The sequence below is a fragment of the Narcine bancroftii genome, chromosome 1 (genome assembly GCF_036971445.1).
Source record: "Narcine bancroftii isolate sNarBan1 chromosome 1, sNarBan1.hap1, whole genome shotgun sequence".
NCBI classification, from domain to species: Eukaryota; Metazoa; Chordata; class Chondrichthyes; order Torpediniformes; family Narcinidae; genus Narcine; species Narcine bancroftii.
The window spans coordinates 218,811,304-218,883,392 of NC_091469.1; the positions used below are offsets into that span (position 1 = coordinate 218,811,304).

The window sequence follows — 72,089 nt, forward strand, 5'->3', positions numbered from 1 at the left end:
TGCACGGTTTGAGGCGTTATCAGCCCACTGGCGGTGGTCAATGTGGCAGGCACCAAGAGATTTCTTTAGGCAGTCCTTGTACCTTTTCTTTGGTGCACCTCTGTCACGGTGGCCAGTGGAGAGCTCGCCATATAACACGATCTTGGGAAGGCGATGGTCCTCCATTCTGGAGACGTGACCCATCCAGCGCAGCTGGATCTTCAGCAGCGTGGACTCGATGCTGTCGACCTCTGCCATCTCGAGTACTTCGACGTTAGGGGTGTAAGCGCTCCAATGGATGTTGAGGATGGAGCGGAGACAACGCTGGTGGAAGCGTTCTAGGAGCCGTAGGTGGTGCCGGTAGAGGACCCATGATTCGGAGCCGAACAGGAGTGTGGGTATGACGACGGCTCTGTATACGCTTATCTTTGTGAGGTTTTTCAGTTGGTTGTTTTTCCAGACTCTTTTGTGTAGTCTTCCAAAGGCGCTATTTGCCTTGGCGAGACTGTTGTCTATCTCATTGTCGATCCTTGCATCTGATGAAATGGTGCAGCCGAGATAGGTAAACTGGTTGACAGTTTTGAGTTTTGTGTGCCCGATGGAGATGTGGGGGGGCTGGTAGTCATGGTGGGGAGCTGGCTGATGGAGGACCTCAGTTTTCTTCAGGCTGACTTCCAGGCCAAACATTTTGGCAGTTTCCGCAAAGCAGGACGTCAAGCGCTGAAGAGCTGGCTCTGACTGGGCAACTAAAGCGGCATCATCTGCAAAGAGTAGTTCACGGACAAGTTTCTCTTGTGTCTTGGTGTGAGCTTGCAGGCGCCTCAGATTGAAGAGACTGCCATCCGTGCGGTACCGGATGTAAACAGCGTCTTCATTGTTGGGGTCTTTCATGGCTTGGTTCAGCATCATGCTGAAGAAGATTGAAAAGAGGGTTGGTGTGAGAACACAGCCTTGCTTCACGCCATTGTTAATGGAGAAGGGTTCAGCGAGCTCATTGCTGTATCTGACCCGACCTTGTTGGTTTTCGTGCAGTTGGATAATCATGTTGAGGAACTTTTGACATTGACATCAAGGCATCCAGGTAAACCTGATTAGTGGCCAACAAATGCAAGACCCTGCAGAGGCTAGAATCACACCTTGGACAAAGAGAAAGATGGATGCGATTGTCCAAAGCCATTCATCCTCTGTCCCAAGACAGCATAGTAGGACTGTTCTTTAACCATTTTAACCCTTTCCTACAATCATAAGGAGTTGGGGATGTTTCCCAATATTTCATTCTATTTGTGACTTCATGCCTGGATGCAGCAAAACATAGACAAGTGGCAAGTAATATTTATCCCCCAAAAGGGCCAGGAAATGACCATCACCAACAGAATGTCTAACTACCTACCCTTGATATTCACAGAGTTCCCCTCCGTTGCTCTCATGGGGGTCACTATTAATTAGAAGCTCATTTGGTCATTCATAATGCATGGCTGAGGCTGGTTGACTTGTCTCCTGGCATCTCACATCTTTCCACCATCTGAAACCCATCAAGAATTTGATGGAATGCTCACTGTGCTCTTTGATGGGTGCAGCTCCAGGACAAATCAGCCAGCATTACTGGCACTCCGTTAGTCACATAAACATTCATTCCCTCCACCATTGACACCCAGGAAATATATACCTAAATACTTAATCTATAAAATCCACTACAGTCACTCATGCGGGCTACTCTGTCAGAACCTCCAAAATCCTTTGCCTCCCCAAGGAAAAGGACGCACAGGTGTGTACGAACACCTCCAGCTTCCCATCCAAATCACGACCTTCCTGACTCGGAGATTGATCACCGATATTCTAGGAGGACAGTCCTACCCTGAACTTCTCATCCCACAGCAACTGAAGCAGTGTTTTCACAGGAATGATAAGTCATCCACGCTCCTGTCGGGCAAGAGGTGCAAGAGTATCAGGGCTGGCACCACCAGTCTGAGGAACACCTTCTTCCCACAGGCAGTGAGAATGCTGAATGGCTCAAACTAACCATCTGAGACTCTCAGATGCACAAAACAATATTTATTTATTTGTACATATGAAATACTTGTCATGTATATGTATTATGTGTCTATGTGTGTCCTCAAGTTTTGGACCGAGGATCGGTTGTACCTGTGCAATCAGATGACAATAAACTTGACTATGTACAGATGCATGGAAATTCTTCCTGCCGTACATCCAAGCAGCTGCACATAAAGAAAGATTATAATTGAATTACATTAAAAAATAGACAATTAATTCACAAGGGGTTCAAATGGGTGGCACGGGCTTGTGGGCCGAAAAGTCCTGTTACTGTGTCTAAAGTTTTTATTAAATTAAAAAAATTAAAAATGTAATTTAAATAGATAATACATATTCACAGTGATCCCAGTGCAAAGAAAAAATTAACTTGCCATAATGCAGACAGTCCTTTTGTGTGTTTGGAACAGTGTATATATTTAAATGTTAGGTTTCTATTGTCCTTTGTAATGGAGAATTCCACAAGTTCACCCTTCTTTTGCTGAAGAAATGTCATTCAAAAACGGCAAACCCTATATCCTGACTCTGGTCCTGGACTCCCTTGCTATCAGGAAGATGTCGGGGTTCTTCTCTCCTCCACTGAATGCAAGCTTAACTAATCCAATCTCTAGACATACCTGTTCTCCAATCACAGAAAGCAATTCAGTAAACAAATCCTTAATGGCACAAATGCACCTTTTCAGATAAGGAGACCAAAACTGTCTGTTGCAGCAGGGCTGCTTTCTGATCTGCCTGATGCATCTGAGCAATTGCTTTCTTAACCTGACTTCAAAATAATTTTAACCCTCAGGCATTTTCTTTTTCCTGATAATGTTGTATTCCTCCTCATAGGATCCAAAACTATTCCTAATTTCCTTTGTAAGCCATGACTGATCCCTCTCTTCCAATTTGCCCATTCCTGCCTGGCATGAAAATAGTTGATGCATTCTTTAAATATAGCCGGTTGAAATCCACTGCCAGCCCACGTAGGACAGTTTGTGATCGAGCCTGCCAATTCATGTCTAGTAACCCTTGTATGAGCACAGTTAAAATAAGAGGGGCATGCTCACACAATATGCAACTTGTCACCAGAAGAGATTACAGAATGAGGAAGAGGTTGTCTGTGAGGAAAAGGATTGGGCCTGAGCCACTGGGACCACTTTCAGTGGCCTCCAGCCACAAATTCTGTGCTGAGTGAGTCCGAAAATGCAGAGCAGCCAGTACCCTCTATCGCCAAATGTATAACTGGCAGACTTTGTCATCCTCCTGCTGTTGTTTATCTGCCCACCTTCTCCAATAAGAGGGAGGAAAGCTTTCGAGTTCGTTGCCATATGTTTGGTCATTGTGCCTGTTTGGGCTGAACAGCTGAGAATGCATGCCAGCGATGAGATGGGAGCTTGAGTTTTGGAGTAGTGCATAGTGGTTGAACGTGTGGCACGACATACAAGTGTTAGGATGGAATAGTGATTGATTGTGTCTATTGTTAGTTGAGTGGTGGAAGTTTGCCTCATGGGATAGTGTGTTTGGCTAATTTCGCCAAACTGACCTCCCTCTTGCAATGAAACTTCCCGACACCACCACTAAACCCTTTCATGTCCATGACTTTGCCAGTGAACATCTCCCCGTTCAGCTTCTTCATGAATCTGGAGTCCTTCCTCAGATAATTGGTCATGCATTGAAATCTACATCTATGGGAATTACAATCTAGAAGTATAGAATTAATACATTTATCAGGTGAAAGAAACTAAAAGCCGAACATTCTGGTGATGCTCGGCGGTCAGGTCTGATCAGGAGAGAGAAAAGCAAGATATTTCCGGTCAATGATCTTTCCTGAAACGTGGCAAAATTTGGAGTTCAATGAGTTGCAAGATGCAGAGAAAGGAAGAAGAGAAGAGTTTAAAAAGGAAAGGAAATAAAGCAAGAGGATGGATGGCAGGAAAGAGAAAATAAGTAATGTGAGTGATGGTGCAAGGGAGAAGGGGGTAGAGGGGGGAGTTAATAAAGACCAACAGGTTGATGTGAGACAGAAAAATAACCTGAATTTACCTGAAGAAACAAGAAATGTGAGAACAGGAAATGTAAACCCTGGACTTGCTGATTGTTCAGTCAGGTGAATTATACAATCACCATCTGATTGTACAAGTACAATGAAACAGCATTCTCTGGTCCTTGGTGCAAAACAGGGATTCACACAACCAGACGTAACACACACACATACAGACAAACAATACATATGCAGGACACATATTTCAACAGATTAAATAAATAAATATTGTTTCAGGAACATGAGAGTCTTGGATGGTCAGTGTGAGCAGTTCCTTTGGTCGTTCGGCATTCTCACTGCCCGTGGGAAGAAACTATTCCCCAGCCTGGTGGTACTGGCTCTGATACTCTTGTATCTCGTCCCTGATGGGAGCAGCTGAAAGATGCTGTGTGCAGGGTGGAAGGGGTCCTCAATGATTTTTGCGTGCCCTCTTCAGACAATGATCCTGATAGATCATGTCATTAGGATGGGGGAGAAGAAGAGGGAGACTCAGTGATTCTCTCTGCCACTCTTTTGGTCTGTGGATTGACCTCTGATCCATTTCACTGCAGCAATCATACCACACTGTCATGCAGCCGGCCAGGACGCTCTCAATAGAGCTCCTGTAGAAGGTTGACAAAATGGTGGTTGGTAACCTTGCCCGTTTCAGTCTTCTCAGGAAGTGCAGTCGCTGTTGCACTTTCCTGATAAATGAGCAGATGCTGAGTGTCCACAATGGGTCACCAGTTAAGAGAACTCCAAGGTAATTAAACATCATTGTGTCCGGAGAGCTGCAACTGGTTTAGTCAGAAAATTAAGCAATTTTCTTTTCTCTACATTGATCTACTCCACCTTTTATGACTCAGTCCTCATGTTTCACCTCCACCTAATTCACCAATCTCACATGGGGCCCCTCCCAGCCCTGTCCTCTCGAGTGGCTTCTCTATTACATTTCTCCAGTATCGATAAAGACCTTGAGTTTGAAATGTTAACTATTCTTTTTTTCCTCCCATTTTAACTGTTTGACCCACCGAGTTCCCCTAGGGGAGGCTGCCAAGGAACACCAGGTGCTGTAGGTTTCTGTGAGGGGAGCTGGACAAAGTGGTGACTCTTAATCTGCCTACGGTAGACAAAAGTTAAAGAATTTCATGTACATTACATTCTAAATGTAGTATTACGTGACAATAATGGAACAGAGCCGTTGTCATACCCACACTCCTGTTCGGCTCCGAATCATGGGTCCTCTACCGGCACCACCTACGGCTCCTAGAACGCATCCACCAGCGTTGTCTCCGCTCCATCCTCAACATCCATTGGAGCGCTTTCATCCCTAACGTCGAAGTACTCGAGATGGCAGAGGTCGACAGCATCGAGTCCACGCTGCTGAAGATCCAGCTGCGCTGGATGGGTCACGTCTCCAGAATGGAGGACCATCGCCTTCCCAAGATCGTGTTATATGGCGAGCTCTCCACTGGCCACCATGACAGAGGTGCACCAAAGAAAAGGTACAAGGACTGCCTAAAGAAATCTCTTGGTGCCTGCCACATTGACCACCGCCAGTGGGCTGATAACGCCTCAAACCGTGCATCTTGGCGCCTCACAGTTTGGCGGGCAGCAACCTCCTTTGAAGAAGACCGCAGAGCCCACCTCACTGACAAAAGGCAAAGGAGGAAAAACCCAACACCCAACCCCAACCAACCAATTTTCCCCTGCAACCGTGTCTGCCTGTCCCGCATCGGACTTGTCAGCCACAAACGAGCCTGCAGCTGACGTGGACTTTTTACCCCCTCCATAAATCTTCGTCCGCAAAGCCAAGCCAAAGATGAGATGAAGAAGAAAGAATGGAACCTTCACCCCGAGCAGAGTGTGCTTGGCTTCAGATTCCAGTATCGGTGGTCTCCTGTACATCTCCATTGTTCCCTTGTGTTGTGCAGCAGTTGCTGGTATTTTCATAGCACATGTATTGTAAATCCTGACAATTGATGTAGCATAGAACCCTGCATCACAGTACAGGCCCTTCACCCCTCAATGTTGTGCTGACCCATATATTCCTTTAAAAATTACTAAACCCTCCCTTCCTTATATTTTTCTTCCATCCATGTGCCTGTCTAAGAGCTTTTTAAATATCCTTAATATTTTAGCCTCCACCACCATCCCTGGCAAGGCATTCCAGGTACACACAACTCTCTAAGGTCTCCCCTAAACTTCCCTCCCTTCACTTTTTACACATGTCCTCTGGTGTTTGCCATTCCTGTCCTGGGAAACAGGTGCTGGCTGTTCACCTTGTATGTCTCTCATAAAACATGTAGACCCCTGTTAAATCTCCTCTCATCCTTTTATGGTCCAAAGTAAAAGGTCCCAGCTCTGTTAACCTTGCCCCATAGAACTAAGCACAAGAATCTAAGCCAAAAGAACCCAAATCTTCTCCACCCCTACGATCTTAATTTCTCATGTCAAGTTATAGAATTCACGGACTTTTTACTTTCTAAATTGGAGGCTGCTCTTTTGCATGACACTACAGCCTCTCACTGTTCTCTGACCTCATAACACATTTTGACTTTTCCTGTTGCCCTCAGACTCACCTCTTCCAGGCCATTTTACTAAGTCTGTCCAAATGTGATAGATTTCTATCCACTTTCATAAACAGACACAATTTTTTTTTAAATGGAATCTTGATTTTAAATATCTCCTCTAAAGTTTTGTTAATTTCTGATGGTGCCCTTTTCTGAAATCTCTGAGAGTTTCATCACAAAATATACAGTTGTTTTTATAACCTAGTTTTAGTCAGTTACATTTCTCGCAATAGAGGAAAAACAAAATTTAAATACAGTAAATACAGCAACTTGATACACCAGCTCTTTTGTACTGATTTACTTTATCCCAAAATATTCTGAGGGCTGCTTTGATACCAATAGATTCTGTTTCACTGGAGATCTAAAACTGGGGTCTGAATCTACTGTCAATCAATTCCAAGAACAGCTAACACATGGAAGAACATTAAGTGGACAAGTCTGTGCTGAAACATTCTATACTTCTGAAACATCCTTGTTTTATGATGTGGTGCAAGTGAGTCACAGTGTTGATTAGGTTCCTAAACCAGATCAAACCGGTTATGTTTACTCAAGTTATGGGCTTGGGTGTCTGTGTAACAGTGTCTTATCTACTCTCAACAGCAGTGTACTTGAAAACTAGAAGTTTGCAGTACACCCTATTTTACGCTCACGGTTCATTTTGACCCAATAAATGTATGTTTACTACTTTGAATACTTTGAAATAACAATTCCTTGAAAGGCAACGTCTCAAAAGTTATTACCGAAACTTGTTAGGCAAGAAAAGCACCCGTTTTTTAGAACAATGTTGTTTCATTGTATCAAAGGGGCAACGTCTGTGGTGAAATGCCTTTAGGCTGCTGTTTTAGCTTTGGACCAATTACTTTCCATGACAAACGGCAGATTAATGACAAGCGCGAGTCCATCATTTATCATTGCCATATTAAAGAGGTAAAAAGGCTGATGTTTAGTCTGCACTACCTACAGGAGATTTCACCAGCCAAGAAAGGAATGTGGAAATTCAGATAGCATTCAGGGCAAGCAAGTTCCCAGCCAGAAGTGAACACTGAATAATTTGTTCCTCTAGATCAGGGGTGTCAAACTCAAATTCACAGAGGGCCAAAATTAAAAACTTGGACTAAGTCGTGGGACAAACTAAATATTGAATGAAAATTTTCAACAACATCTGCATGTTTTCTCTTCTTTTAACATATATAATGCTAAACTTTTTCTTATTAAAATAAATGTTTTAATAATAGTTTTGGTTAAACTCTTTCCAGAAGAAGCATTAACAAATTAGAAATAAAATATTCAATAAATAATATTTCTCTATAGCCTTTCTTTCTTTGGCTTGGCTTTGCGGACGAAGATTTATGGAGGGGGTAAAAAGTCCACGCCAGCTGCAGGCTCGTTTGTGGCTGACAAGTACGATGCGGGACAGGCAGACACGATTGCAGCGGTTGCAGGGGAAAATTGGTTGGTTGGGGTTGGGTGTTGGGTTTTTCCTCCTTTGCCTTTTGTCAGTGAGGTGGGCTCTGCGGTCTTCTTCAAAGGAGGTTGCTGCCCGCCAAACTGTGAGGCGCAAAGATGCACGGTTTGAGGCGTTATCAGCCCACTGGCGGTGGTCAATGTGGCAGGCACCAAGAGATTTCTTTAGGCAGTCCTTGTACCTTTTCTTTGGTGCACCTCTGTCACGGTGGCCAGTGGAGAGCTCGCCATATAACACGATCTTGGGAAGGCGATGGTCCTCCATTCTGGAGACGTGACCCATCCAGCGCAGCTGGATCTTCAGCAGCGTGGACTCGATGCTGTCGACCTCTGCCATCTCGAGTACTTCGACGTTAGGGATGTAAGCGCTCCAATGGATGTTGAGGATGGAGCGGAGACAACGCTGGTGGAAGCGTTCTAGGAGCCGTAGGTGGTGCCGGTAGAGGACCCATGATTCGGAGCCGAACAGGAGTGTGGGTATGACAACGGCTCTGTATACGCTTATCTTTGTGAGGTTTTTCAGTTGGTTGTTTTTCCAGACTCTTTTGTGTAGTCTTCCAAAGGCGCTATTTGCCTTGGCGAGTCTGTTGTCTATCTCATTGTCGATCCTTGCATCTGATGAAATGGTGCAGCCGAGATAGGTAAACTGGTTGACCGTTTTGAGTTTTGTGTGCCCGATGGAGATGTGGGGGGGCTGGTAATCATGGTGGGGAGCTGGCTGATGGAGGACCTCAGTTTTCTTCAGGCTGACTTCCAGGCCAAACATTTTGGCAGTTTCCGCAAAGCAGGACGTCAAGCGCTGAAGAGCTGGCTCTGAATGGGCAACTAAAGCGGCATCGTCTGCAAAGAGTAGTTCACGGACAAGTTTCTCTTGTGTCTTGGTGTGAGCTTGCAGGCGCCTCAGATTGAAGAGACTGCCATCCGTGCGGTACCGGATGTAAACAGCGTCTTCATTGTTGGGGTCTTTCATGGCTTGGTTCAGCATCATGCTGAAGAAGATTGAAAAGAGGGTTGGTGCGAGAACACAGCCTTGCTTCACGCCATTGTTAATGGAGAAGGGTTCAGAGAGCTCATTGCTGTATCTGACCCGACCTTGTTGGTTTTCGTGCAGTTGGATGATCATGTTGAGGAACTTTGGGGGACATCTGATGCGCTCTAGTATTTGCCAAAGCCCTTTCCTGCTCATGGTGTCGAAGGCTTTGGTGAGGTCAACAAAGGTGATGTAGAGTCCTTTGTTTTGTTCTCTGCACTTTTCTTGGAGCTGTCTGAGGGCAAAGACCATGTCAGTAGTTCCTCTGTTTGCGCGAAAGCCGCACTGTGATTCTGGGAGAATATTCTCGGCGACACTAGGTATTATTCTATTTAGTAGAATCCTAGCGAAGATTTTGCCTGCAATGGAGAGCAACGTGATTCCCCTGTAGTTTGAGCAGTCTGATTTCTCGCCTTTGTTTTTGTACAGGGTGATGATGGTGGCATCACGAAGATCCTGAGGCAGTTTACCTTGGTCCCAACAAAGCTTGAAAAACTCATGCAGTTTGGCATGCAGAGTTTTGCCGCCAGCCTTCCAGACTTCTGGGGGGATTCCATCCATACCTGCTGCTTTGCCACTTTTCAGTTGTTCGATTGCCTTATATGTCTCATCCAGGGTGGGAACCTCATCCAGCTCTAGCCTTAGGGGCTGTTGAGGGAGCTGGAGCAGGGCGGAATCTTGGACTGAGCGGTTGGCACTGAAAAGAGATTGGAAGTGTTCTGACCATCGGTTGAGGATGGAGATCTTGTCGCTGAGGAGGACTTTGCCGTCTGAGCTGCGCAGCGGGCTTTGGACTTGGGGTGAGGGGCCGTACACAGCCTTTAGAGCCTCGTAGAAACCCCTTTAAGCTCCTTTTAAATGTATTTTTTTTTCACAAGCCAACAAGTCAAAAAAATAACAACTTGCTTCAATGACAAACAGGTTTGTCTTTTAAAATGATGAACATATACTCTGCCTCCCACCTGAGTTGAAAGGTCCTGTTTTCTGTCTTTCGTTTGGCCATTTTTCATCAGGGGTTTATTACATGTGAGTTAGGCGACAGGTCGCAGATGCTAATAAAGTAAAGAGAGGAGGTGGGGGCGATTAGTGGGCTGACGGGCCGGCACCAACGCATTTGCAAAGCATTCTGGGATTTGTAGTATTAGCTGTGCATGCGCTATACTGGCATGGCGGCCAGCGGGCCAGCTCTGATACGTATTTTATATGATCTTGCGGGCCAAATATAATTCTATCACAGGCCAAATTTGGCCCGCGGGCCTGAGTTTGACATGTGTGCTCTAGATTGTCAAATGATGGTAAAAACACCGAACTGCTGGAGGGTCTCAGCTGGTCTATTCAGCATCTGTAGGAGACAAAAATATATTGCCAACATTCCGGGCCTGAGCCCTTCAAGGAGTGGTGGGGGGGGGGGGGGGGGAGATATCAGAAAAGGCAGAAGGATACATCAGAAAGTCTCAGAATTCAAAGAATGGGGGAGGAGGATTCCAGACCAATAATTGGATGTGGTAAGGGACTAGGTGGAACTTGTCTGTGCGGAAAGAGACAAAAGCGGTGGGAAGATGCTTAACAAAAGCCAGAGCCGTCGATATTAATGCCATCCAGTGAAGGCATGGCTTTTCATATTATGATCCTGATCGTATTATGCAAAAGCTGCCAATATCATTATTTAGTGTACTTTCATCGAGATAAATAATGCTTACATTTTCTGAAATCAGGCCGTCCCCAGGTTAAAAGCGAGTTCCATTACCTAGGTCTGTCTTAAACCAGAATTTGTATTTAAGTTGCAACAAGTACATGTGGTCCTTATTTAGCATCAGTTAGTCAAATTTTTATCTTAGTATAAAGTCTATATTTTACCTTTATAAGCATATAAAACACTTCCCAATGCACTAAAACATCTTAAACATAATAATAAAGGTATAATTCTGTACTGTACATAATAAAAGTAACTACATACAGTCATAAGGTCCTGAAGTATCAACTATTTCTCCCTTCTTTGTTTGGTCTGACCGGTTTCATGCATTGTTGGTAAAATATCAACAGGAATGGCTTTTGTTGACTGTGGTTTTGTGTTCCCCCTCCCTCCCACTTGCTCCCTCCGACCCTCACACACTGAGGTTGGTCTGGAAACTGGTAATGGAGTTGGCGTGCGCGCCAGAATGGTGTTGATCAGGACCAGGACCTGCTTGACAGAGGTGTCGTGGGCTACAGTATGTTTGCAATAGGGGTAATTGGTGGAGGCAATGGTGGCTCCAGCACCTAGTCAGCGGGGATGGGGCTTAGCAGGCCTGTGGGCAGCAGGGGCCAGGATGCAAACCCACTTTGGAGCCACCAGGAGCTTCACCTGCAGGTAACCAGGGCTGAGTTGGATACTGGCATTGGAAGATCCAGCCTGTGGGAGGCTATGAATGGGTTGGAAACCGGTTTCTGGAAGGACGGTGATGGTGGGAATTTGGGGTCTGGGAGGTCAGTGATAATTTGTATTTGCTATTTGATTAATATTCAGTTGAAACAAAATAATCAAATTCTGAAAAAAATGGGATTTTGCAAGCACTGCCTCAGATTACTTACTGTTTAAGAAAAATTATATAATTTAAATTAGACTCAACCACACTTGAACTGGAAGTTGACGCCATTCTACTTCCAGTTGGCTCTCTGGTTCGTAAATTTGGATGCCTTCAACCCAGGGACTGCCTGTATTCAGTTTTATAATGTGGTGCCCTGAAAAATATCCAGGCATCCTTGTTTTACTCATTTCTCAGTCACACCTTTTCATTTCCTGTGCTGTCTCTTCCTAACATCATCCACGTCAGCCTTATAGATTCTACACATCACAAGCTCGGTGTCAGCCAGATCTCTGCCATCTCAAGTTATTGCACACAAAGGCTTATTCAGCTCTTAGCACGTTATTAGTTGATGCTATTGCTTCTTGGCACCCTGCATGTTGATTGCATGTCCCATCCAGTCTCAGTTTTGGCTCCCACGCTGTTCCAATGGTGCTTAATGCAGGTTCAAGGAAGAGCACTTCATCTCACAATGCAGGCCTCAGGACCCAATACTGAATTTAATTATTTCAGTTAACTCACCTTTTGTGAGTGAAACACGAAAGTCTGCAGATGCTGTGATTGTAGTAAAATTGGAGGAACAATACCTCATCTTCTGACTGGGCACCCTCCATTAATATTGACTTATCTGGCTTTTGTTAAAAACCTCTCCCCTCCCCTGCCCTCTAACTCCAGCTCTCTCTCTCTCTCCTTTTGCACAAACAAGTTCTAACCTACTCCCTTATCATATCCAATTAAAACTTTTTTGTTGGTCTGGATTTCCCCCATTCTGAATTCTGAGACTTCCTCCTTCATCCTTGAAGGGCTCAGGCTCAAAAATGTTGGCAATATATCGATGCTTTTGTGTTTGAATACTGAAATTACTGGTTGAGTTCCTCCAGCCTTTCTGCATTTTAATTCACCTTTTATGCCCGATAGCTCAGCTATAATTTTGTTTCTTTTGTCTTCTGCTCCAAACTCATGAAGTTAGAAGAATTATCTGCCTTGACTACTATGATCTCTGCCTTTTCAGACATTAGTGTTTTTTTTTAAATAAAGATAGCAATGTTGAAAAAAATCTGAAAAATTTAACACAAATTAACATAGTTGCTCACCTTGTGGTCGTTTACACTGCACACCTTAAGTTCCTATGTGCCTTAGTCCCGGTGCTTTTATAATGTGGCCTGAGTCATCAGATGAACATCGAATACATGAGGTGAGTTCTGAAATGTGATTTAGACTCTCGGCTCCCCCTGAAAAGTAGTAGGGGTCTTGTAGGATAAATCAGAGTTTAGGAATTGACTAAAAATTCCTGAACTTACCTTTTTAGACTGCCCACATAACAGCAAATTTTGTTGATTGTGCCTTTACATGCCTGCAGTCTAAAATCCCCAATTCTTTGTTCTCTCCACCCTTCTTGCAGTATAATACACTTAAAACAAGTGTCTCACTTCCCCAGTGTTGTTGAATATTTAGTGATCTCAAACATCCACTCAATTTCTTTCTCTGCAGGTGGTGCCAGACTTGCTAAGTGATCCCAGTATTTGTGGTTTGATTTTGGATCTCCAGTACCTGCTCTCATTTCTCTCTAGGCCAGGGGTGGTCAACCTTTTAATTTTTAATTTAGACACACAGCACAGGAGCAGGCCATTTCTGCACAGGAGTACGCACTGGGGGTATGGGTCAATTGGGCAGTACGGACCTATGGGCTGAAATGCCCTGTTACCGTGCTGTATGTCTAAATTAAATTTTGAATTAAAAGGTTGGCCACCCCTGCTCGAGGCCTTTTTATGGTGCAACCCTGCTGTGGTGATATGACCACCAGCCTACTGCAGGGGGCAATCAATGTACCTGCAGGAAGACCACCTAAGGGCTGACTCCACCTGGCTTGCTGTCAATCAGCCGACCTGAATAGACCCCAAGGGGGCTGACTCCACCTGGCCGGCTGTCAATCAGCTGACCCAAACATAGACCTGAACCGGCCCCTCCTAGGCCAGTCACATGGGAGTCACTGAAGCATGAACTGATGTTCAAACATTTATCTGAATAAAGCCTGTTGTAGTCTTTTGAGTTTTGTGCTTGCTTGCTGTTACCTCAGTGCACCACAATTTATTAAGATAAAATTTAAAAGAATGACCATGGAAAAGTTCCTGTCGATCGGGAGCTTGGAGTTTGGAGTTCGATCCTCAACGCCCAGAGGCCCAGGCATGCTTTGAGATCTGGAGGTATGGAATTGAGGTGATCATCCTGATGCAGTTGGAGGTGATTGACACAAATCAGAAGCAACTCATGGTGCTCCGCACAAAGTTGGGCCCCCAGGCCTTCCAGGCCACCAAGGACTGCACCAACTACAAAACAGCGATGGCCATCCTGGAAGCCATGTACAAACCCCCGACGAACGTGGTCTCAGCAGCCAGGTGAGACGGCAGATACATACCTGGGGACCTACAGGAGCTATCCTGCCCGTGCCTGACCGAGACTGGGGTGGTCCAAAGGGGGAAGTGGAGTGATTGATCTGAGATGCTTGCATGCGAGGTCTGCGGTCGAGGAGTGCCCGGCAGAAACTGCTGGAAGATAACATCACCTCACTTACTAGGACTATAGAGGTGGTCCACTCCCTGGAGGCTGCAGCCCTTCATGTCAAAGTCTTCGACTCCTGACTCCCCCAACACCCAGTCTGGCTGACACAGATGACTGCCATAGCCGAAGTACCGCACATAGAGGAGACCATTGCTGCTGCTGGCACCCCGCGCCCCTGTTGAGTCCTGGTGTGGGTCAGACAGGCAACCCCACAAAGGCTGCCCGCGAGGAACTCATACTTCTCCCGATGCAGAAAGAAGCTACACAAAAGTGCTCCAGACTGGCTGGGAGCCCAGTGGCCCAACGCCATCACTCACCCCACCACCTCCGGTTCTGCCACTGACCAGCACTGCTGCAGTGTGCTCCCCTCAGCCGGCTTCCGCCAGGACTGCTGAAGTCACCTCCACCAGTATGAGAGATGTAACTTCTATCAGTATGGATGATGCAACCACCTGTCCCACAGACAAAGGGGATGCCTGACCAGGCTGACTCCATGTGCGCCCACAGGACACCACTATCTTGGGCCAGTCAGGCCCTGACGGCATATCAACAGGACAAGATGGTCAACACAGGCATATACCAGATCGCCCACTCGACGCACCCAATGGTTGAAAAGGAAACCACTGACCACTACTCGCCTCATCCATTGGGGAGCAACGACTTGGACCCAGAGATGGTCCTAGCATCTACCACCATAAAAAGGGACATTCATCATGGACTCGGGTGCTCAGTGATGGACATCACTGTCAATGCGAAGGTAACAAAATGCCTGTTTGATAGCAGTAGTACTGAGAGCTTCGTACCAATTTTGCTATAGCCTTCGCAGCCCAAGACCACTCTATCAAAGCCCTCAGGCACTGCTTGGCAGATCTGACAGTGGGGGGGGAGAGAAACATACCATGGGTTCAGGCTCCTGGTTATGCCCAAACTCTGTGCCCCAGTCCTTTTAGGGCTGGATTTCCAGTGCCACCTCCAAAGCATTACCCTCTCTTTCGGCGGGCCACATCTCCCGCTCACAATCCAGATTGCTCAGCCCAGCAACTACCCCAGTCCACCTGTGGGCTCTCCACGCTGTGAATAACCCCCTCTGCCCTCTTATGCCAGATTGCAAGCACATAGCGGCCAGGAGCAGATGCAATTGCACAACCAATCGGGGCTGAAGTGAGGCAGCTTCTGGCAGAGGGTATCATAGAGCACAGCACCAGCCCCTGGAGATCCCAAGTACTGGTGGTCAAAGGAGGCAGCAAACAGAGGACGGTCATCGACTACAGCCAGACCATAAACCAATGCACACAGCTGGGTGCCTACCCCTACCCAGAATAGCCGACATGGTAAATGAGATAACCCACGGTAAGGTATTCTGCACGATTGACCTAAAGTCAGCCTATCACCAGCTCCCTATTCATACACGAGACAAGCCATACACCGCATTCGAGGCAGATGGGCACCTCTACCAGTTCCACCGAGTTCCGTTTGGGGTCACTAACAGGGTCTCTGTTTTTCAGCGGGAAATGGACCTCATGGTAGACCTGCACAACCTAAGAGTGACCTTCCTCTACCTGGACAATGTCACCATCTGCGGCTACGACCAGCAGGACCACGATGACAACCTGGAGAGATTTCTCTGGATGGCCAAGGAGCTGAACCTCACTTGCAATAAAGAGAAGTGTATGTTCAGCGCCATCCATTTCACCCCAATCCTCCAGATGGGTACGTTCATGGTCGACATTTTATGTGTCATAAAGCTGTTGCTGGAATGGCTGAACTTGCAGTCATTGCATCTCACAAGAACTGGTTACCAGGCTAAATTTCATGTATTTCTCGGTGTTTCAGTTATTTGGTCACCAAAAGGATCCAGTGGAGGAGGATCCGAGCAATTACTTTTCACATGGGTGATAGAAAGATTCCTCTATAGTCACTGCAGTACGTCTTGTCTCCGTTCGTGAATCACAGCCTATACGAGGGCCCCTGTCATAGACTCCTCTTTTCAGGTGGGAATGATGATGTGGTGGATTTATAAGAGAAGATCATCACTGTTGACTTATTGGACTTCAATGGAGATTCCATTTAAACTAAATTTTCTTATCTCCTCCCTCCCCCCCCACCTCCCCGCCCCACCACATGTCAAATATACCATGCCAGATGACCTGACTTTTCCTACCATGGCTTTGAATTTGCCCAGTAGATCTGCCCAGATGGGGAGGGGGGGGGGGGGAGGGACTGTTGATGGCTGCTTGAACAGAGCCTGCAGTGGGCCCTCTGGTTCGTGGAACGTTCTTCTTCACCTGAAACTGGCGGACATTTTATAGCATCTATTTGTAACCTGCCTCCTTGTGCCATTGTCTGGTTTCTGAAAATTGATTGCATGTGGCATTGTATTGTTAGGCAGCTTTTTTTACCGGGTCAGGAGAACGCTATCTTGCTTTTAATGCTGTGTGGGGTGTTAATTGCAATAAAAAATGAAACCAGATAGATGCCCTGTCGCCCTCTGGGAAAGAGTCCAGGGTTTTTCAGGGGATGGAAGTTCTCTTTTGTTTCATCCCTTGAGGGAAGGAGTGCTGTGCCTGCGCTCATGAACAGGGGGTTGATTCAGTGTTGGAGTGAGCTGACATGTTGATCTATGACCTTCCCTTCGTGACTCAAAATTGGTTGCAAGCAATTCATGTGCAATCTCTGCAAGAGCTGATCTGTGCCAAAACTCAGAAGATCATCTCACCAGAGATTGCACGGAACGTTGAGCACATATTTTTAGACTGCAGTATAATTCGGAGCAGAAATATTCCCAGAACAGTTAAAAGCCTGTTGTAGGTGTTCAGTGTTATGGGAAGGAGAGGGGGCAGGTGTGTTCACAGAAAACCATTCAGATTGTGACTTTCTGCAGCACAATATCCCTTTCCCTTCAATCTCATGTTACATATGGAGACATGCCTACAGGATGTTTTTTTTTATCCTTTCCCATTCAGCTACATTACTGGCAATGACAGCTGGTATTTAATGGCCGACTCTGGAGAAGGGGCAAGGCTTGTGTGAAGCAAAACAAACTCTGCCATTATTTATTTTTGCTCACTCAGTACTTGTGCTTGTAGAATATGGATACAACCTCTTCACATACCCTCAGACAGGAGAGGATGTGGCAAAGGAGGGACTTGGCTGTGACTGCAACATCATTAATGCAGTGATATCATATTTAATAATATTGCCCACTGCATTGAATCAATAAAGGATAAAAACTGGCAAAATGTATTGTTTTTTCCCCCACTGAGTTTATTTACTTATTCAACATAAATTCCATAAGAACAGATTTTATTCCATATTTAAATTCCTGGAAAGTGATTTGCAAATCCTGCAAGGATTAACTTCTGTTACCCAAATGCCTATAATCAACAGGGTCACCTGTGCTATTGTCAGGAGAAGATTGTTAGTGGGGCTTTGAGATGCTTCAGTAAATGCACCTTAATCCTGTGTGAACGCAGCATGTTATGAAAATCATTATGCAATTAAATATATATTATTGACATTTGTTAGCTCGTACAGATTTGGATTAGATTAGGTATACACATTTTTCATTTTGGTTTCTCAGCAGGTGGAGATTTAAAGAGCTGACTTTCTCAGTTACAGACACATATTGAGTCAAAATTGTAGGCAAAACTTCATTTCGACGTGCACTCCCTGATACTTCGTGCTTGATGCTACTGTGACTTTTATGCTCTTGCCCAAGTATGCAGACACACCGATGTAAACCACATGAAAAAACATTTATGTAAAACAATGCTGGATTCTTTACTTCGCATCTGATGCTCTGAGCATACACAGAGCATCATGCAGAGGAAACGCACACGAGGTTTGTCCAAAGGAAATGAATTAACAAGCAACAGTACCACACCCTAAATTTTAATATGCTGAATTTACATGAAGAAGTCTTTCTGCCAAATTTATAAAACCCTTGCTCCAAATTACAAGGACAGCATCAGAAGTTGGGCCCTGACCCTGCAGGATCTCATTCTTAGTCAGACCATGGCATTCAATGACACCTTGCTCGCACTGCAGTTTTGTGGGTTGTGAGATGGCCAACAAGGAAACTGTAGTCTCTTCCACAGACCCGTTAGTCCAGGCTGGTTGTTGGTCTTTTTGGCAATGCACTTCTGTTTGCTCTGTTTGAGGCTCTTCATACTAACTTAAACGATTCCCATTCACTTTGAACAGTCATGGATCGCAGCTGGTGGCACAAGAGATTGCAGACATTGGAATCTGGAGTGATACATTATCTGCTGGAGGAACATGGGTGAAGCAACAGTAGTGGGAGAACGAAGAACTGTCATTGTTTGGGGGGGGAGCAAACTCTTCATAAGGACTTAATTTTCCAGGAGTCAGTGGGGATGTAGCTCTTCTTCCAAGAAGGTTTGAGCATATCCTTTGATGTTTTATTCTACATACCTGGCAATCTGTCAAAAAGACGCTGCATGTCCTGTTGCACAACATAGCAGATTGAGAATAGCCAGGGCCTTGTTGCTGGGGAAAGATGTTGACACTAGTTTGCTTATCCTCCAGTGGATTTGAAGGATTTTGTCCAGACTGAATTGATGGCATTTCCCACCACCCCCCTCCCCCATTGTCTTGGGATGCCTGCTGTGTATAGTCCAGGTCTAAGGAATGATTAAAGTGAACTGGGATTCACTGATAGTGTGTTGTGCTGATGGCTGGCTCTGCCTCCTAGCTCCGCACCCATCTGCTCATATATAAACCTTGGTTTCCATCCTGAACCCAAAATCCTTCCAAAGACTACTGTTAGAAGCTAATAAAAGTGTTTGTTCTCCTTCCAGTCGTGAGAGCTTTTATTTGCGCTACAATTTTATTAGCTTATCCCCTAAATGATGGAAGTGCTACTCAAGACAGGGATTGCTGTTGATAGACCCTCTAATCCCCTGATGCAGCTAAGGAGTTCACGTACTGGCTGGACTGCTTCCAGACCTACCTGAATGCAACCAGGGACTGTCTTCCACGCCAATGAACTCAGGTGGTGTGCACTAGTTTCTAGGGTAGGAACAAAAGGGTATGCAGTCATCAGGGACTGCACTACATATGATGCTGCCATCGAGGCATTGAGGGCTACGTACCTGAAGTCGCAGAACGAGGTCCTAGCGAGGCACTAACTCACTCTACGTCGCCAACATTCAGGAGAGATCATCAATAACTACCTGCTGGATCTGTGGACGCTTGCCAAGAAGTGCAGGTACGAAGCTGTGTTCATGAGGAAGAACAGATCCAGGACACTCAAGTCACGTGGTTCCGCTCAAGGGTCATGAGGCAGTGACTGAGTCGGATAAGAAAGATCTGGCTAGCCACATTCAACTGGCCAAATCAATGGAACAGGCCAAGCTTGAGAATGACAACCTCAAAGCCAGCAAGCTCACTCACCCTGGTGAGACCTTCCAAGGACTGGCTGCTCCCATTACCCCAGCCCTAACTGCTGCCGCTTCCCGTGCTAGGAAGTGCTTTTTATGAAGAAAGAGCTAGCATTCCTGATCTTGTTCCATGGCTAAAGACTCAGTGTGTTCCAGCTGTGGCAAGGACATTGGGTGAGGTTTTGCTGCACAAGGGGAAGCCCAGGGATGTCCATGACTTGCACCACTCCCGGATCAGATTCCAGCACCAAGCCGTCTGCCCTGAATTCACCCAAACCCACTTGCTGCGCTACACGCTGATGGAGGGTGTCTGAGGAAACAGTGTGAAAAGGCTCAGTGACCATCTTGCTGCAACCCAAATTCAAATTCAGTGCTATCATACCCACACAGGGCAATCCAGGATGGTGGGTGCCACTCGAGTGAGGAGTATGGATTCTCCGGGGTCTAAGCCTTAATGGTCCTGGATCAGGACCGACCTCACCCGCTCAGCAATTCCATAATGACTGTGAAAGTAAACAGAAATTCCACTAAATGCCTAATCGACACAGGCTCTATTAAAAGCTTCATAGACTCACGGACTCTGCGAGAATACAACCTAAAGATGCATCCTTCCAATTATTGCATATTCCTTGCATCTCATTCGCATTTTACACATATTCAATTACATTGTATAGTACATCTGTCCTTTGAAGGGGGGAGTTTTGTAAGAAATGCCTGTATGTACTTCATGAATTGTGTGCTCAGGTGTTGTTGGGTCTGGACTTCCTGTGTCATCTTAAAAGCACGGCCTTGGAGTATTCTGGTCCCCTCCCCCCATAACGGTTTGGAACAGAGGGCCCCTAAAATCAGAACCCACATGCAGCTTCTCCACACTGAATATCAACCCCCTCCCCCCCCCCCCCAACGTCTCTTCCCGAATCTGTCCTCAGACTGCAAACCTATTGCTACCAAGAGTAGGAGGTACAGCACAGCAGACTGAGATTTCATACAGTTTGAGATACAACATCTGCTCGAAGAAGGTATCATTGAACCTAGCACCAGCCCGTGGAGAGCACAAGTGGTAGTGATAAAAGGGGAAAACAAGTCCAGGACTATACCCAAACTATTAATCGGTACACACTCCAGGACACATAACCCCTCCCTTGAATTTTGGACATGGTGAATGATATTATGCAGTATCAGGTCTATTCAACCATCAATCTGAAAGCGGCTCATCATCAGCTGCCAATCCATTCTGAGGACCAACAATATATGACATTTGAGGATAACAGTCATCTCTATCAATTCCGGAGGGTCCCCTTTGGTATCACTAATGGGGTTTCTAACTTCCAGAGGCAAATGGACAGAATGCTGGATGAGTATTGGTTGAAGGCTACCTTCCCCTACCTCAATAATGTCACCATATGTGGCCACACCATGCAAGACCATGACACCAACCTCCAGAGTTTTCTCCATGCGGCGAAAGCCCTGAACCTCACTTATAACTGACAAGTGCATATTCAGGACAAAATGTCTGGCTATCCTTGGTCACATGATGGAGAATGACATCATTGGCCCCGATCCCGATAGGATGCGCCTCCTGTTAGAGCTCCCCATTCCCAGAGCCACGAAGGCTTTGAGGAGATCCCTGGGGTTTTTCTCATATTACACCCAGTGGATCCTTCAATACACTGATAAGGTTCATCCTCTCTTAAAAGCCACTAACTTCTCCCTCTCAGCTGAAGCCCAAACGGCTTTTAACTACATCTGTAACCACATTGCAAAAGCCGCCATGCACGCAGTGGATGAGAATGCATCTTTCCAAATGGAAAGTGATGCTTCGGACATAGCCCTACCAGGAAGGCCGGTTGCTTTTTTTTTTGGTTGGACATTACAAGGCCACGAGCTCCAGAACCAATCTGTGGAAAAGGAGGCTCAAGCCACTATAGAAGACATGAGGCACTGGAGACACTACCTGACTGGTAGAAGATATACGCTCCTCACTGACATGCATTCATGTTCAATAATGACAAGAGGGACAAAATCAAGAATGACAAGATTGCCAGGTGGAGAATCGAGCTCTCCACCGACAATTATGACATTGCCTATTGGCCAGGAGCCCTTAATGACCCTCCAGATGCCTTATCCAGAGGAAGCTGTGCCTCTGCACACACAGGCCAACTGCGGTCTCTGCATAATGAGCTCTGCCATCCAGGGGTTACCGCATGGTTCATTTTGTCAAGGCGTGCAATCTGCCCTACTCCATGGAAGATGTCAGGCAAATGATCAGGTCTTGCAAGCTGCACTTCTACTGCATCTGATCAAGACATCCAGACCCCTTGGATGGCTCAATGTCAATTTTAAGAGACCTCTCCCCTCCATGAATGGGAACACTTTCTTCCTCTCTATCATTGAGGAGTACTCCCACTTCCTGTTCACCATCCCATGTCCAGACACGTCCACTTCATCAGTCATAAAGGCTCTAGTTTCAATTTTCACCCTGTTCAGGTATCCCAGCTATATTCATAGCGACCATGGCTCATCCTTTATGAGTGACGAGCTACATCAGTGCATGCTGGTGAGGGGTATCACACCCAGCAGGACTACTAGCTACAACCCGCAGGGGAACAGGCAGGTTGAAAAGGAGAACACCATGGTCTGGAAGGCTGTCAAACTAGCCCTGAAGTCAAAAGACCTTCCACATTCACACTGGCAGGAAGTCCTTCATATGATGCTCCATTCCATCCAGTCACTACTATGTACCGTGACCAACGCTAACTCATCACGAAGTATCCTTTAAGTCTGGCTCAACCCTCCTGGTCCAGTCCTTCTCAGGAAGCAAGAGAGGAGAAGCAAGACTGACCCCCCTGGTGGAAAGGGTGAAACTGCTCCATGCCAATCCCACGTATGCCTATGTGGAGTACCTGGATGGCAGGGAGGACAGTCTCCATCAGGGGCCAGAACAGAGGGTCCATTTGCTCAGGGGCTCTGTGAGCCATGGAGCTCATTCTCACCACCCCCAGTCAGGGCCTCGGGGGATCCAGTTCAGGAGGAAAGTGCACTCCCCCTCTTCACCGTTGAGCCGGAGACCCAGCCTGCCTCCCCTCCTTCACAAGGGGACCAGAACACCCAAGGACTTCCAGTGCTAAGGCATTCCACCAGGATCTCCAGACCCCTGGACTGCTTAAATCTGTAAATAATTGTATATTTTTCTACTTTTTTTTCTGAACCCATGTTGTCTGTCTTCATTCACAGACCCTAAATTCTAGAGGAAGGGGTGAATGCAGTGAACTGGGATTCACTGGTAGTGTGTTGAGCTGATGGCTGTCCCTGCCTCCCCCCCACTCCCAATCTGCCCACATATAACCCTAGTTTCCCGCTTAAACCCAGAACCCTTCTAAAGACCACTGTGAGACCTACCCTTATTTATAGGCTAATAAAAGCATTTGTTCTCCCTCCAGTTGTAAGAGCTTTTATTCACGCTACAGTGCTCAAGGACCACAAGTACCCCATGCATCAGAAGTTATGTGCCAGGTCTGAAATCTTCAAAACAACTTTTTTCTCCCCCCCACCCACACCAATTTACTAACAGCTGCTTTGGTGCATTGAAGCCAGGACACTGGGATGCAGCAGGAGCAGGCTGGTATCTCATGGATCACAACATCACAGTGACATAGAGCACTGAAACAGGCTCCTTGGCACATTGTACCTGATCAATCCAATTTTTCTGCTTATTTTCCCACCATCTCCCAGCCCCTCATCATCCCACATGGTTCAAGAATGCGTTAACCTTGATTTCAAACTTGGCCTCAAGAGTGTGCAAGCATAAACATTGTCTGCATACTGAGACTTGGGTGTTCTTGGCTGTGGAGTGCAATCACCACTGGTTGACGATTTCCTCAAGTTCTGAAGCACAACTTCACTGCTTACTGAGTTGCAAGCATTACAAGAGTGAAGTTTTCACAACATTAAGAGTCTCCTTTACCCTAGCCCGCAGAGGACTTTGTTGATGCAATGCTGGCAAGATACCAAATGACACACCTCCAGCTACTGGTACTGCATGTTATGAACATCCAATAGGGTGCTTATCCACGTCACTAGTGCTGTGAGCAGCCGCGCACTAATCGTGAGCAAGTGAAAATCTCAACTTGCATTCGTAACATTCCTTTCAGAATCTCAGATTGTACTTTTGAAGTGCTCTAATGCAGAAAATCCTGCAGATAATTTGCACGAAGCAAAATTATAATGACCAGATAATCACATTAAAGGCTTTAGGTTTAAATTCATTAAATGTTTGGTTGATGCTGAAGTGAAAGTTGAAACCACAGGAATGCAAGCCAAGAGGGGAGTGTTGTACTCCGAGCAACACTTGACAGGGTCTGCCCTCAGACCTCAAGAACTTTCCAGGGTCAGCAGCTGAAATCTCCGGCTGGTTTCGTACCAGCGCACTTGATCAGGATTACCAGCTGACACATCGTCATAATGGCTGGTGAAGTAATGTTAAATGCTTGACAGTAGTTGGAGTACTTGCACAGAACATGAACTAGTTCAGTGTTACGATTATGTAACCATGGTTCTTAAGATCTGGGTGCATCCGAACACTGAAGATCATGCACATAGAGGCCTGGATCATTTTGTTGTTTTGCTGCAAATTATCTGATTTAAACTTAGCTTTTCTAAAGGGTGATTGGGTATGAGTGAAAGTTGCTTAAGCTGTCTGGAATTTCAGGAATGGATTGCAGAATGTCTAGTACTTATTCCTCAAGTTCTGCATGGTATAAATCCTTTGAAATTGCCATTATTTGTTGTTGAAGGTATTAATCATCTTGAAGCTTAGGAAAAATGTACAGAGACCTGTGGCATGGAGTTAGGCTAACAACCTCTCCCTCAGTATCAACACTAAGAAAGAGCTGGTCATTGACTTCAGGAAGCAGGGTGGGGAAAAATCCCATCTACATCAACTATGCTGAGGTGGTGATTGGAGAGGAGTTGAAGTTTTTTGGTCTGTTGATAGTGTATCAAGGTGTAAATATCAACTATCTGAACTGGTCCAAGCACGTTAATGCCATGGCCAAGAAAACACACCTGTGCTTCTCACTCCTCAGAAGCCTCAAATTCCTCATGTTCCCAACTTCTCAAATTTTATAGATGCACAACAGAAAGTATCCCATCTGGATAGATGCACCACAGATTGTTACAGGAACTGCTCTGCTCAAGGGTGTAAGAAACTGCAGCCAGTTGTGTACATAGTTCAGGCCATCCACAAAACAGTCCTGTCCTCCATCAGTTAAATCTACACTTGTCAGGAAAGCAGCCAAAATATTAAAGGATCCATACTACCTCAGTCACACTCTCTTCTGGCTCCTCCCATCCGGCAGAAAAGTTTGAAAACATACACCTCCCATTTCAAGGAGTTTTCCCTTCATCCCAGTGCTATTAATTGCAATGGCAAAATGATGATGCCCTTGAACATTTTCTCCAATTATACTGTAGTCTATATTTTTTTTAAGATTTTGAACTCGTTGTTGGAGTCAGTATGGGTTGACCTGCCTGGATAGCACGTGAAACAAAGTTTTTCATGGTACCTTGATACATGTGGCAATAATAAAATCAAATGCTACATAGCAGGGCTAACCAGAAACTATGGTTGGACACAAAGCTCCAAAGGTCACGCCATCTGCAAACTTGATGACACTGTTGGAGCTGAATCTGATGATGCAGTCGTGGTTTTGTAGCATGAACAGGAGTGGGCTGAGCATACAGCCCTGAGGTGTGCCAGAGCTCAGCATCATGGTGCTCGACATTCTGCTATCAACCAGGACAGACTGTGGTCTCACTTCTCAGAGCTCAATATGCAGCCTTCATGACAGGAGGCAAGTTGGCACCAAGATCAGCCAGGGCTGAACTCTCCCATGCAATCCAGAAGGCAAACATAGAGGAATCCAGAATCAGCTGTCTGACACTGGCAACATGAGGGGCATGTGGCAAGGCATCAAAACAGATCACAAGAGAATCTTTGAGTCAACGACAGCGAAACCTCCCTTCTGGACAGACTGGACATCTTATGTAATCATTTTTTGATGAGAAGAGCAAACTGATGCCAAAAAAAGCCGTGTCCTCTTGAAGAGGAAAACCTTGTGTAGCTGCAGCAGAAGTGAGGAGGACCCCATCTAGGGTGAACCCCGCGAAGCAGATGGACCAACTGCAGAGGTCCTTATGGCGATCATCAAAATATTATTACAACAGTCTATCATTCCCACAGGTTTCAAGGGAGCCATTATCCTGGTGCTAAAGAGGATGACAGCAACAGGCCTCAACGGCTACTACCCAGCAGCACTAATCTCCACCATTTTTAAGAGCTTCAAGTATCTGGTGATTGAAAGCATCAAAGCACACTTCCCAGAGACATTGGACCCATTTCAATTCACCTACAAATGGAACTATTCCATTGATGATGCTATAGTCTTGTCTCTCCACTCCATCCTGACCCACCTAGAGAATGACCTCAGATTCCAAGTTGTTGTTCATGGACTTTAGCTTAGCGTTTAATACAAGAAGCTATCCTTGCTGGGATTTACTTTTCTCCATCTCTAACTGGAATTCCTAACAAAGATGGCAGTCTGTCCTGGTCAACATCAGAATGTCAAGCACCATTACGCTGAGCACTGGCACACCTCAGGGCCGTGTACTCAGCCCACACTCGCTCACGCTATAAAACCACGATTGCATCACCAGACTCAGCTCCAACAGTGTCATCAAGTTTGCAGATGACATGACAGTAGTCGACCTCATCAGCAACAACGTAGAAGAGGCGGAAGATGTCATGAAATGGAGCAAGAATAACAACACGAGTCTCAACGTGGCAAGACAAAGGAGATGATTGGGGACTTCAGGAGGACCAGTGGTGATCACCCTCGATGACATGAATAACTCTGTAGCAGAGAGAGTGGAGAACACAAAGTGTAGAGCATTGGATCAAGGATCAATCCACTGGACCGTAAAAGTGTCAGGTCTCTGGGGTGTCCTCCCCCATAAGTGATTTACTGGATAATTGTTTAAGGGGGGAAAGGTTTGAGAAAGAGGGGAGGAGGCGGGAGGGGGGAGGAGGCAGGAGGGGGGAGGAGGCAGGAGGGGGGAGGAGGCGGGAGGGGGGAGGAGGCAGGAGGGGGGAGGAGGCAGGGGGGGAGGAGGCGGGAGGGGGAGGAGGCGGGAGGGGGAAAGGGGGAGGGGGAAAGGGGGAGGAGGGAAAGGGGAAGGGGAAAGGAAGGGGGAAAGGAAGGGGGGAAAGGAAGGGGGAAAGGAAGGGGGAAAGGAAGGGGGGAAAGGAAGGGGGAAAGGAAGGGGGGAAAGGAAGGGGGAAAGGAAGGGGGGAAAGGAAGGGGGAAAGGAAGGGGGGAAAGGAAGGGGAAAATGTGGAGGAGGTGATCACTGATCCTCACTGATTATGATCTGCCAGATAGGAGGTTGAGGATGTCGACGCAGAGGGTGGGTGGGGTTCCGAGAAAGGTCTCAGAGCTTGTGGATGAGGGGGGAAGGAGGGATGGGGAAAGAGGGTGGGGGGAAAGAGGGAGGGGGAAGGAGAGGGGGAAGGGAGAGGAGGAAGGGAGAGGGGGAAGGGAGAGAGGGAAGGGAGAGGTGGAAGGGAGAGGGGGAGGGGGAGGGGGAGAGGGTAGGAGGAGGGGGAAGGGGGAGGGGGGAGGGGGAGTGGGAAGGGGAGGGGGAGGGGGAGGGGGAAGGGGGAGGGGTGGGGGGTAGGGGGAGGGGGAGGGGGGAGGGGGGAGGGGAGGGGGAGGGGGAGGGGGAGGGGGGAAAGGAGAGTGGGAAAGGAAGGGGGGAAGGAAGGGGGAAAGGAAGGGGGGAATGAAGGGAGAAAGGAAGGGGAAAGGAAGGGGGGAAAGGAAGGGGGGAAGGAAGGGGGAAAGGAAGGGGGAAAGGAAGGGGGGAAAGGAAGAGGGAAAGGAAGGGGGGAAAGGAAGGGGGTAAAGGAAGGGGGGTAAAGGAAGGGGGGAAAGGAAGAGGGGAAAGGAAGGGGGGAAGGAGGGGAGAAGGAGGGAAGGAGGGGGAAGGAGGGGGAAGGAGGGGGGAAGGAGGGGGAAGGAGGGGGGAAGGAGGGGGGAAGGAGGGGGGAAAGAAGGATAGATGGAGGATAGATGGATAAAGCAGGGATGACCCCCACCACCCTGCAGACAGCATCTTCCAGCTTCTCCCATTGGGAAAGAAAGAGATACAGAAATATCAGAGCCAGAGCCACCAGACTGAGGAACAGCTTCTTCCCACAGGCAGTTAGACTGGTAAAACAATTTTTTGTGACTTGACTATGTATAATAATATTTTTATATTCATGTACATGTGTTTATGTATCATTTGTCTGTGTGTTGTGTACTGCGTTTTGCACAGTTCTGCACCATCATCCGGAAAATGCTGTTTTGTCGGGTTGTACTGGTACAATGGAATGACAAATAAACAAACTACATATTTCAATTAACCAATGTACATGCTGCTAGGAAGGTTGTGTTCTGCTTGGTTGGACTAGCCTGCAGTATCAGAATCTGATGGAAACTGAGCTCTCATCTGCTCTCCACACCTTCTAATAATTATCAGAGTATCTCCAATATTCATCCATGCAGAAGGTTGTAATTGTAACTTTCTCGTGAGCAAGGCACGTTGAATTTCAATTACTTAGAGCTGCATTTGATCCAATCAACAATGCATCAGCCAGAGGGTAAAGGAAAATTTGTAACAGCCAGCTTTCATTTGCCTGGGCATCTTGATGAAAGAGCTGGCCAATGTGGCCTTAAATAACACACACCAGCTGCCCACTTGAAATGGGCAATGAGGCAGGGGTAGGCAGAGGAATGTGATTGTATGGCCGACAGAAGAGCCTGTCAAGTCTCCGATACGATGGGAAGAGCCTTGGATTGAAAGGTGGGGGGGGGGGAGTGTTGGTGGTGGGAAGCTCTTGGCAGTCAAAGCCCAATATTAACGCCTCAAGGATTATTCCTTCTCCTTCCATAATCATAAAGTCAGCTCTGCTGGTCTGATCACATCTTTTGCATGCACCACCACTACATAAAGATGGCATTTCTGCATTCTTGATCCATAGCCTTTCAAGCAAACGTGACAGCAGAGTGCTGTCGACCAGATACATAGCCCAAGGATGTTTGGTAGAAAGTGATGCTGAATACTACATACAGATGTGAACAATGCAAAACTCTCAGCTCAGTTCCTTTGTAGCCCTTTCACTTCACAATATTCCATCCAGCACCGATTCAAATAGCAATTCCATGTTAAAACCTGAATTTACTGACCACATTAAGAGGATTGGATATAGCGAATCATTAAAACCTTCCTTCACTTGTTTTGTGACGTGATCAGAAATGTGAAAAACTGTGTCTCTCCACAAATGCTGCTTGACCGTTTCACATTTAAAAAAAAAATTTCAGATCACCAGAATTCACCAACCTTTGATTTTATTATTTAAATGCAAGATTGAATGGAATGTGTCTTGGAAATGCCAACTCTATTTTCCAGAGTAAATATAGCTCAAACTTCATCTTGTTGATCATCACTGAGCAAGCAGCCGATCTCTTTAAGGGCAGCATATACATCAGGTATGCCCGAGTTTTTTTTTCCCCAGGACAAATTGATCATATTGTTGGACTTTATTTACTTCTGGGGTGGGGTGGGGGGGGGAGAGAGAAAAAGTCTATTATGTGTTTCAGCCAAGGGTACTGCATACAGATTATTGACCTTTGACCTTTATCTATGTAGTAGGCACATCTTGGTTATACTGAACCATCAGCCTTCCATGTTGGAGGCAAGGAAAATGTAGACCCAACTAATAGAACCACGCCACCAAATTTCTAAACCAATATGCTTTCATGCTGTGACTTGGTGGATAAATATAGAATAAAACAACATTTCTCTTCTTTCAACATTGTACAGCCACTGGAGAACACAAATGAGCATAGGCTTTGATGTCTCATCACAAAGGAACTGAAATGGCAGGGCTTGGAATCACCAAGGTGCAGACCATACTGCCCATCAAGACCTTGCTGGCTAGATTATAGAACATTTCAGCTCAACCCAGCCTTGCATTTTTTTTTCCTTCACGCATCCAACAGACTCGACTATATTTGGCTCCACTGCTCTTGCTAATACATTTTAAAACCGAATCACTTGGTATGCAAAAAAACCTCGTATCAGGTTTTTCCCAATCATCTTTATTCTATTTGCCCTTCTTTCTGACCTCTCTGCCAACCTGAACAAAAATCTTTCTGTGTATTCTGGGGTTTCAATGACTATAAGTTTTCCTGCAGAAGCCTCATTCCCAACAGGAACAGCCCAAGATTATCCAGTCTACCCACAAAACAAAGGTGTCTTATCCGTTAAATTATTTTCGCAAGCCTTCAGTTACAGGCTTCAGGTATAACTACTGCTACTGAGACAAAATTCAGGGCTTAAGATAAACCTACCATTATTGTTACGAACCACTACATTTAGAATGTAACATGTATGAGTCAAGAATGGAATTTCAGTCTTCCAGAGGGAGATGGACTGAATGGTGGATGACCACCAACTGAAAACCATGTTCCCCTACCTGGACAACATGACCATCTGTGACCATGACGCCAACCTGCAAAAGTTCCTCCAGACAGCAAAAGCCTAAACTTCACTCATGACCAGAAGAAATGAATGTTCTGCACTTCGTATCTGACTATACTAGGGCACGTGGTGGAGAATGGAGTCATTTGACCTTACCCTGAGCGTATGTGGCCCCTGCTGGAACTCCCATTCCCCCATAACCTCAAGGACCTGAAAAGGTGCCTGGGGTTCTTTTCATACAATGGGCCCCAAATTATGCAGGCAAAGCCCGCTCCCTGGTTAAAAATTAATACTTTTCCCCATCTGCAGAGGCCCAAGTGGCCTTCACTTGCATCAAAGGCAACTTTGCCAAGGTGGCGATGCATGCCATAGACAAATCCATCCCATTTCAGGTGGAGAGCAATGCGTCTGACTTTGCCCTGGCTGCCACGCTGAACCAGGCAGACAAACCATGGCATTTTTCTCCCATAACCTCCAGGGCCCTAAACTCCAGCACTCAGTCATTGAAAAAGAGGCCCAGGCCATAATGAAAGCTGTGCGCCACTGGAGGCATTATCTAGCTGGCAAACTGTTCACCCTGCTGACTGACCAACATGAGATCGCATTCATGTTCAACAACAAACAGGGGGGATAATTTAAGAATGACAAGAACCAGAACTCTCCACCTACAATTATAAGATTTTTGTACCGGCCCAGGAAGCCCTGTCACATGGTATCTGCACCAATGTGCAAGCAGATCGCCTCTCAGCCCTACACAGCAGCCTCTGCCACTCCGGGCTCAATCACTTAGTGAGAGTCCAAAACCTCCCGTACTCTGTTGAGGACATCAGGGAGCTGACCCACAGCTGCCTGGCCTGCGCACAGTGCAAGCCGCACTTCTACCAGCCAGAGAAAGCTCACCTGATTGATGCCACCCTCTCCTTCATATGTGCAAGTATGGATTTCAAGGACCCCCTCCCTTCTATGAACCAGAGCGTGCATTTTCTCAAACGTTGATGAATGCTCACAATTCCCATTCGCCATCCCCTGCCCAAATACGACTACACCCATTATCTTAAGTCCCTGCGTAACCTCTTCACGGTCTTTGGATTCCCGAGTCATATTCACATTGACTGGGCGGGTCCTCATTTATGAGCGAGGAGTTGCGCAATACCTACTGGCCAAAGGCATAGCCATGAGCAAGACCACCAGCTATAACCCCTGAGGGAATGGCCAGGTGGAAAGGGAGAACGGCTCCATTTAGAGGGCAGTTCTCCTGGGCCTCGTCAAAAGGGCTGCCTGTCTCCCAGTGGCAAGAGGTCCTACCAGAGACATTCCACGCCACCAGGTCCCTCCTCTGTACAGTGAGGAATGTGACCCTGCATGAAAAATTATTTTCCTTCCCCAGGAGATCACATTGGGAACAATGCTACTGGTTTGGCTGATGACGCCAGGACCTGTGCTACTCTGGAGACACACCAGAACCCACAACGCAGACCCCCCCGATCGTGAAAGTCCACCTCCTCCATGCAAACCCCGAGTATGCCTACATGCAGAACCAGGATGGGCAGAGAGACATTGTCTCTGTCCATGATCTATCTTATACTGGGCACCACCCCCAATTGAAAAGCACACTGAACTGACCATGGTTGAATGACCAGCTCCACTCCCCATCCCCAGAACTAGCATAGACACAGTCAAGGATGTGACCCCACCACCCACCCACCCACTTCCCCAAACCAGCTTCAATTGATTCTATTCTTCCATCTGAATCGCAGCCCGTCAGAGCACTGCCCAGGAGCCTACAGCAACACTGCAGCCAGCACTCCGATGGTCAGTTCGACGGACGAAACCGCTGGACAGGCTAAACAAACTCTAACACTTCACCCCGCCGGATATTATTTCAAGAGAAGGGGTGAATGTGGTGGAACATTGTGGTGAAAGGCATTTGAACAGATGTATGGACTGGCCAGTCCAAACCTCCCTGACCTTCCTTAACCTCTAGCTTAGCTCCCCCCTGGATTTCCTAATAAAAGCTGGTGTAGCCAGACTTGCCCCCTCTTGCTCCTGTATCTGGAACCAGGCCAAGTCGTGTATCAGTAATGCTCAAGTTTTTGGTAATTAAACCTGATTCCATCACATCGAAGTGATGATTGTGTGGTTCACAATTTAATTACCAAAACAAAAGTCATGGAAGCTCAAACAACAGGACAAGGTAGCAGCGATCGGGAAGATGCCCAGTTAACCCAGCCACTTGGTGTAGAGGTGGACGTACTGTACCCTTCGGGTCTGCATCAACTCTTCAGCGGGTAACAGGAGAGGTTTTCCAGCTGACCAGCCGCTCCCTTCGCGAGGCCGCCGCATGGGACGCAGCCGCTCCCTTCACGAGGCCGCCGCATGGGATGCAGCCGCTCCCTTCGCGAGGCCGCCTCATGGGACGCAGCCGCTCCCTTCGCGAGGCCGCCGCATGGGACGCAGCCGCTCCCTTCGCGAGGCCGCCGCATGGGACGCAGCCGCTCCCTTCGCGAGGCCGCCGCATGGGACGCAGCCACTCCCTTCGCGAGGCCGCCGCATGGGACGCAGACATTATTGTGCCATCACAACCTAAGGAAGGCTGGAGATAAGAACGATTTCCTGTTTGCATCTGTAGACGATTGGGTGTTTTGAATAATTACAGATGGCCGAACATAGGATGAAGCGATGGCCCTGTTGCAGAAGCAGTACGGAACCCTGACAAACCCAATGTATGTGAGGTACAAATTAATGTCCTAGCATCAAGCCCCTGGGGACCCTTTTGCACAGATCACGCAGGTGATAAGAGATCTGGTTAGAGCCTGCATGTATACTCTGGTGAGTGCCTCAGTGTATGCCAATTAGCTGTTGCGGGACAGACTGATGACAAACATGCTATCGACCTACGTCCGTCAAAGACTCCTGGAAAAAGGTAACTGCATGTTGCAAGAAGTAATGGATTTGGGGGGAGGCGATGGAGACTGCGGTGCAAAGCTGTGAGGCTTACACCCCCAACGGTCGGGCATCTACATGGGTAACTTGGGCGCCACCATGTTGGGATATGGCATTGACGGTAGTGGCCGTCAAGTGCAGGTTCTGCAGGCTGGCCAGGCACCCCCGGATGTCCTGCTCAGCCAGGAACGCAGTGTGCTTAAATTGCAAAAAAGGGCACTATGCAAAGATGTGCAGGGACAGCCCACTGCTAGCAGCACCACGCGTGATTCGAGGGATGGGTAACATCTTTGGGGGAGTGGTCACCAAGATGACGATCACCAACATCATTTTTGGCTTCGGATCAGTGATCGCTAACTTCACTTTCGGTCCCAGCCATGTGTGAGTACTGGGGGTAGCCATCTTCTGAGGCGCCGAGTCCGACACATTACCATCAGGAATGGTACAATGGTGACCCTGAATTGGACCCAACTCTGACCTCCGTGACGCTGGATCAGAACACGCCTCACCAGCTGGCATGATCAATGATCAACATTAAGGTTAATGGCCATGTCATGGGTTGTTTGTTTGACACAGGAAGCACCAAACGTTTTATCCACCTGGGCTTAATAAAGTGCTGTGCACTGAAGGTGTCTCCGGAAAAATGCCAAATATCCCTGGCTTGTTAAGCCATGTCTGCAGAGACGTGTGGGTACTGTCAGATAGACTTAAGGGTGCAGGGCAGGGAGTACAGGGATTTTAAAATCATGGCAATGCCCTAACTCTGCACACCGGTTATTCTGGGGTTAGACTTCCAGTGTCAGCTGGAAAGTGTAATGATGCATTTTGACAGTCCACACCCCCCATCAAAGTGCAGAACGAGGAATTTAGCCCAGCCAATGAGAGTAAGGTGGGAAGCATGTGTGGGCTGTCCACCCTTTTGGTCCCTCCACTTATCAGAGAATTGCAGACCGATAGCCGCCAAAAGCAGGAGATCTAGCGCGGAGGACGCATGTTTTATTAAAACTGAAGTCCAGACGCTGTTGACCTAAGGCATAATTGAGCCCAACAACAGCCCCTGGAGAGCGCAGATGTTGGTGGTAAAAGCCGAGGGTGGGGTGGGGGTTGGGTGGGGTGCTGAAGAACTGGATGGCAAGACTGCAGCCAGACTGTGGATAGATTTATGTTACCGGATGTCTACCCCCTACCCCGAATTGCCGACATGGTGAACGAGATAGCCCAAAATAGGGCCTTCTCCAACGTAGACCTCAAGTCGGCATAGGATCAGATCCCAACCCACCCAGAGGACAGGACTAACATGGCTTTTGAAGCTGACAGCTGACTATATCAGTTCTGCAAGGTGCCATTCAGTCTGAAGAATGGGGTATCTGTGTTGCAAAGGTAGATGGACTGCATGGCAGATGATCTCAAGCTAAAGGCAATGTTCCTGTATTTGGATAACGTCACCATATGTGGTCATGACGTGGAGGAACACGATACGGATCTAAGGGAATTCGTCGCCGGGGCAAAAACCCTAAACCTGACGTATAATCAGAAGAAGTGCGTGTTCCACACTTCACGGCTGGCGATACTAGGGTACATGGTGGAGGGAGGAATCAGGTCCCCAAACCCTGAGAGAATGCGCCCCCTAAGGGAACTACCATTGTCCTAGAACCTGAAAGCCCTGAAAAGGTGCCTTGGGTTCTTTTATTATTATGCCCAATGGGGCCCCAATTATGCAGACAAGGCCCAGCTATTAGCGAAGTCAACAGACATCCACCCCCATCAGCAGAGGCTCATAAAGTGCCTTTCACCACAAACATGGTATTGCAGCCATTGTACCGGTTGGCCCGCCCCTGACACTGTAACTCCTCCCCCTCCAGGATTCCTAATAAAGGTGGTATCGCCCAATCACCTCCCTCAGTACTGCCGTGGAATCGGGCCAACAGCATGTAAGCTATGACTAAGTTTGTAGCAATTAAAGCCTATTAACCTCAATGTCTGGTCTGTCAGGTCTAGTTGATAGCACTACAAATGCCCTGGTGAAGCCATTCCAAAGCCTCTTCATCCTTCCTATAGTATGGCAACCAGATATGCACATTATACTCCACGTGTGGAATAACCTCAAATTTATGCAGCTGTGAAGTTTCTTCCTAATTTTTGTCCTCAATATCCTGACCACTGAAGGCAAACATGCTCTATGCAACCTATCACCCGTGTTGCACTTTCAGGGAGAATGGACATGCATCCCAAAATCCATCCAAACAATAATGCACCCGAGGGTCCTGCCAATTATTTCATACATTCCTCTTGCACTTGACCTAAAAAATTCAGCACCTCACACATTATTGGATTAAACGCCATCTGCCATTTCTCCACCCATATTTCCATCTGCGCTTTAACCTGCTGAACCTGGTGACAATCTATAGCACACTTTATATCACACTGTAAAACAAGCTGTAGAAAAAAAATTAGGCCATTTGGCTCATCAAGTCTGTTCCACCATTTGAATTTTGTAAATTTTGTATCATCTGCAAACTTACTAATCAGACCATTACATTTTCATAAATAATCATTAATTTTTATTACAAACAACAGCACTGAACCTTGTGGAACACCACAGTTGATAGACTTTCAGTCAGAACAGCACCCCTCTGCCACTACCCTTTGGACTCCAATGCAAATTACCAACTCACTATGGACCCCAAGTGACTGGATCTTCTGGGCCAGGCTACCATGAAGAGCCCTGTGCTTTCCCAAAGACCATAGAGATAACATGCACTGTTCTCCCCTCATCTTGACAACACCCTCAGAAAATTTAAATTACCTTTTTTTAAAATAAAATTTAGACATACAGCAATGGTAACAGGTCCTTTCAGCTCACGAGGCCTTGCCACCCAATTGATCTACAACCTCCAGTCAGTTTTGAATGTTGGGAGGAAATTGGAGCCCTATGGAAAATGTATCATCTCCTTACAGAGAGCGTGGGATTCAAATCTCGGTCCCAAACGCTGGCTCGGTGGTGGCATTGCACTATGTAACCGCGCCACTCAAAGATTTTGAGACAGGACCTCCCTCAATGAATGCTGAGTATTCCTGATAAGTCTATATTTGTTTGCAAGTAAATCCTATTCCCAAGAATCTTCTCTAATAAGATCCCTCCCATTGATATACAGCACTCAAGGTTTGACCCTGTTATCATTCGTAAAGAAGGGAACAACAGTGGCTATTCTCCAGTTTTCTGGGACTTTGCCCATGGTTAAAGATCTGTCAAGGCTCCACCTTCACCTGCTTTATTCCCAATTTGGAAAAGTTTGAAATTGTTTGTAATATGCTTTGGTCATTGAAGTTGCCTTTTGCTCTTTTTCAAATCTAAGTGTTGGAAAACTCCAAAAATTATACTTATAGATGTTTATATCTCAAACAAAACCGCATTGGTGGGACTATCACTAGTGCTTGTGGTAAACCACTGCAATGTATAATTATCTGGTCGAGCACACCCATTGGCTGGTTGTACCTGTGGCGCCTCCCCATGGGTTCCTTTATAAAGGTGACTGTTCCACAGCCCCTGCAACACAGTGCAGGACAACTAATTGGTAGGAATATGTTATGTTCTCAAATGATTAATCGCCCATTGATTTCTCCACAATAGTCTCCTGAGTGATTGATGGTGCATCAGTGCTGACCTGGGAGGGCAGACACAACACTGCTCTGCAAGATCCTTCTGCTTTCTTTATCTGTATAGGCTTCAAGTGGCTTGTTAAAGGACCCGACCGTGTTTTAAGTTAAATCTGGCAACCTCGGAGGTCTGTGCCCAAGATGATTGTACATGTACTCAGCAGGGGCCACAAGGGGTTGCAGTCTCTGAGGGTACTGCAGACCAGCACAGGCACCAGAAATGGGGAGGAACACCCTTCATTGAAGAGAAGCAGACGACTATACAAGATGGTGACCATGGCAGCTGACCAGCGAGGGGATCAGTGGTTGAAGGACACACGAGGTGTGGGCAACTTGCGGTCTGAGGACCCAGAGGGGACTGGCTCATGGGAACCAGGTATTGTGCTGGGATAAGAGAGAATACTGAGGAGAAGATGTGCTCCCGAAGGGCACTGCTCCCTCCAAGCTGTGCGCACACACATGTTTTGTTAATTTGAAATTTACGTGCACACAAAATTATGTAATTAATAATTTGCACTTATTAAACATTCACAGGCATTCAGTGCACACATACTTTGGTCACAGGAAAATAATTTGCACCATGCAAGTTTTTTTTGCACATACTGACTGACAAATTAGAGGAAAGATTGCCAAGGGGTCTAGAGCACTGAAGACTTCCTGATCATATTGGAGATTTGGATCTGGAGCCGAGGCAAAATTCAAAAGACACTCAATGACTGATTGGACATTCTTTTACTTCTCTTGCTCTCTTACAATAAGGGACATAGGACACACGTAATATTACATGTTCTGTACTATTACAGGACAGTAAAGGAGTCATGAATATGATTCCCTGAGACAGCAATAGCTTGACCTTTATAGTGCTATTGCACACACCAGTGTTGTCTCCGCTCCATCCTCAACATTCATTGGAGCGACTTCATCCCTAACATCAAAGTACTCAAGATGGCAGAGGCTGACAGCATCGAATCCATGCTGTTGAAGATCCAACTGCGCTGGGTAGGTCACGTCTCCAGAATGGAGGACCATCGCCTTCCCAAGATCGTGTTATATGGCGAGCTCTCCACTGGCCATCGAGTCAGAGGGGCATCAAAGAAGAGGTACAAGGACTGCCTAAAGAAATCTCTTGGTGCCTGCCACATTGACCACCGCCAGTGGGCTGATATCGCCTCAAACTGTGCATCTTGGCGCCTCACAGTTCGGTGGGCAGCAATCTTCTTTGAAGAAGACCGCAGAGCCCACCTCACTGACAAAAGACAAAGGAGGAAAAACCCAACACCCAACCCCAACCAACAAATTTTCCCCTGCAACCGTGTCTGCCTGTCCCGCATCGGACTTGTCAGCCACATACGAGCCTGCAGCTGACGTGGACATTTACCCCTTCATAAATCTTCGTCCGCGAAGCCAAGCCAAAGAAGGCTAGTAATAGAATGATTCAACCATTTCTCAAAATGAGGTCTCAAATTACACAGGTTGAGTAAGGATGCATTTGAAAAGCCACATAGATTCTACATACACAATTACCCAAAAAAAGGAGTTGGATTATAAAATAAGCTGTCATTTTAATTTTTAAAAATTTAGACATTACAGCACAGTGACAGGCTATTTCAGCCCACGAGTCCATGCTGCCCAATTTACACCCAATTAATCTATAACCGCCGGAAGGTTTTGAACGGAGGGAGGAAACCCGAGCCCCAGGAGAAAACCCATACAGACACAGGGGGAATGTACAAACTCCTTACAGACAGTGTGAGATATGAACCCCGGTCCTGATTTGCTGGCGCTGTAACAACATTGCTGATATCTGATTGACCCAAAATTGAATACACCAGTGGAAAGATTTCTCATCTTGGTTCGAACATGTGGAAGTTATACTATTTTAATGTTTGATGCTCGAAATCCTAGAGTGGAAACATGGGCACATTTCCTGTAGGAAAAAAACTTGGATCTGTAGATTTCATGGAAGTTTCCCATTGGAATTTAGTAATAAATAATTGTACTTATTGAACTATACATTTATTTCCAGGACCAGTTTGACCAATTACAAATCAGAGAATCAAAAGCCCCTTTCACACTTGCCTCCCACTAAATCAGCCTTTCAGTGTCCCGGGATAGGAATGGCATTTCTGCTGTTCACCCTGGGCCACTCCCGCCCCCGCCCCCGCCCCCGCCCCCGCCCCCGCCCCCGCCCCCGCCCCCGCCCCCGCCCCCGCCCCCGCCCCCGCTCCCGCTCCCGTTCAATAAGAGTTCAATAAGGAATCAGATGTACTCATATACCCATGTGAGGTTTGTTACAAAATTGTTAAATCACCATCAACTCTCTTGGGCTTAATAACATGATTTTAGCAGTCAGCCAGTGATAAATGGTTAATTATTGGCTTCAATTTAGTGAGTCAATGAGTACTAATTAAGCTATGCTGTTCTTAAAGCAGAAATGCTTTAGGGCAGGGACCTAGACCAATAGTTCCCAACCTTTTTCTTTCCACCCACATGCCACTTTAAGTAATCTCTGTGATTAGCAAGGGATTCCTTAGGGTGGGATATGAAGTGGGAAGGGAAGGTTGAGAATCACTGCTCTGAATCCAATTGTTTCTGAAATATTTTGGTTGAGAAAAATTGTCATTGACCCATTTCCTTTGGAATAATGAAATTGTGCACATAACGAGCCAATTAGGTATGATTAAAACAGTGGTTTGTGACAGATCATGGGCAAGATAAAGAAAAAAATCCAATTTTGTAGTGTATCTCCAGAAACCTTAGTGAATAAAGTGGAGAAGAGGAAAATTATCCTTCAACTCTTTACCAGACAGATTTGTCATGTGATCAAGCATCAGTGGGAGGAGTGGCCATTGACTTGAATCTGACTACTGTAATATCAAGGACATCGATGCAGGGTGTTGGATGGTGTTTCACGTCATGAAAACCTCACTAAATCCCATGTGCTACAAGCCTCAATACAGGTCACAGCACCATGCCCCATTATTCTCGCCAGCATTAGGCACTCAGAACTCATGTTCATATAACTCGCTCAAATATTCCCATCTGTAGCAGCATTCACAAGTTCATGAAGCTCCAGCAACTCAATCCTCACCTTACCAGAGGATATTTGTTGTAGGGATTAAAGATTTTGCAGAATCCGCAGTCAGTGGCAGAGCAAACATTACAAAGGTGTAATGAACTTAAACCTAACTCTCCATTCTCCCTTTCACATTCCACTTTCCTGTTCAGATTCAACAGTTGCAACTTATGTAAGTACCAAGGTCTAGCTTGCCCAATCAATGCCCCTCCCCTCACGATAGAGTTAATTGATAGTATTAATTGTACAACAGGTCCTCACTTAACATTGTTGATACATTCTTGGAAAGTGCTACTTTAAGCAAAACCATGTAAAACAAAACCAATTTTAAATCATGGTAAAATACCGTGGTATTTTAATTTTAATTTTAAAAATGTTTTTACTCATCAATGCTATAATGAAATGATGTTGAACAAAACAATGTTATTCAATGCCTGAACAGAAAGGAGCTCCTAATATTGCCTTTTTTCCTTCCACTTTCTTCTCTATTTCTCATTTTGACGTAGCTTATGTTGTTCCGTTGTTTAAAAAAAGGTTCCAAAAGTAAACCAGGAAATTACATGCCAGTGATCCTGATGTCAGTCATAGGTAAATTATTGGAAGGTGTTCTGAAAGATCGGGTATCCAAGTATCTAAGAACTGATTAGAGGTAGTCAGCATGGATTTGTGCATGGTAGGTCGTCTTTAATGAATCATTTAGAGTTTTTCAAGGAGGTTACTAAGTAGATGAAGGAAAGGCTGTGGATATTGTCTATATGGACTTTGGTAAGGCCGTTGGCAACGTCCCACAAGGGAGATTAGTTCAGAAAATTCAGACACTAGGTATCCATGGAGAGGTTGGAAACTGAATTCAAAATTGGCTGAATGGGAGAAGACAGAGAGTGGTACTGGATGATTGCTTCTCAAACTGGAGGCTGTGACTAGTGGTGGGCCTCAGGAATTGGTGCTGGGTCCATTGTTGTTTGTCATCTGTATCAATGATCTGGATGATGATGTGGTAAATTGGATCAGCAAATTTGCTGATGACACTAAGGTTAGAGGTGTTGTGGGCAGCAAGAAAAGCTTTCAAAGCTTGTAGAGGGATCTGGACCAACTGGAAAAATGGGCCAGAGTATGGCAGATGGAATTTAATGCAGAGAAGTGTGAGGTGTTGCATTTTGGAAGGACAAAACAAGAAATGACATCCCTAGTAAATGGTAGGGCACTGAGGAGTACAGAGGAACAAAGGGATCTGGGAATACAGTCACATAATTCCCTGAAAATGTCATCACAAGGTAGACAAGATAGTGAAGAAAGCTTTTGGATCTTGACCTTCATCAATCAAAGTATTGAGTACAAGAGTTGGGATGTTGTGATGAGGTTGTATAAGACATTGGTGAGGCCAAATTTGGAGTATTGTGTGCAGTTCTGGTCTCCAAATTACAGGAAGGATATCGGTAAGATTGAAAGAGTGTAGAGAAGATTTACTAGGATGTTGCTGGGTCTTCAGGAAATGAGTTACAGGGAAATATTAAACATATTAGGACTTTATTCCTTGGAGTGTACAAGAATGTGGGAATATTACAAAATTATGAGGGGTATAAATAGAGTAAATGTGAGTAAGCTCTTTCCACTTAGATTAGGAGAGAGGACATGGCTTTAGGGTGAAAAGAGAAAGGTTTGGGGGGAACTTGTTCACTCAGATAGTGGTGGGAATGTGGAATGAGCTGCCATCTGCTGTGGTAAATGAGGGGTCACTCTTAAGTGTTAAGAATAAATTTGATAGATGCATGTATGGGAGAGATCTGGATGTTTATGGGATGGCTGCAGGTCAGTGGGACTAGTTGAACGAAGTTTTGGCACAGACTAGAAGGGCTGTATGACCTGTTTTCTGTGCTGAGTGTTCTAAGGTTCTATTTTCTTCTTCTCCCCTTAATCTCCTCCCTTTCTTTATGCCCCTCTACTTCTTGCTCCGAATAGGTAGTCCTACTATCTATTGGCCCCATAATCTAGTTCCCTTGGGAGCATGATTGCTGAAACCCTATGTTTGGCAGCAATAGGTTTTGGGTAACAATGCCTTTTGGCACACCACTCCCTGAATATTACTGTTTCTCTAAAGTTCTCTAAAGAGCAAATATAACAGCTTTTCCACAACCAACTCACCTTCCAAACAATTACCAACAAACCTGCAAGTAAATGGTAATTCTTCAGTTTTTCCAGCTTTTAAATGTAGAGTCCTAGAAAAACATTGATATATTCTTTAACACTGAGATCTAATCATTTTCAGCATTTAACACATCAAAACCAATAATTTTGTGAGGTTTACAAGTAAAGGAGGAGTTTTTGAATATCTGGAGTATTTTTTTAAACTTGATCCTTATAAAACATCTTTGAGCCATTTGTGAATTTCATTCATCACTCTGGCCAGGAGCCTTTGTGACAACTGTTAGATGTGACACATCATGCATTTCACATTCCTTCCTGGTGTTTGCACAGTTTTGGAGAGGAAGAAGGATGACTGAAGAGTTCCAAACCGATCAGGCTTTATTACTGACCCTTTGACTTCAACTATCAATATCCAACAACCTGCATTAACAACAATCGCAATTTCTTTTCACATAGCCTCTTACAATTGGAAAAGTATCTTAAGGCATTTCATGAGCAAATTGTTTAACAAACTTCAAGGCTGAATCACCTAAGGACATATGACCAAACATAAGGCTTTCAAGGGCATTTTAAAAGTAGTATAAAGGTAAAGAAATAGACAAATTCATAGGAGATAAACATGAAAATCTGCAGGCATTGTGGTTGTCATGCAATGCACAAAAATATTGGCATGATTAGCATGGGGGGGGGGGGGGGGCGGCATGGTTAGTGAGGGACCAGCACAATTAGTAGAGCAGTTAGCACAGCGTCGGCGACTCAGGTTCGAATCTGGTGTTACCTGTAAGGAGTTTGTACGTTCACTCAATTTCTGTGTGGTTTTCCTCCGGATGCTCCAGTTTCCTCCCACCATTCAATTGGGAGTAATTGGGCACCATGACTGGAAGGGCTTGTTACAGTGTTATATGCCAAAATTTAAATTTAAAATTCACGCAACGTTTATAGAAAGCAAAGGATTGTAACCAACATTTCAGACCTGAGCTCTTTGTCAAGGTGTGAGCAGAAAGTGGGAAGGCACCTTTCTGCTCATACCTTGACAAAAGGCTCTGGCCCAAAATGTTGGCTAGATGGCTTTGCTTCTAATGGATTCTGTGTGACCTGTCAAGTTTCTCCAGCACTTTTGTGTGTTGAACAAGTTCATTGATTTTATAGAGCATGAAATTCGATATGGATGTATATCCATTCATGGCAAGAGTGACTCGTTCAAGCTAACTGGCAGCAAAATATTTGTGAACCTAATTTTTCCTGCAGGCATTTGATTTCTTTCAAATCATTGTGTTCATAGTATTATGGAACTATATATATTTTTTATTTACAGTATGGAAGAAGCCAATTCCATCCATTTAAACGCAAGCCATCCAATCACACCCAGTTAACCTACAACCATATTCAAGTGGTTTTCAAACTGCCCCCCTAAACTCACATTCTTCTTCTTCTTTGGCTTGTCTTTGCGGACGAAGATTTATGGAGGGGTAAATGTCCACGTCAGCTGCAGGCTCATTTGTGGCTGACAAGTTTGATGCGGGACAGGCAGACACGGTTGCAGCGGTTACAGGGGAAAATTGGTTGGTTGGGGTTGGGTGTTGGGTTTTTCCTCCTTTGTCTTTTGTCAGTGAGGTGGGCTCTGCGGTCTTCTTCAAAGGAGGTTGCTGCCCACCGAACTGTGAGGCGCCAAGATGCACGGTTTGAGGCGATATCAGCCCACTGGCGGTGGTCAATGTGGCAGGCACCAAGAGATTTCTTTAGGCAGTCCTTGTACCTCTTCTTTGGTGCACCTCTGACACGATGGCCAGTGGAGAGCTCGCCATATAACACGATCTTGGGAAGGCGATGGTCCTCCATTCTGGAGATGCGACCTACCCAGCGCAGTTGGATCTTCAACAGCGTGGATTCGATGCTGTCGGCCTCTTTCATCTCGAGTACTTCGATGTTAGGGATGAAGTCGCTCCAATGAATGTTGAGGATGGAGCGGAGACAACGCTGGTGGAAGCGTTCTAGGAGCCGTAGGTGAGGACCCATGATTCGGAGCCGAACAAACTCACATACTATTTTAAGTAATCCCTATGCCATAAGTGCTCTGTGATTAGTAAGGGATTGCTTAAGGTGGTTTGTGAGTGAGAAGGGAAGATTAAGAACCACTGCTCTAGACCCAATTGTTACTGAAATACTTTGTTTGAGAAAAATTGTTTTTGGCCTATTTCCTCTGGAGTTATGAAACCGTTCACATAATAAGTCAATTAGGTACGATTAAAACATTGGTTTTCAAATCTTTTCTTTCCACTCACATACCACCTTAAGCAATCCCTTACAAATCACAGAGCACCTATGGCTTAGGGATCACTTAAGGCGGAATGTGAGTTTAGGGGGGCAGTTTGAAAACCACTGTTCTACCTGTTATGTTACACATATGAGAATGGGAAAGTGGTTCTGCCAACCAAGGAACAGATAGTCATTCACCAAATCCACTACTGTATTTCTTCAGTGATATCCAGACCTCACTTCTTAGGATCGATGGTGAAAGTGGAAATTCCTGCAACCCCATTCATGGACTGAAAGGTGGTGGATGGGAGGGGGAATTCTCATTGAAACCTCCTGAATATTGCAAGGGCTAGAGAGCGCAGATGGGAAGAAGACCTTTCCAGCAAGGGGAAAATCTAGGACTAGAGGGCACGGACTCTGAATAAAAGGAGGTTCCTTCAGAAGAGAAATGAGGAGGAATTTCTTCAGCCCGAGGATGGTGGATCAATGCAATTCATTGTCACAAATGGCTGTGGAGGCCAAATTATAGGGTATATTTAAATTTTAAATTTAGACATACAGCACAGTAACAGGCCTTTCCGGCCCATGAGCCCGTGCCCCCCAATTACACCAACAACCCGCGGTACGTTTTGCAAGATGGGAGGAAACTGAAACACCCCAGGGAAAACCCACGCAGAGATGGGGAGAATGTCCAAACTCCTTACAGACAGCATGGGATTTGAACCCCAGTCCCGATCATTGGTGCTATAACAACTTTGTGCTAACCGCTACACTAACCGTGTCACCCCTGCGAAGACTGATAGGTCCTTGATTAGTAAGGAAAAATACATCAGTCATGATTCGATTGGTGGAACAGACTCGATGGGCCAAATAGCCTAATTCTGCCCCTACAGCTTATGGTCATGGAAATCTTTGCTCAGAAAATAACAAAAAGTTTTCTTCCTTCGAACCATCAAATTCATTGATAACAAGTGCGATTGAAAGGGAATGGAAATGTTTTATTTTAAATATGCCCGAACTAGTTGAATCAGTTTTCATTAATAAGTAGAATGATGTGTTCTCTGAAGTTTGACTAATATGATGATTTAGCAACTTTATGTTGCCAGACTGTGAAAGAGTAAAGCAGATGTTGGCAGGGAAAGTCCGTGGCTGATTGAGAAATCGTAAGTCAACAGTGAGTCATATTTAATGGAGTGTGAGCATATAGTACTTAGTATGCTCTGTTACACTCAGGATTATTATTGTCCAGAATTTGTTTGTGCAATGTCTGTGAGAAATCCACTATTCCTATCAATTTCCCATAAAAAGCAATGATTGGAATAGTTAGCAGGATGGACAATTTTAGTTCTGTTTTATATTTTACAGCCAAAACCTATGACTGATATCTCATATATTTATTTGCCTCATCTTAACCAATAAATATAGTCACCTCATTGATCATTCTACCATAAGCTCAGAAGTGGTGATATTCTCTGATGACTGAACAATGTTCCAATCTATTTGCAGACCCTTAGAAAATGCCAGGCCTACATGCACCAACCTAGATACTCATCAGTGTCAATTTCAGAAGTGGAAGCAATTTTCATCTCTGACTAATTATAGTGCCAGTGACCCAGGTTCGAATCTTGTGCTGTCCATAAGGAGTTTCTATGTTCTCCCCGTGACCGGGTGGGTTTCCTCCGAGTGCTCCAGTTTTCTCCTTCACTCCAGAGTCATCTGGGTTCGCAGGTTAACTGGTCACATGCGTGTATTTGGGTGGAGCGGGCTCGTGGGACACAAGGATCTGTTACTAAATTATCAAACAATGATCACCACCCAAAATCTAAAACCTCTCTCAAGTCACTTAATGACTTTACCATCATCACATCGGCTACCTCAAACATCCCAGAGATTACGATTGACAAGAAATTGAATTTGACTACCAAATACAGTAAGTCGGAGAACAGCTGTTACTCGCTGGCTGAAGCCCCAAAGACCTCTCAACATCTACAAAGCCCAAGAGGATGGAGTACTCTCCATTTCCCTAATGAATGCAGCCCCATCACCTCTGAAAAGGTACTGAGTACTCAAAACATGTTTGCTTGACGCCATTCAAGATGGAGCTTGCTCGGCACCCCAGCAACCAACTGTAGTGCTATCAATTAAACCCGACAGGCCGGAGTCAAGATTAATAGGCTTTTATCACTATAAACTTGCACTCATAGCTTACATGCTGTTGGCCTGATTCCAAGGCAGAACTGAGGGAGGGGGATTGGGCGATACAGTGTTCCACCACACCAACCTAAACATATAATCCCTCTGACTAGTGCACAGTCACTCCACCATGAAACATTTACAAAATGAACTGCAGACACTCTCAGAGGAACTTCCAAACTCCTAACCTCTACCGCTGAAAAAGGCAAGGGCAGCAGATGAGTGGGAACCCCATCACCTACAGAGACCTACCCAACTGAGCAGAAGTTTCATTTGGAAATCTATTACAGTTGAGTAAGTAGTCATCAGGTCTTCTTCCTGGAACTTCCATGTTACTGCATTATGAGAGAACCTTGAGCCAGGAAGACGATAGGTCACTTCAGCATAAATGAAAACAATGGATCTAGAACTGGATGTGCAAAAGGCACATATTTATCTCACTCTTCACACTTTTCCTTCATAGGGCAGTGACTATTAAATAAGATCTTTCTCTGTGATAGTATGGATACTATCACCAATGTATATATTTGTATAAATATTTACATATAGTAGTAGTGATTGGCTGAGAGCTGTAGCCATGCCCACTGGCAGGTCATAAAGGGCTGCTCCTATCCAGACCCAGGTCAGTCTGGACAGGTTGACCTCGATTTAATACGCGCCAGTCTTTTGCTAATAAAAGCCTTGGTTTGAGTCAACAAGTCTTTGGGTCATTCAATGCGCTACATTCCCTTACAGGTTTTTGTAACTGTATTAACTGTTTTACCCCTTCCAGTTCCTAGTCACCATTTGTATTTATGTGTGTTTTTTTTTTCATTTTAACTTTGATCTCTTTTGGTTAAGGTAGAATCTTTGTCCCTGAGAGCTATGGTATGGTATCATAGTGGCATCAAGATTGAACTATTTGAATAGAAAGTGTGGGCCTACAATGTGTGGAATTTAAATTCAGTTAATGATCTGCAGTTCGTAAAAGAGAAAAGAAAAACAAAGCTGGTCTAAGTGATGACCATAAAACCATTGGATTGTTGTAAACCCTCAACTGTCTCATGCTGTCTTGCCTTTATGTGAATCCAGACTCACTAATCTGGTGGATTGAAATGGCCCGGCAAACTATTCAATCCACGGGCAATTTGGGATGAGCAAATAAAAGATGACCTTACAGTGACCTCACAAAAACTTTGGAGTACATCAATCAGCAAGGATGATCTCAAATGTTTATGTGGCCACCTGCACCCCATTTTTGGTGGCATAAACACCCCCACACAAGCCAACTCTTACGCACTCTATACACCACCACCCGCTCCTGTAACAACATACAGTGAAACCTCGTTAGAACACGATTCCTTAATCCGCGGAATCACTTATAGGTTTCTGCAGACCCCAAACTTTTAAGGGGTGGGCTGATAACAATCAGCCAGAGACCCAACTCCCCGCGCCTGACAGCCCCAGTCCCTGTGCTTGTCAGCCCCCCCTCCACACTGCATGACAGCCCACCTCCCTGTTGCGCCTGCCCCCCAGTGCAGGACTTCGAGGCAGGGGGTGCCAGTGCGGAATTTCGGGGCAGGGGCGACCAGCACGGGACGTTGGGGCAGGGGCAGCTGGACGTCCCTGCCCTGATGTCCCGCGGTGGCTGCCCCAGCCCTGATGTCCCGCGCTGGCACCTCCTGCCCCAAAGTCCTGCACTGGCTGCCCCTGCATCTTTTCCACGACTCGGCTGTAACGCGGTATGAAATCTTGGCTCCAACTACAGTGTTCTAATGAGGTTTTACTGTATCTGCACATAAAATTCTGGAGCTTCCCTGATTTTAATAGATCTTTTATGGTAGATTCATTATCAACTGCCAATCTCTTAAGTTTTGTTAGTTGCTTACTAAACATCTCTGCTTCTCAACATTTAGTTCAAAACATCCCCTTAAACCTATTTCTTTATCAGTCAAGGGGGAAGGGCAGCATCACTCCTCTTCCACCTTTGTCCTTCATGCTGGATGCAGCAAAGAGCTCTAGCAGCACATAAGCAAGGCAGGAGAGAGTGGGCAACTCGGCCTGGTAGCAGACTTGCTGTGGAAGCAGTTTCCCACCCAGTGGAACCTAGCAGGTTAGACAGCATCCATTGGTCAGATAATAGTTCAAGTTGAAACCCTTTATCAAGAATCAGATAAGAAGATGGTATTGCATATGTAAGAATTGAAAGAAGGTGGTAGAGGGATCCAAAGGTGATAGGGCAGAAGGTGGAAGGGGTGTGTGGTGATTGGGAGTTGGTGGGAAATGGAATGTCCCACCTCAGGTTAGATGCACCAAATGGATGTGTCCCACAAGGTCGTGAGCTGATAATAAAATATAAGTAATACAAAAAACATCTAAGTTTCTTTTACACATGGTGGGAGAGGAAAGAACTATTGGGAGGGTGGAAAAGTTAGAGATAAAAAAAAACTAAGTACAAGAGCAGGTAAAGATGAGACCAGAATTCACTGGAATGGGATGGGGTGAGGGTTACATAGAATTAGAAAAAAATCATGTTAGTTAATCATTATAGTTAAGACCTGCTTGTTCCTCAAGTTTATGATTAGCCTCACTCTAACGGTGGATAAGGCCGAGAATAAACATGCCACCGTAGGAATGGTTGGGGGAGTTGAAATTATTGGCTACTGGAAGCTCAGGTTTATGCCCACAAACAGAGGCTAGATGTTCGATTGAAATGGTTACCAATCTGCATTTGGTCTCAATAATGTTTAGGAGGCCACACTGAGCACACTTTTGGAAGTACATTCACTTGGATGATGTGCATGTAAAGCTTTGCCTCACTGAGCAGGTCTGTTTGTGGCTCTGGTTGGAGGTGAGGGAGGAGATGTAGGGACAAAGGGTTGCACTTTCTGTGATAGCAGTAGCAAGTGCCGAAAGGGGAAGGAAGGGTAGGATGGAGTGGGGGGGGAGGGGGGAAGGAAGATTGGGCTCATGAGTCTCAGAGAGATTTATCCCTGCTGAAGGTGGATAAGGGTGGGGAGAGAAGAAAGTTGCAGATGCTGAAATCTTGACCTGCTGAGTTTCTCCAGCATGTCAAACCTTTGGCATTTCTCTGTAAACCTACTTTTTTTAATGATGAACCAGGTAAGTTTGTGATTTAAAGTTATTTTTTTTAAACATTCCAATAAATTTGAGAAGTACTGTTAATGCAGCAGTTCAGTGAAAAACTATTACACAGTGTCAGTGACCTGGTTCAAATCCACTGCCGTCTGTGAGGAATATGTATGTTCTCCCCCTAACCACATGGGTTTCCTCCCAGTACTCCAGTTTCCTTTCATGTTCTAAAGACGTTCAGGGTGAGTGCATTCATTGGTCACATGTGTGCATTTGGGTGGTGTGGTCCCATGGGACTTTTTTTTTACAAATGATGTATCAATACAACTTTGTGTAGTTACATTATATTCAATGGGAAGTTTTTCTTCCACCCCCATAGACTGTATACTATGCCAAGATTGTCCCCGGACCCACTCCTCCCCACTTCCCTCGATCAGGACAACTCTCGCTCCATTTTCGCAAATACATCTTTTTCATTTTTTCTCTGCATTACATGATGCGCAAAAATGTTTTGTAAATCCTGGTTCTTATTCAAAACAGACAAAGCCCAGTAAATAATGTGAAAGCTTCAGAGGGAATCCAACTCATCATTTTGTACAGCCTTACTTAAATACCAGCTGCAACTGAGAATACTGAGCAGCTCACAGGAAAATATATGACATCCGCGCTGCAAAAAAAAAGGACAAAGGCAGCAAAATCCATAAAATCATTTTGCATTCACAACAAATATGCCCATATTTTGTGACAGAAAAATTTAATGTCATGGTTACTTTTGATGGAAAATCCAAGAATATTAAATTTCAATGTACAGTATGGGAACAAGTACTTCCAGACCATGAACTCATGCCCCTTAAGTACATCTACAACCCCATATGGTTTGAAGGGTTGGTGGAAACCAGAACACTCGGGGGAAACCCATGCAGACGTGGGGAGAATGTCCTTACAGACAGCATGAGATGCGAAACTGCGTGGCTCTAACTTCTGCTTTATCCATGCCACCCAACAGATGGCTCATTGACTGCTTGGAGAATCTGAAAGATTCTCATTAAAAACATGCAATGGACAAACCAGACAATTTTTTATAAATTGTGGTTGTTGTGGTGCTGTCGATCAAGACATTCTGTGATGTGGGCTGCCTGGCACCTACAACTGCAGAGTGGAAACAATCATTTTAGCTTTCCTCAAAGTAATCGTAGCAAGTCATCATTCAGTCTGAGGCCTTGGTAGAGTGTCTGGAGTTCGTCTTCTATGATGACCTAACCCTTCCAGAAGTCATGGCCTATGTGGTTGGAGAAATGAACCACATTCACTGCATCCACTGTAAATAATCTCTTCATGATTATTATGTAAAATTTATAAATTATTTAATTGGAAGTGCATTCCTTTTAGACTCCATTTGGTTTTTTTTCACTTGTATCTCTTTCACCAAGAAAGAAAAGCAGTTATACAGCCATGTATCGAATTGCATCCGGGTTATGTTCTAGAAGTGGAGACACAAATCGATTTGGGCCTAAGTCGATCATTATAGGTGAAATATACTGAACAACATAAGATAACATGACACACATACATATTTACCTAGACCTCTATATCAGAGATTCTCAACCTTTTTCTTTCCATTCACATATTACCTGAAGTATTCCCTCTGCCAATAGGTGCTCTGTGGTTAGTAAGGGATTACTTCCGGTGGTATATGGGTGGAAAGAAAAAGTTCACTCACATATTACCTGAAGTATTCCCTCTGCCGATAGGTGCTCTGTGGTTAGTAAGGGATTACTTCAGGTGGTATATGGAAGACTACACAAAAGAGTCTGGAAAAACAACCACCTGAAGAAACACACAAAGATCAGCGTGTACAGAACCGTTGTCATACCCACGCTCCTGTTTGGTTCCGAATCATGGGTCCTCCACCGGCATCACCTACGGCTCCTAGAACGCTTCCATCAGCGCTGTCTCCGCTCCATCGTCAACATTCATTGGAGTGATTTCATCACCAACATCGAAGCACTCGAGCTGGCAGAGTCTGCAAGCATCGAATCCATGCTGCTGAAGACCCAACTGTACTGGGTGGGTCACGTCTCCAGAATGGAGGACCATCGCCTTCCCAAGATTGTGTTATATGGTGAGCTCTCCATTGGCCACCGAGACAGAGGTGCACCAAAGAAGAGGTACAAGGACTGCTTAAAGAAATCTCTTGATGCCTGCCACATTGACCACCGCCAGTGGGCTGATATCGCCTCCAACTGTGCATCTTGGCGCCTCACAGTTCGGCGGGCAGCAACCTCCTTTGAAGAAAACCGCAGAGCCCACCTCTCTGACAAAAGACAAAGGAGGAAAAACCCAACACCCAACCCCAACCAACCAATTTTCCCTTGCAACCACTACAATTGTGCCTGCCTGTCCCGCATCGGACTTGTCAGTCACCAACGAGCCTGCAGCAGACGTGGACATACCCCTCCACAAATCTTCGTCTGCGAAGCCAAGCCAAAGATATGGGTGGAAAGAAAAAGTTTGAAAACCACTGTTTTAATTGTCCCTAATTGACTCGTTATGTGCACGGTTTCATAACCCCAAAGGAAATGGGCCAATGACAATTTTTCTCAGGCAAAATATTTCACTAACAAATGGGTCAAGAGCAGTGGTTCTCAACCTTCCCTTTCCACCCACATACCTTCTGAAGCAATCCCTTACTCATCACAGAGCACCAATGGCTCAGGGATTACTTAAAGTGGTTTGTGAGTGGAAAGAAAAAGTTGAAAACCATTGCTCTATATTGTACATATACATGCCTAAATACCATAGTTAATAAAATGTAAATACGGTACAGTACCTATAAAAATATACATACACAGGTAGTAATAGTAATAAGATTGTATGTGTACTGCACTTACGACAACTGGCATTGAAGAGAGAGTACACATTAACATAATAACACAATAACAATAAAAATTACATACATATAGATTTCAGTTACATATATGTACTGTTCTATAAGTTAGAAGTATACTGTGTACCATTATACGGCTGCCAGCACAATCCCTTTGGCTTTTGAGCCCATATCGAATACTTGATGCATTTCTTAATGTCTGGTAACGCCTGCCAACGTGGGTCCCAGCATAAATTTTCATTAAGCCTTCATGGTGACCTCAAACATATCTGTGATCGGACATTACTCGATCGGGCATAAATTGAGGTATGGTTGTATATAAAAATAAAACCTGCAGAAATTAAAAATCTGAAATAAACACGGATTTACATATTGAAAAAATACAAATCGAGTGTATTTTAATAAACAGAAAAGGGGGATTTGTATTGAGTTGAATGGCGTATTGTCACATGTTCCAAGACACAGTGAAAAGCTTTTGTTTTGTGTGCTACCCAGGCAAACCAACTAGTAAGTTGGGAGCGCAGGAGCAGTGTTACATTAAGTCAAAGAGTGACAGGTATGTTGTTACAAGGATGAAGTTAAGAGTACACTGAAAAAGTACAATTAAAATGGTGCAAGGGTATCACCTTTTACCAATGAGAGGTCCATTGAAGAGTCTGGAATGGAGAGATCAAATTGAATATCTGTGAGGCTAAATGACTTAAAGATGGTGGGAAAGGTGGGGATGAAGGTTTGTTACTTACAGACATAAGTATATAAGAACATAGGAGCATAAGAAATTGGAGCAGCAGTTGGCCATCTGGCCTGTCGAGTCTGCTCTGCCATTCAATGTGATCACGCTGATCTGATATAAAACACGAAAGTCTGCAGACACTGTGGTTGAAGTAAAAACACAATGCTGGAAAAATCTCAGCAGGTCAAAATGTGTACTTTTCGTAGCAAAGATAAAGATAGATAACCAACGGTTCAGGCTTGAGCCCTTCATCAAGGTGTTAGGCTCATCTCCACCTAGCTGCCTTTTCCCCATATCCCAAAATTCCCTTATTATGTAAAAAATTATCCAACTTAGTCTTAAATATATTTACTGAGGTTGCCTTCATTGCTTCAATAGGCAAAGATAAGATAGAGGTAAGTAAGTTGTTCCCATTGGTGGTGGAGACTAGAACTGGGGGCCACAGATTCACCACCCTCAGGAAAAAGCAGTTCCTCCTCATCTCCATCCTAAATCTATTGCCCTGGATCTTGAGGCCCCCAGTTCTAGTCTCCATCACCAATGGGAACAACTTACTTACCTCTATCTTATCTTTGCCTTTCATCATTTTTAAAAATGTTTTTATAAGATCCCCTCTCATTCTTCTAATTTCCAGTGAGTACAGTCCCATAAAATTCAATCTCTCCTCATGCACTAACCCCCTCATCTCTAGAATCGACCTGGTGTACCTCCTCTGCATGACCTCCAAAGCCAGTACATTCTTCGTCAAGTAAAGAGACCAGAACCGCCTGCAGTACTCCAGATGTTGCCTCACCAGTATCTTGTACAGTTGCAGTGTACCCTCCCTGCTCCTAAATTCCATCCCTCTTGCAAGTGAAGGACAACATTCCATTTCCCTTCTTTTTAGCCTGCTGCACCTGCAAACCAAACTTTTACGGTTCATGTACAAACACTTGCAGGTCCTTCTGCACAGTGATATATTGCAATTGCAATTGCTTTGCATTTAAATAATAATCTGATCTTCCATTTTTCCTTCCAAAGTGGACAACCTCACATTTACCAACATTGTGCTCCATCTGTCAGACCCTTTCCCACTCACTTCACCTATCTCTATTTCTCTGCAGACTCTCCATATCCTCTGCACAATTTACTATGCCACTCAGTTTAGTGCCATCAGCAAACTTAGATACACTACACTCTTCCCCCTCTTCCAGATCATTAATGGATATCGTGAACAGATGCAGGCCCAGCACCGACCCTTGCGGCACTATGCTCACCACAAATTTCAGATTTATTGTTAGAGGACATACATGACATTTCATACAACCCTGATATTCTTTTTCCTGTGGGCAAGGAAGAATTATTATTTATTGGTGGTGTAAAAAAAAACTGCACACAATGTACACGTAAACAAATAAAAGAAATATAAACAAATTATGGCGCAATATAGAGAGGAAAATCAATAAAGTGCACAAGCGAGAGACCTTAAGTGAGTCCCTGATTGAGTTTGTCATTGAGGAGTCTGATGGGGGAGGGGCAGCAGCTCTTCTTGAACCTGGTGGTGTGAGTCTTGAAGCACCTAGTCCTCTTTCCTAATGGCAGCAGGGAGAACAGAGCAGGTGCTGAGTGGTGTGGATTCTTGATGATTGCTGCTGCTCCCCGTAGATGTTCTTGATGGTGGGGAAGGTTTTCCTGTGATGTCCTGGGCTGTGTCCACTAACTTTTGCAGGGCTTTACACTCCGGGGTATTGGTGTCCCCATAACAGACCATGATGCAGCTGGACAGCACACTTTCCACCACACCTCTGAGGAAGTAGAGGTGCTGATGTACTTTATTCATAATGCCATTGGTGTGTTGGGTCCAGGAAAGGTCCTCCGAGATGGATCACACACCAATGGCTTTCCCTTCCTGAAGTCAACAATCCTCTCTTTAATTTTGCTGAGATTGAGTGCAAGGTTGTGGTTGGTGCAACATTCAGCCAATCTTCCTTCTGAATGTTGACTCATTGCCATCCTTTATACGACCCAGTACTGTAATATCATCGGCAGATTTGTTGATGGTGTTATTGTCATACTGACCCACAGCCCTTATCCTCAGAATCCCTGGTTCTGGTCTTCCCTAACTCGGAAACAACCTTCCTGTCCAATCCCTTAAGAATTTTACACATTTCTATAAGATGTCGCCTCAATCTTCTAAATTCCAGTGAATATAAACCTAGTCAATCCAGCCCTTATACCATGGTATCATCGGCAAATTTGTTGATGGTGTTATTGTCATACTGACGCACATAGTAGTAGGTGTAAACTGATTTGAGCAGGGGGCTAAGAACACAGCCCTGTGGTGCTCTGGTACAGATGGAGATTGTGGAGGAGAAACTCTTACCAATCTTCACTGATTGTAGTCTGGAGGTGAGGAAATCCGTGATCTAATTACACATTCGGGATGTTAGGTTCCAGGTCTTGGAGTTTGCTGATCACTTTTGAGGGACGATGGTGCTGAAATTTAGTCGACGAAGAGCATCCTGATATATGTCTTTGCTGGCCAGGTGTTCCTGCGCTTTGTGTAGAGCCAATGAGATGGTGTCTGCCGTACACTTGTTGCTAAGATAGGCGAACTGGAACAGATCCATGTCACTGCTCAGACAGGCGCTGATAGGCTTCAACCCCAGCCTTTCAAAACACTTCATTACTGTTGATGTGTTACCGGTCAATAGTCATTAAGGCAGGTTACTACACTCTTCTTGGCCTCCAGTATGATTGATGCCAGTTTGAAACAGGTGGGTACCACGGAATGAGATGATGAAATATCTGGGAATACATTGGTAAATTGGTCAACACATATTTTTAAAACTTGGGCAGGTACTCCATTTGTACCGATGCTTTCCTCAGGTTCACTCTCCTGACAGCACACATGTCATCCTCAGATATGGACAGGCCAGGGTCATCAGGGATTGTGGAAGTGCAGAGGGGTGGTTTTTCACTGTTATTGTGGTCCAATCAGGCATAGAAGGCATTGAGTTCCTCTGGGAGGGAAGCTTTTCTGTCTGCTACTTTGCCGGACTTGGTTTTGTAGTAGGTTATGACATTTAAACCCTGCCATAGTTTTCAGGTGCCCTTAGTTTTTTTCAATTTTCATCTGAAATCTCCAATTTGGCTGGGAGATAGCGTCTCATAGGTCATAACTCCACCTTCTGTATTGATCTTGTTCTCTGGATTTAAAAGCCTGTAATCTGGCTCTCAGCAAGTTTCCTTCTTACCTCCCTGCTCAGCAGACTTCTGCCCACTGGAATGGCAAAGCACCACCTCAATTTACAGATGAAAGCCAGTTTTACCGCTCAGTTTGTATCACAATGAACTAAAATTGATACACTGTAGAGCATTTTTTACGATGGTTACCCATAGGTGGGTTTTACCCCACCTTTACCTGGTATTAGTGGTTTCAATATTAAAGCATGATCTGATATTAAAAAATATGTATAAATTGGAGCAGGAATAGGCCACCTGTTCTGTCAAACCTGCACAGCCATTCATCAAGATTATGGTGAAGCAAATGGATTCAATTCCACTTACGTGTCTGCTACCCACAGCTCTGAATTCCCCTGCTGCTTAAAAGTACGATTGTATTTGTTTTTATCCTTTGTTGGTTTCAATACTTCAGGTGATCATATTAGCCCGATGGTTGCTCACGAGTACAGCCCCTTGTTGGTGTTACAAACAATCTGCAGTGGGAACTCAGCTGGTTGACCACCATCGATGGGAGAGGGGGTGGTATGAACAAAGAATTGGTGCTGCCTTGGGTCCGAGTCTCTACATCAGGACAAAGAGTGGAGAGGGGAGATACCAAATATGAGGAAAGGGCAGAGGGATGAGAGAGGAGCCACTCGGGGATTGGTGAATCAGGGATGGAGCAAAGGATGGCAGACAGATGGAGAGTGGGGAAGGGGAGGGGGAATGGTGGAGTTGAGAGACATAGGCAGATGAAACCACTTAAAGAAAAAGAGAAAAGGAAAAGAAGGGAGTGGATGGAACAAGATGGGCATAGGTGGACTCAGCTGGTGGAGGGAGATAAGGCTACTAGTTCTGAAATGTGACAAGTAAAGAAGGTCATAATGGTGGTAATGGGAGCTCTCAGGGAAGAAAAGACCAGATAGGACCAATTGTAACTGGAATGGGGCGAGGATATAATGAGAGAAATATGAGCTTGAGGTTGTTGGAATCAGGAGGAGGAGGGAGTTGAGGGGATGGCGGGGGGGTGGGGGGTGCGTTTGGAATCTGGATTAAAAACAAAGTGATGGGAGGATCAAAGGTGGATCAGAAGGAGAATACAGTAAGCAAGGGTTACTTGGAATTGGAAAATTCATTGATCATGCCCTTGGGATTCAGACGACCCAGGTGGGATGTGAGGCGTTGTTTCTCTGGCTTGCGTCGGACCTTATCCTGGCAGTGGAGATGGCCGAGGAGACAGAGTGAAGGCGCTCTGTGAAACTTCTGCCAAGTCTGCACTTAGTCTTGCCAATGTAGAGGGGGGTGTCACATTGGGAGCACTGTTGCGTGAAGCAAGGTTAGGGGGAGTGCAGTGCATATTTGCTTCACCTGGATGGTGGTAAAGGAGAAGGTTTAAGGAGGATTGAACACACAAAGTGATGTGGCTGGTGATGGGAACTAGTTGCAGCTGGTAGAAATGAGGAAGGATGATGTGCACGATTTGGAGATGGGTAGGGTGAAAGGTGAGGACTAGGTAAACTCTCTGTTCTGTTTAGAGGGGAGAGGAGAAATGGAGGAAATGTGAGAGAGGGGTCTGTCAATATACTATAGAACACACATGTCAAACTCTGGCCCGCGGGCCAAATTTGGCCCGCGATATAATTATATTTGGCCCGCAAGATCAGATTAAATATATATTAGAGTTGGCCCGCTGGCCGCTGCGCCAGTATATAGCATGCACACTGAAGGTGAAAATGAAGACGCCGGAGGTGTGGAGGGATCTCAGAGTCCCGAATCCCGGGGATCGGAGCGCCACACTCAGCCCACCTGGCTCCCGGACACACAGACGCGGCTGGAGTTGGGGACCATCCTCGCTGGGTCTGCACTTCAGCAGCGACGCCGGACTGAATGTCTCGTTGGCGATGCATTCCCCCTCGCTCCGTGCGCGGCGGACCCTGCCTCCTTTTGTTGGAGATGAGCCCGGCGCCATGAGATCGCAGTTTAATCCCTCTCCAACCATGGGAGCGGGGTGGGAGCAATGCGCTCTTCTCAGCCAATTCCTCCACCGCCCCGGACGCCGGCGTTTCAACGGGGGGTTCGGATGCCTTCGTCAGGCGACCGACCTGTTGGTCCAAGACAAGGGGAGAGCGTACAAACTCCACACAGACAGCACCTGAACTCAGGTGAACGTGGAGCTGCGACCCCACATTCCACATCAGGACTGTGTGTAAGATTGGGAGCAGTGTGACGGAAGCTTATTTTGTTCCTGTGATTTAAGCCTTTCTTGGGGTGGGGGGGGGTCCTTCTCTGACCACTTGCCTAACAATTAACCTAATCAGATGTGGAGTTACCACAATGCAACAGTTCTCAACCTTTTTCTTTCCATTCGCGTCCCTGTGCCATTGGTGCTCTGTGATTAGTAAGGGATTGCTTAAGGTGGTCTGTGGGTGGAAAGAAAAAGTTTGAAGACCACTGCTTTAATCATCCCTCATTGACTCGTCATGTGCATGGTTTCAGAACACTAAAGGAAATGGGCTAATGACAATGACAATGAAAGAGTTTATCCAAAACTATTATTAAACATTTATTTTAATAAGAAAAAGTTTAACATTACATACGTTGAAAGAAGAGAAAACATGTAGATGTTGTTAATTTTCAATAAATATTTAGTTCGGCCCTCGACTTAGTCCAAGTTTTTAATTTTGGCCCTCCGTGAATTTGAGTTTGACACCCCTGCTATAGAAGGATACGGTTTCCTTGGAAAAAAGGACACTTCTGGAATGGAAGGCATCATCTTGCCAGCAGACACAGCAAGCATGGAGGAACTGGGAGGAGAAAAGGTGTCCTTACCAGACAGAAGGGAGATGGGTGGTCTGGGTATCTGTGGGAGTCAGTGGGTGTACAGAAAACAGTCTATCTCCTGAGACAGAGATAGAGAGGTTCAGAAAGGGGAGAGAAGTTTCAGAAATAATCCAAACAGAACTCCCAGTTTATCAAGGTGGGATTCAAACTGGAGTCAGTGGATTTAGATTCCGTAACTCTTTAAGCATTTCATTTGCTGTACTCATCAAAAAACTTTTTGTTCTGAGATGTCTTGCTGTAATCTTTAAATGACTCTTCATATTGCTTCAACTGCCTCTTAAATGTAGTTACAATGTATTTATACTAAATTCAATTTTAAACTATTCTTAATGCTTTCAAAATATTTCTTCCCAACTGATTAAGCCTGTTCGTGGTATCAGCCATTATTTTTTAAAAACTTTATTTATTTAAAGAATCAGTAAAAAAACAACATACAATCCAATAAGAAAAATTTTGTATAAGTATATAAAAAACAACCCTACTCCACCTTCCCACCCCATCAGCCAGCTCTCTTAAGGAGAGCCAAAATATAAATAAAAAGAAAAACTGAAAGTATTTACAATAAATCAAAGTATATCTAAATGCATATATTCCAAATAAGGAAACCACTTATTAACAAAAAAGAATAATTATCATGCAAATTATGTGTATTTTTTTCCATAATAATACCAGCTTTCAATTCATTATGCCATACTAATCTTTATATTATCTTTCCATGTATTAGCTACACATTTTCATGCTACAGACAACACTAAACATACAAATGCAATTTGAAACTATCCAACCCTAATCCCCTTAAAGAAACCATATAACCCAATTTAAAAAATGGATGGGTCTAATGTTAGTTTAATATTATATAATTTTTCCAAAACTAACCTAATTCCTTCCAAAAATGGATGTACTTTAACACAAGACCAGACAACATGTAAAAAAGTTCCAGTACATAAACCACATCTGAAACAAGAATCTGAGTTACTAAAACCATTTTTTTTCAATTTCTCCGGAGTTAAATATAACTGATGTAAAAAAATTATAATTAAACATTCCATATCATACATTCGCCAATTTTGTTACACTTCTTCTTTGGCTTGGCTTCGCGGACGAAGATTTATGGAGGGGGGTAAAAGTCCACGTCAGCTGCAGGCTCGTTTGTGGCTGTTACACTATCATAACACATATCTGCCTGATTATCTTCCAGGAAAATAAAGGTTAAATCACTTTCCCATTTAAGCTTAGACTTCTCCCATTCCAGTTTATCCATACTATCAAGTAACATTTGATAAATAACTGAAATATAACCCTTTGGTATAGAGGAAATCAAAGATTTAAATTTCATCAATTCAGGTAAAATCATCTCTTTACCATAAATATCTTTTACCAAAGATCTAAGTTGGTAATACACAAACAAAGAATTTTCAGATATATCAAATCATTTCCTCAATTGGTTAAAAGAAAGAAGTTGTCCTTCCTCAAAACAATCCTGCAATGTCTTTATACCCTTAGAGTCCCAACTCTTTAAATGATTATTGAACGTTGAAAAAGGAATAAGCAGATTATTATATAATGGGGTTAAAATTGATAATTTACCTTTTGATCCTAAAATCTTATTTCTTTCAGTTCAAACCTTTAACAAATGTTTTAATACCAGCATATTACATTCCTGTAACAAATTCATATTCCATTAAAATACAAATTGATGCACCTCAACTTCAGAAATACAAGCCATCTCTACTTTCACCCAACTTGGAGGTTGATCCATGTCCATCAACCTACTAACAAATTTCAACTGACCTGCTTCATAATAATTTTGAAAATGTGGTAACTGAAGTCCACCTAATGCATATTTCCATGTGAGTTTATATAATGCTACTCGCGGTAATTTACCTTTCCATAAAAATTCCCTCACCATTTTATTTAAATCCTGAAAAAAATCCTTTGAAAGGGAACATAGTATCAACTGAAATAAATATTGAATTCAAGGAAAAATATTCATCTTAATACAGTATACACAACCAATTAAGGTTAACGGAAGATCTTTCCATTTAATTAAATCTGCTTTAATCTTTTTTTAATAAAGGAACATAATTGAACATATAAAAATTGATAATCAGCATTTACAATTACTCCTAAATATTTGAGTTTATCTGACCATTTTAATTTTATAATACCTTGATATTCTGAATAGTCACCCTCTCCACTGGCAAAATTTCACTCTTATCCCAATTAACTTTATATCCAGAAAGTTCTCCAAATTGTAATAAACATTCCTACAATTGTGACAATGACTGTTTTGGTTCTGTCAAATATATCAAGACATCATCTGCAAATAAATTAATCTTATATTCCTCATCCATAATTCTCATCCCTCTTATCTTTTCATTCTGTCTTATTATCTGAGCTAACAGTTCAATAGCCAATGGAAACAAGGCTGGTGACAATGGACAACCTTGCCGAGTCGAACATGTCAATTTAAATGGTAAAGAAATTTGACCATTTGTCACCATGCTGGCAATTGGGTTTATATACAAAGGTTTAAACCAACCAAAAAAAAGGCCAAATTTAAACTTCTCTAACACCTTAAATAAAAAAATCCCATTCAACCCTATCAAAGGCTCTTTCCGCATCTAGTGCAACCAGTTGGGCTGTTTTCGATATGCATTGACCAAAGTTATCAACCGAAGAATGTTATCTGATGCATTCCTATTCTTAATAAAATCTGTTTGATTAATATGTATCAACTTAGGTAGCTACTTAGCAAGCCAATTTGCTAACACTTTTGCTATAATTTTATAATCTACATTCAATAAAGAAATAGGTCTATACGAAGACACTTTCAACGGAACTCTATCTTTTTTTTGGAATTACAGTGATTAAAGCACTCGAACAAGATTCCAGTAACAATTGTTCTTCAGTTATTTGTTGTAATACATCCCCAAATACAGAAGATAAATCTTCATAAGAGATTTTATAAAATTCCACAGAAAATCCATTATCCCCTGGTGACTTTCCATTTGGCATCTCCTGTATAACCACCTTAATCTCAAAATCTGTAAACGGAGATTCCAATTCCATTACATCTTCCTTCCCTAATACCAGTAACATTAATTTAGATAAATAAGATTCAATAAAACCATTATCCTGCTTCCCCTCAGAAGTATACAATTTTTGATAGAATGAATAAAATTGGTCATTAATTTCCTGAGGTTTATAGATAATTATTGAAAATTCTTTTTAACAGCATTAATGGTCCACAATACTTGTTCCGTTTTTAATTGCCATGCAAGTACTTTATGTGCTCTCTCACCTAATTCATAATAACGCTGCTTCGATCGATTAATTAAATGCTCAAATTGATAGGTACATCCGGTACCGCACGGATGGCAGTCTCTTCAATCTGAGGCGCCTGCAAGCTCACACCAAGACACAAGAGAAACTTGTCCGTGAATTACTCTTTGCAGATGATGCCGCTTTAGTTGCCCATTCAGAGCCAGCTCTTCAGCGCTTGACGTCCTGCTTTGCGGAAACTGCCAAAATGTTTGGCCTGGAAGTCAGCCTGAAGAAAACTGAGGTCCTCCATCAGCCAGCTCCCCACCATGACTACCAGCCCCCCCACATCTCCATCGGGCACACAAAACTCAAAACGGTCAACCAGTTTACCTATCTCGGCTGCACCATTTCATCAGATGCAAGGATCGACAATGAGATAGACAACAGACTCGCCAAGGCAAATAGCGCCTTTGGAAGACTACACAAAAGAGTCTGGAAAAACAACCAACTGAAAAACCTCACAAAGATAAGCGTATACAGAGCCGTTGTCATACCCACACTCCTGTTCGGCTCCGAATCATGGGTCCACTACCGGCACCACCTACGGCTCCTAGAACGCTTCCACCAGCGTTGTCTCCGCTCCATCCTCAACATCCATTGGAGCGCTTACACCCCTAACGTCGAAGTACTCGAGATGGCAGAGGTCGACAGCATCGAGTCCACGCTTATGAAGATCCAGCTGCGCTGGGTGGGTCGCGTCTCCAGAATGGAGGACCATCGCCTTCCCAAGATCGTGTTATATGGCGAGCTCTCCACTGGCCACCGTGACAGAGGTGCACCAAAGAAAAGGTACAAGGACTGCCTAAAGAAATCTCTTGGTGCCTGCCACATTGACCACCGCCAGTGGGCTGATAACGCCTCAAACCGTGCATCTTGGCGCCTCACAGTTTGGCGGGCAGCAACCTCCTTTGAAGAAGACCGCAGAGCCCACCTCACTGACAAAAGGCAAAGGAGGAAAAACCCAACACCCAACCCCAACCAACCAATTTTCCCTTGCAACCGCTGCAATCGTGTCTGCCTGTCCCGCATCGGGCTTGTCAGCCACAAACGAGCCTGCAGCTGACGTGGACTTTTTACCCCCTCCATAAATCTTCGTCCGCGAAGCCAAACCAAAGAAGAAAAGATAACATAATTTCAAGTTTTCCAAAGCCGCTTTTTTATCTTCTGTCACATCTTTCTGAAAATCTTTCTCTAACTCAGCAATTCATTTCTTCAAATGTAAACTTGCTGCCATATATTGTTTCTTAACTTTCGTAGTATAACTAATAATCTGCCCTCTGAAATGAGCTTTCTAAGCATTCCATAATACAAAACAACTATATACAGAATTAACATTCTCAACCAAAAACAAAGTAATCTGTTCTTTATCAAAAGTAACAAACTCTCTTTTTTTCAATAACATTGTATTAAACCTCCATCTATAAGATGAACGTACCACTTCCGAACTTGCACAAGAGAAAAACAATAAAGAATGATCTGATATAACCCTACTATTATACTCAGCCTGCAATACTCTACCCTGTAAATGTGCCGATACAAAAAAAAATCTATTCTAGAAAATGAATCATGTCAAAATGAATAAAAAGAAAAATCTTTCTCCGTAGGATTAACTCTTCTCCAAATATCCACCAAATTTAAATGTTTCATCAAAGCCCCAATTTGTATTGCCATCTTTAATTTCCTTATACTTTTTGGAGACCTATCCAATAAAGGATCCAGAACACAATTAAAATCTTCCCCGACTAGAATATTTTCATTAGCCTGATTTAACAAAAAAGCTTCTGAAATAAGATGTTCATCATCTATATTAGATGCATAAACATTAAGCAAAGTCCAAGCTTCAGCAAAAATTTTTCAGCTCACCCTCAAATCTCTCCCAGCATTTCCCTCCAAAGATTGTAATTCAAATGACAAACTCTTATGAATTAAAATCGCTACACCTCTCGCCTTAGAATTCTTTCTTTGGCTTGGCTTCGCGGACGAAGATTTATGGAGGGGTAATGTCCATGTCAGCTGCAGGCTCGTTTGTGGCTGACAAGTCCGATGCGGGACAGGCAGACAGGGTTGCAGCGGTTGCAAGGGAAAATTTGTTGGTTGGGGTTGGGTGTTGGGTTTTTCCTCCTTTGTCTTTTGTCAGTGAGGTGGGCTCTGCGGTCTTCTTCAAAGGAGGTTGCTGCCCGCCGAACCGTGAGGCGCCAAGATGCACGGTTTGAGGCGATATCAGCCCACTGGCAGGCACCGAGATTTCTTTAGGCAGTCCTTGTACCTCTTCTTTGGTGCACCTCTGTCACGGTGGCCAGTGGAGAACTCGCCACATAACACAATCTTGGGAATGCGATGGTCCTCCATTCTGGAGACGTGACCTACCCAGCACAGTTGGATCTTCTGTAGCGTGGATTCGATGCTGTCAGCCTCTGCCATCTCAAGTACTTCGATGTTAGGGATGAAGTCGCTCCAATGAATGTTGAGGATGGAGCGGAGACAACGCTGTAGGTGATGCCGGTAGAGGACCCATGATTCAGAGCCGAACAGGAGTGTGGGTATGACAACGGCTCTGTATACGCTAATCTTTGTGAGGTTTTTCAGTTGGTTGTTTTTCCAGACTCTTTTGTGTAGTCTTCCAAAGGCACTTTTTGCCTTGGCGAGTCTGTTGTCTATCTCGTTGTCAATCCTTGCATCCGATGAAATGGTGCAGCCGAGATAGGTAAACTGGTTGACCGCTTTGAGTTTTGTGTGCCCGATGGAGATGTGGGGGGGCTGGTAGTCACGGTGGAGAGCTGGCTGATGGAGGACCTCAGTTTTCTTCAGGCTGACTTCCAGGCCAAACATTTTGGCAGTTTCCGCAAAACAGGACGTCAAGTGCTGAAGAGCTAGCTCTAAATGGACAACTAAAGCGGCATCGTCTGCAAAGAGTAGTTCACGGACAAGTTGCTCTTGTGTCTTGGTGTGAGCTTGCAGGCATCTCAGATTGAAGAGACTGCCATCCGTGCGGTACCGAATGTAAACAACGTCTTCATTGTTGAGGTCTTTCATGGCTTGTTTCAGCATCATGCTGAAGAAGATTGAAAAGAGAGTTGGTGCGAGAACGCAGCCTTGCTTCACGCCATTGTTAATGGAGATGAGTTCAGAGAGCTCATTGCTCTACCTGACCTGACCTTGTTGGTTTTCGTGCAGTTGGGTAACCATGTTGAGGAACTTTGGGGGGCATCCGAGGTGCTCTAGTATTTGCCAAAGCCCTTTCCTGCTCACGGTGTCGAAGGCTTTGGTGAGGTCAACAAAGGTGATGTAGAGTCCTTTGTTTTGTTCTCTTGGCACTTTTCTTGGAGCTGTCTGAGGGCAAAGACCATGTCAGTAGTTCCTCTGTTTGTGCGAAAGCCGCACTGTGATTCTGGGAGAACATTTTCGACGACACTAGGTATTATTCTATTTAGGAGAATCCCAGCGAAGATTTTGCCTGCAATGGAGAGCAGAGTGATTCCCTTGTAGTTTGAGAAGTCTGATTTCTCGCCTTTGTTTTTGCCTTAGAATTAAAAGAATTAAAAGAAGAAGAAAACACATGTCCAACCCAATCTCTCTTCAATTTCAAGTGTTCTTTTTCAGTCAAATATGGTTCTTGCAAAAAAAGCAATATCAACTTTCATTTTTTTTATGTCAATACTCACTTCTGTTTAATTGGATTATTCAACCCCTGAACATTAAAAGTTCAAATTAGACATTTCTACAAACTAACAATATATTCACCCACTATAAAATATCACTCCCCTTATAAATCCTTAAAATCACAATCCCTCCCCTAAAAATGTCAAATAAAGAAAAAAATCACCCCTAAAAAAAACACCCAAATGTAGAAATGCCCTAAAAATCTGGGTGTGGTAAAACCCACTAACAGCAGATGACTATCAAAGATTTCAGTGCCATCCACCCCCCCCCCCTCCACCCCAGCCAGACATATATTCATTATTCAGTGAAACACAATCAAATATAATATATATAATCAACCCAATAATTCCAGTCCCAATGACTGTTCCGGGTCTTCAATATCAAGAAGACTTTGTGTCAACTCTTCTTTCTTCCAATTCTTCCCATTCCCATTCCCATCTGCCCTTCTTTTAGGTGACAAAGATGAAGATTGACGATTCCCTCGCAAATCTGGCAACGAATTGGCAAAAATTAATGCATCCTGGTCATTTTCAAAAAATTGAGATTGAAAATCGCCATAAAAAACTTTTAACACCGCATGGTAACAAAAAGCAAATTTATAACCCTTCCACCAATTCTTTGGCTGAATTAAATTCCTGACGTCGCCTCATAATTTCTTGACTCAAATCCGCATTAAAAAATACTTTATTATTTTGAGTTATCATTGGAGTTTGACTTTGTCGGGCCTTCTGCGCCGCCAGTCGTAATATCATTTCCCTATCTTGGTATCTCAAACAACGAATTAAAACCGCCCGTGGTGATTGTCCTGGAAACGGCTTCTTTCTTAGTGCTCTAGGTGCTCAATCCAACTCCAAACCTTCCGGAAAAAACTCCTTGCCCAACAGCTCAGGAATCCATTTCTTAAAATTTTTTTAATCGGATCAGAACCTTCAATATCTTCTGGAAGCCCCACTATTTTTACATTATTCCACCAACTTTGATTTTCCAATGAATCAATTTTCATCAATGATTCCTTTTTCTGAACCCCCTAATCCACAAAAGAATCTTCCACTTTTTCCATTTTTTCCCTATTGTGTTCCACTTGATCTTTACATTCAAAAAAAGCTGCTTCAATTTTTTCAAAATTATCTTTTATCATATTTACTGATTTTATACATCTATTAACATCACTTTTAAATACAGGCATATCTTGCTTTATATTTGTCATTTCTTCACACATAGTACTCATTTTAGTTTTCATTTCCAAAAATCCTCGAGTCATCTGTTTTGACATATTATCCATTTGATAAGCAATCCCTTCCAAAACAGCACACACAGAATCCATTCTGGGTTCCATCTCCTCCCTTTGAGGCCTACCTTCCCTAGTCTCAACCTCTATTTGCTCCTGTGTACTTCCCAGTAAAGTTTGGTCCTCTTCTTCTTCAGTCACAGCCGGTCCTCTTCCGGTGCGGCTGCGGTTCCGAACACCCGAGGATGGCACACCAACCTCGTCGGGGCGCCGTCGCTCAGGCTCCCGCACAGCCCATACCCATTCCAATAAGTTGCGTACCCTCATGCCCAGTAGAACCACCGATCGCACAGGTGTGTCCTCGGTTCACCCGGCAACATCGTGGGCTCGAGGGCTCCTCTCTCGGCCGGACTGCCATGCGCCCGGCTTCATGGGAGCATGGGTCAGCACCAGCCAAACTTGTCATCAAGCCGGCAACATCTTGCGGAGGCAGGATCAGCGCCAGCGTCATACTTAGCCGAGCAGGAGTCCTCTGAGGCCTAGCGATGACTTTGTGGTTTCAACTGGACAAATAGGCCTCAATTCTTTGACACTTTTATAAGGTAGTTTCTTCTGTAATTGACCTTTCGTTTTTTTCACATTAGTAGCCATTACAGTCCTCCAGAATTCCAAAAACTGTGAATACTACTTTTAAACACTTTTGTAAATTTTAAAAATAGGTATTTTAAAAACTAGCTGTGGGAAGATGGATTTGCAAGTCTGTCTTCTACGCCATCTTGCCACGCACCCCATATCAGCCATTATAATTGGTAGTCTTTCCTTTTACCTGTTAGAGAGTGCAGTGAACTTGGATTCATTGGTGGTGTGTTATACTGATGGCTGGCTCTTCCCCCATCTGCTCCCACCTAAACCCAGAACCTTTCCGAAGACCACTGTGAGACCCTACCCTCAGTTATAAGCTAATAAAAGTGTTTGTTCTCCCTAGCTTATTCCCTAAATGATGGAAGTGCTACTAAGCCAGGAATGCTACTGATAGACCCTCTGTTCCCCAACGCGCCTGAGGAGTTCATATTCTGGCTAGACTACTTCCAGGCCTACCTGTACGTGAACAGAGACGTCTTCCATGCCGATGAACTCAGGAGGTCTGCACTCATTTTGAGGGTAGGAATGAAAGGGTATGCAGTCATCAGGGACTGCACTATATATGATGCTGCCATTGAGTTGTAGAAGGCTCGGTTCCTGAAGTCACAAAACAAGGTCCTAGCAAGGCACCAACTCGTTCTATGTCACCAGGAGAGACCATTGATGATTAGCTACTGGATCTGTGGACGCTTCCCAAGAAGTGGAGGTACGAAGTGGCTACGGAAGAACAAATCCGGGACACTCTAGTCGTGGGGTTCCACTCGAAGTACATGAGACAGTGATTGCTTGAGTCGGGTAAGAAGGGCCTGGCTCGCCATGTTGAACTGGCCAAATTGTTGGATCAGGCCAAGCTCAAGAACAGCGACCTCAAATCTAGTGAGCTCACTCACCCAGGTGACCCCTTCCAAGGACCAGCTGCTCCCGCTACCCTTGCCCTAATGACTGCCATTTCCCATGCTAGGTTGCGCTCACATGTGAGGGAGTTCTTTTTCTGCAGCAAGCCAGCATTCCCGATCTCGTTGCCCGGCTAAAGATTCATTGTGTTCCAGTAGTGACAAAAAAAGGGCATTGGGTGAGGGTTTACCATGCGAGGGGAAGCCTGGGGAAGTCTGCAGCCTGCACTGTTCCCAGATCCAATTCCAGCCCCAAGCCATCTGCCACAAATTCACCCGAACCCACTTGCTGCGCAACATGCCGAAGGAGGGTGGCATTGTGGAAATGGGTCTATTCAACCATCAACCTGAAAGTTGCTTATCACCAGCTGCCAATCCATTCTGAGGATCATCCATATACGGCATTTGAGGCTAACGGTCGTCTCTATCAATTCCGGAGGTTCCCTTTCAGTATTACTAGCAGGGATTCTATCTTCCAGTGGCAGATGGACAGAATGGTGGACAAGTATTGTCTATCTTCCCTAACCTCGATAACATCACCAGCTGTCGCCATACCTTGAAAGACTATGACACCAACCTCCAGAGTTTTCTCCACACGGTGAAAACCCTGTACCTCACTTATACCTCTGACAAGTGCGTGTTCAGGATTAAACGTCTGGCTATCCTTGGCTATGTGGTGGAGAATGACATCATTGGCCCCGATCCCAACAGGATGTGCCCCCTTTAGAGCTTTTTTCTCATATTATGCCCAGTGAATCCCTCAATACATTGATAAGGTTCACCCTCTCTTAAAAGCCACTAATTTACCCCTCTCGGCTAAAGCCGAAACGGCTTTTAACTAGCTCCGGAACCATATTGTGAAAGCAGCCATGCAAGTGGTGGACGAGAACGTACCTTTCCAAGTGGAAAGCCTCACTTCAGATGTAGCCCTGGCTGCTACCCTCAACCAGGCAGGCAGGTGGTTGCATTTTTTTTTGTCAGATATTACAAGGCCATGAGCTCTGGAACCCCTCTGTGAAAAAGGAGACTCAAGCCATTGTAGAAGCCATAAGGCACTGAAGATACTACCTGGCTGGTAGGAAATTTATGTTCCTCACTGACCAGTGCTCAGTCACATTCATGTTTAATAATGTCAAGAAGGGAAAAATCAAAAATGACAAAATTGCTAGGTGGAGAATCGAGCTCTCCACATACAAATATGACATGGCCTATTGGTCAGGAGCCCTTAATGACCCTCCAGATAGCTTATCCAAAGGAAGCTGTGCCTCTGCTCACACTGGCCAACTGCAGTCTCTGCATAATGAGCTCTGCCATCCAGGGGTTACTCCCTTGGCTCATTTTGTCAAGGTGTGCAATCTGTCCTTCTCCATGGAAGATGTCAGGGAAATGACCAGGTCTAGCTAGGTCTCCACGGAGTGCAAGCTGCATTTCTACCACCCCGCAAAGGCGCACCTGATCAAGTCATCCAGGCCCTTTGAACGGCTCATTGTTGATTTTAAGAGACCTCTCCCCTCCATGAACGGGAACACTTTCTTCTTCTCTATTATTGATGAGTACTCCCACTTCCTGTTCGCCATTCTGTGTCCAGACATGTCCACTTCATCAGTCATAAAGGCCCTAGATTCCATTTTTGCCCTGATCAGGTATCCCAGCTACATTCATCGTGACCAGGGCTCATCCTTTATGAGTGACGAGCTGTGTCAATACCTGCTGATGAGGGGAATCGCATCCAGCAGTTCTACTAGCTACAACCCCCGAGGAAATAGGCAGGCTGAAAAGGAGAACATTACAGTCTGGAAGGGTGTCAAACTGTCTCTGAAATCAAAAGGCCTTCCAGACTCGTGCTGGCAGGAACTCCTTCCTTTGGCACTCCATTCCATCCAGTCGCTACCATGTACCATGACCAACACTACTCCTCAGAAGCTCCTGTTCAATTTTGAAAGAAGGTTGGCACTGGGATCTACACTCCCAACCTGGCTCACCACTACTGGTCCAGTCCTTCTCAGGAACCACGTGAGGAGAAGCAAGACTGACAACCTGGTGGAAAGGGTGAAACTGCTCCATGACAATCCCATGTACGCCTATGTGGAGTACCCCGATGGCAGGGAGGACACCATCTCCATCAGGGACCTGGCACTTGCCAGAGCAGAGGGTCCATTGCCTCAAGTGGCCTGTGATACATGGTTCATTCTTGCCACCCCCAGTCAGGGCCTCAGGGGATTTGGTTCAGGAGGAAAGTGCAACCCCCTCCACCGTCGAGTCGGAGACCCAGCCCGCCTCTCTTCCCTCACAGGGGGATCAGGATACCCAAGGAGTGCAAGTCCTCCAGGTGCTAAGTCACTCCATCAGCTTCTCCAGACCTCCGGACCACTTAAATCTGTAAATTTGAAAATAACTATATTTTTCAACTATTTTTATGAACCCATGTTCTCTGTCTTCATTCACAGACCCTAAATTCTAGAGGAAGGGGTGAATGCAGTGAACTGGGATTCACTGGTAGTGTGTTGTGCTGATGCCTGGCCCTGCCTCCCAGCTCTGCCCCCATCTGCTCACTTATAACCCTAGTTTCCTATCTAAACCCAGAACACTTCTGAAGACCACTGTGAGACCTACCCTTATTTATAGGCTAATAAAAGCATTTGTTCTCCCTCCAGTTGTGAGAGCTTTTATTCATGCGACAGAGAGACAACTTGTTTAATTTATCTCAGCTTCTTACATGGTTTTGGCTAAAAGACAGCTAGATTGTACATCTCTTGCTGTGACATCATTATGCATGCTGACCTCTTGATTATCAAGTCTTATTCTACACATAAAATTGCTAATTTTTCTTTTAATCAACTATAAGCTTTAATTTGCACACAGAAGGATGGAAGCATGTTTTCCATGAAGCCAGTTGAAGTAGAGAGTAAAGATGAAGATGTGAAAGCTGTGGTTGTCTCCCAGACATTCAGGTTGGAAGGCAAATTGGCTACTATGGATTGCTCCTTGAGTGTAGGTGAGTGCAGACTATGGGGAGAAAGAGTTGATTGGAATGTGAAGGCGAAGGTATGGGATTAGTCAAGCATGAACTAGTGGGTCAAAGGGCCTGCCTCCATGCTGCATGACTCTATAATTAGTGAAAATGGG

General features: G+C 44.8%; 1 long non-coding RNA gene across 1 annotated transcript; it reads right to left on the reverse strand.

Annotated features, from left to right (window-relative positions):
* Positions 1 to 29,111: 29,111 nt before the first annotated feature.
* On the reverse strand, positions 29,112 to 46,954 carry LOC138749250 (uncharacterized). The gene is made up of 3 exons (XR_011348514.1): positions 46,729 to 46,954; positions 42,025 to 42,098; positions 29,112 to 29,273 (listed from the first exon to the last, which is right to left on the reverse strand). It is a non-coding gene; the product is annotated as an uncharacterized lncRNA (long non-coding RNA).
* Between the last annotated feature and the right edge of the window lie 25,135 nt (positions 46,955 to 72,089).